The sequence below is a fragment of the Cetorhinus maximus genome, chromosome 20 (assembly GCF_964194155.1).
Source record: "Cetorhinus maximus chromosome 20, sCetMax3.hap1.1, whole genome shotgun sequence".
In the NCBI taxonomy this organism is placed as follows: Eukaryota; Metazoa; Chordata; class Chondrichthyes; order Lamniformes; family Cetorhinidae; genus Cetorhinus; species Cetorhinus maximus.
The window spans coordinates 3,009,712-3,081,334 of record NC_135898.1 but is presented as its reverse complement, the minus strand read 5'-3'; the positions used below and the strand labels follow the sequence as shown (position 1 = coordinate 3,081,334).

General features: G+C 47.0%; 1 protein-coding gene, 1 long non-coding RNA gene and 1 pseudogene across 3 annotated transcripts; all 3 read right to left on the bottom strand.

Annotated features, from left to right (window-relative positions):
• Positions 1-4,456: 4,456 nt before the first annotated feature.
• On the bottom strand, positions 4,457-5,137 carry LOC144694735 (cholesterol 25-hydroxylase-like; annotated as a pseudogene).
• Positions 5,138-18,772: 13,635 nt separating this feature from the next.
• Positions 18,773-19,690, bottom strand: LOC144694623 (uncharacterized). Its single transcript, XR_013579787.1, has 3 exons — positions 19,594-19,690; positions 19,030-19,535; positions 18,773-18,992 (listed from the first exon to the last, which is right to left on the bottom strand). It is a non-coding gene; the product is annotated as an uncharacterized LOC144694623 (long non-coding RNA).
• Positions 19,691-20,518: 828 nt separating this feature from the next.
• Positions 20,519-49,754, bottom strand: LOC144694789 (erlin-2-like). 2 transcript variants are annotated; one of them, XM_078565388.1, is made up of 12 exons: positions 49,705-49,754; positions 49,150-49,266; positions 46,372-46,453; positions 42,540-42,586; positions 41,672-41,733; positions 35,487-35,612; positions 35,301-35,374; positions 34,883-34,941; positions 32,967-33,058; positions 25,447-25,536; positions 25,057-25,136; positions 20,519-24,281 (listed from the first exon to the last, which is right to left on the bottom strand). In XM_078565388.1, the coding sequence occupies exons 2-12, from the start codon at positions 49,254-49,256 to the stop codon at positions 24,099-24,101; spliced, it is 1,002 nt and encodes a 333-aa protein (XP_078421514.1). In that variant the 5' UTR covers positions 49,257-49,266; positions 49,705-49,754; the 3' UTR covers positions 20,519-24,098. The 2 variants fall into 2 exon arrangements, with proteins under 2 accessions (XP_078421514.1, XP_078421513.1); XM_078565387.1 differs by lacking the exon at positions 49,705-49,754 and adding an exon at positions 49,357-49,499.
• Between the last annotated feature and the right edge of the window lie 21,869 nt (positions 49,755-71,623).

Here is a 71,623-nt window from a genome sequence, read left to right as displayed (position 1 = left end):
TAATAGCAAAATACTGCGGATGCTGGAAATCTGAAATAAAAACAGAAAATGCTGGAAAAACTCAGCAGGTCTAACAGCGTCTGAGGAGAGAGAAAGACAGGGTTAACGTTTCGAGTCCGTATGACTCTTCTTAATAGCTAAAGAGAAGTGGAAATGTGTTGAAATTTATACTGTTTAAAGATCTTGGACATCTTTGTCAATCTCTCCTTAGTTCCCACCTATCGCTGGTCTTCTATCCAGCCTCACCTGCTCCACCCCCGCTCAAACAGTATAAATTTCACCACATTTTTACTTCTCTTTAACTCTGAAGAAGGGTCATGTGGACTCGAAACGTTAACTCTGTTTCTCTCTCCACAGATGCTGCCAGACCCTGCTGAGCTTTTCCAGCATTTTCTAGATTTCGACAAAGCCTTTCGCATAATAAAACATCCCAAAGTGCTTCACAAAGGGTGTTATAAGACACAACTGGACACCAAGCCACGTGAAGTGGCATTAGAGCCAAAAGTCTGGTCGAAAAGAGAGGTTTGAAGGAGAGTCTTAAAGAAGGAAAGAGGAATGAAGAGTCAGAGGTTTAGGGAGGGAATTCCAGTGCTGGGGTTCAGGTAACTGAAGGCAAGCCTGCCAATTATGGAGTGATTAAAATCAGAGATGCTGAAGAGGTCAGAATTGAAGGACCATAGATTTCTCAGGAGGTTGTGGAGTTGCAGGAGATCACAGAGGTAGGGAGGAGCAAGGCGGTGGAGGGAGTTGAAAACAAGGATATGAATTTTAAAGTTGAGGCATTTTTCCAGCCAGGAGCCAATGTAGGTCAGCGAGCACAGGGCTGATGAGTGAATTGGACGTGTGAGTTTGGATACACGCATCAGCGTTTCGGAGCTTCAAGCTCACAAAGGAATGTGGGAGAGCAGACAGGGAATGCAATGAAGTAATGATGACTAAAGGTAACAAAGACCTGCATGAGGGTTTCAGCAGTAGATGAGCTGAGGCAGGGGTGGAGATAAGCCATGTTATGAAGGTGGAAATAGGTCTGTTTTTTTTTGTTCATTCTTGTGAGGTGAGCATTGCTGGCAAGACCAGCCTTTACTGTCCATCCCTAACTGCCCTCGAGTATGTGTGGCTGAACCGCCTGTATGAGTGGCTTGTTTGGCCATTTCAGAGGGGCAGTTAAGACTCAGCCACATTGCTGTGGGTCTGGAGTCACAGGTAGGCCAGACCAGGTAAGGACGGCAGATTTCCCTCCCCGAAGGATGTTAGTGAATCAGATGGGTTTTTACGATAATCTGGAAGTCTTCCGATTGTTATTAATGAGACTAGCATTTTATTCCCGATTTATTAAGTAAATTGAAATTCCTCCAGGCGTGGTGGGATCTGAACTCATATCTCTGGAGCATTAGTCCAGGCCTCTACATTGCTGTGGATTACTAGTCCAATAACATTGACACCATCCCATGGTCTGTGGTACATATCTGGAATCCTGCTTCTGGGAGGCTGAAGCTGCCCAATTGCTTAAGTTGGGAGCTTTGGGGGCTGTGCAATCGGCTGTCCTCACTCAAGGCTTAGTGACTGTGTGAATATGTGGTCATAAGATTATCTTGGAGTCAAATATGACAACAGGTTGCAAACAGTCTAGTTTGGCTTCAGACAGTTGCCGGGAAGAAAGATGGTGTCTGTAGCTCGGGAATGGAGTTTGTAGCAGCGACTGAAGACAAATGGCAACATGGTATTTCCAACATTTAACTGGAGGAGATTCCTGCTCATCCAAGACTGGATATCGGCTAAGCAGTCTAATCATTTAGCAACAGCGGAGGGGTTGAGAGAGCTGGTGGTGAAGGGAGAGTCGGGTGTCGTCACTGTACATGTGATAACGAACACTGTGCTTTTGGATAATGGTGCCAAGGGGCAACATGCAGATGGGAAAAAGGAGAGAAAGCGCCAAGGATGGATCCTTGGGGGACACCACAGGTAACGTTGTGGGAGCAGGAAGAGAAACCATTGCAAGTAATTCTCTGGCTATGATTAGATAGCTCAGAATGGAACCAGGTGACAGCAGTCCCACCCAGCTGGACGACAGTGGAGAGGCATTGGAGGAGGACGTGTCAAAGGCTGCAGACAGGTCGAGAAGGATGAGGAGGGAAGTATACCTTTGTTACAGTGACACAGGACATTATTTGTGTCTTTGATAAGAGTTGTTTCGATACACTGGCAAGAGTGGAAACCTGACTGGGGGGGGATTCAAACATGGAGTTCCCAGGAAGGTGAGCAAGGATTTGGAAGGCAATAACATGTTCAGGAACTTTGCACAGGGAAATGGGGCAGTAGTTTGCAAAGGGTGAAGGACTGATTTTTTTGAAAGAACTGATGATGACAGATTTGAAGGAGAGAGGGACAGCACCTGAAGAGAGAGTTAACGATATTGCCTAGCATGGAGACCAGAAGGGAACGTTGGGTGGTCAACAGTTTAGTGGGAATAGAGTGAAGGGAGCAGGAAGTGGGTCTTATGGACAAGAAAGGATCCACGAGGGCATGAGGGGAGACAGGAGAGGAGCTAGGGAAAGCTGCGAGTTCAGGGCTAGTGCAGGAGGGTGGGGCCGGAGGAAGTTTATCCGGTAGACCTGGGGCAGGGAAGGAAGCTTGGTCAAATGATCTCAATCCTCACAATAAAGAGGACCATGAGCTCCTCTCGCTTTTTGGAAGTGAGGGTGGAGGAGACAGGGGAGAGAGGTTTAAGAAGACAGTTTGCAGCAGAGAAATGAACCAGGGATTACCTTTGTATCATGAGAAGCTTTAGCAGATGAAAGCTGGAACTGATGATGTTTTATATGTTCCAGCCAGATCGCGAGGTGAATGGAGGAACCAGTTGTCTGCCATAACCATTCAAGTCAACGTCCCTTGGGCTTAAGGGAACCGAGATGAGTGCTGTATTAGGGGAACAGCCAAGGTGAGAGAGTGTCATGGTTTTTATGGGGATCTTGGCATCAAAGATGGAGGTGAGGGTGCGGATGAAACCTGATAAATGATCAAATCATACAAAAGTAAGAGGGTGACTGAGAATTTTCATTGACCTTGGAGAGTTTGGAAAGGAGCTGTAAGAAGCTTCCGTTTCACCTGTTGGAAGATTGGAGTCCAAAGCCTTCAGTTTCTGGCTGGTTTTAATCAACAATGTCCGGCTGAGGCTTGATGAAGGAAGATGGTCTGTTGGCGATGTAGTTCCTCTTTATTTCATGTCTGCTGGTGGTCCCGTGTCACAGCTCCCACATTCTTCTTCCCTCCTGAAGTAGTTAAACCATGCCTTGCTCAGCTAACTTCCCCTCCTCCTGGTAATGTGGCCCAAATGGGCACACCCTCAGGGTCACTTAGAGCCTAATTGCCACAGGTAGGAGTGAGGTCCACATGCTTGGCTGGGCTTCTTGAGATATTTCTATTAGAAGTTTGATCTCATGTCCATTCCCCATGATGGTTGGTTGATGAAGTGGATCTGTGTTAAACCTGTGGCCCCCTCCAGGTCTAAATGGGCACATTCTGTCAGTTAGAGTCTAATTGCCATGAGGAGTGTGAAGCAATGCCAGCACTCGATGGGCTAGACAGGTTGCCCCCTCCCCTTGTGCCCAGGGTTTGAGGCCAACGTGATGAGCCTTGTCTGCCATGTTTCAGGCAACTGCCTGCACCAGTGAGTGACCCATCCACAGAGGAAAGAAAAGACTCTGGAGGTATGTCTGAGCAGTGCCAGGGAGTCGCAGCAGCACTGGTATGGTCTGGGATTGGGCAGCTAACCCTCCAGGATTCCCCTGGACTCTCCAAGAACGATAGACAAATCAGGACACTCCTGCGAACAACCCCCAGGAAAAAAAAAAATTATTGGGGGCGTTTAAAACATTGTGATTTTTAAATTTTTCTTGGGCAGGGAAAAACTTCAGGAATACCCCCTGCCAAAGCTGGCAACCCTAAACCTGCGGGAATGGGGCCAAGGAGGAAGCAGGAAAGGGATGGGTGGTTTCCAAATCCTGACAAATGAAATCTATGAACATCTGCAGTTTCTGTCCATTGAATCCACTGTTTTTTCCTGTGTGCATTTTACTTTTGTCTCTCAACCCCTGACTTATTCCCAGGCCTCTGGGAACTGCTTGGCCTCCTAGTGGGTGTCAAGAGTATTCATGGAGGAAATCCACTGTCCTACTTGATCCTGTCCTCACTTTCTGCCGATCAGCAGTGGCTGCCCTCACTGACAGTCCCGTACCACCAACTTTGCCTTCCCACAGGCAAACGACTCGTTTATCAACCCCTGAACCGCCCTCTCACTTGACATTTCCACCAACGCTCCCCCATCCCCAACCCCTCTCTCTCTCCGATTCAGGAAATGCAGCCACTATGTTACCTCTTGAAGGCTTCGAAAAACTTGTCCAAATCGGTAACGTAAGGGGCATAGTTACACCGAGATTTCTGATGGTGTAGGTCCATGCTAATTGTGTGCGGACCAGGGGAAGTCATCGCAGCAGTGGTCCTCAACCGTCAGCCACATGTTGAGGAGGAAGAAGGTCACCTCGGTCAGAGGGTGAGAGGGTAGGAGCCAGGGAGTGGAGGCTGCCAGGAGCTGCAGTCATAGGATCTCCCCCAGGCACTAGCATATCGTGCAGAGAGCGAGAAGGTGCCACCATGCTGGTGGTGGAGGCTGTGAAGTCAGCGGTAAAGCAAGGGTGCCCGGTGGTGCAGGAGGTAACAGAAGAAGAGCAGATCAAAGAGCAGCAGGCACAGGATTAGGTCAGTCACCAGCTGGGGTATGGATGGAGCCTGTGAGATCCGACGCTCCCACCTCGTGCCTTGGCACAGCAAGGTGACTGGGGAGATGAAGGGTCCGTGATTGTAGCAGATCCTAGACGGCGCCTCACCACAGTGTCCAGCCAAATGCTATGGGATGGCTTCAACTTGTAACTGTGGAAGAATGGCCAGCAGCATCTCATCACGCTCGGTGGTAGGTAAGGGGCACGGGTGAGCAGGTTGGCAGTGAAAGAAAATACCACTGGGAAGAATGGTGAGGACAGAAGGCCCTGGTGAGAATGCAGCTTGTCCCAAACGGGCTGAAGGAGCAGGTCCTCACTACATTGACAGCTCCCGTTCATAGTCCTTACACTCGGCACTGTGATCAGCCTCTCATTATCCTTCCCCACTTTCCCAGGAGGGCAATATAAATCTCAAACAACACTCCCCTCCAGACACAGAATCATGAAAACTCTCACTGGTTGTTGACAACTGCAATTGAAATATCCTGAAAATGTACAAACACTTGGGGACCTGAGTATCGCCAGAGGGGAACTGACAATTAAAAAGGCAGCCTCACTATGAAAGACGAGAACAGAATTTGCATTTCTGTGAGAACCCCTCACCCCCAAAGCTGAAGTTCCCAGCAGATCAGGCACAGAAGTTATTAACCACTTGTTAAGCTTGATTTATATCGTTTAAAGATTAAAAAAAGTCAATTGTTATTCTGTCAAGTGTGTTTACAGGGATTTGTTTATTTGTTTTTGAAATTATATAGCTTGTGCACCTGAAAATAGTTCATTAATCTTTTTAATGTGTTCCTGTTTTGAGCATGCCCAGTGCATAATGATGTTGTCATATCTTGTGATCTGGTGTCGGTCTCTCTTTTACAAGTTCCTCTCAATATACAACAGATTTTGCTGATAAGGTTGGGATTAATGTACAAAATATTTGCACCAAGTGGCAGAGACTGTGCTGAACAAATAATCTCGTTCCCAGTAAACTAGCTGCTGGGGTGGCAAAGATTTTGGCTGGGTTTATTTATGCAGGACCCGAGCTTCAAACTGTCTGCTCAGGGAATGGGATGCTGAGTGGTCCTATTGCCCATAATATTCAACTGCTGACCACATTGTCTTTGACAAACACATCACTCCAACCACCCCCCTCAGGATGGGTGCAACACTTCTATATAACGCCTTTCTCAACTTCAGGACATCACAAAACAATTTACAGCCAATTGTGGACTTAGTGCAGTCACTGTTGTAATGTAGGAAATACAGCAGCCAATTTGCGCACAGTAAGCTCCCACAAACAGCAAGGCAATAATGACTAGAGAATTGATTTTTTTAGTGATTGGTTGAGGAATAAATGGCTCCAGGATGCCAGGGAAAAAAAAACTCCCCTGCTCTCTTTCAAATCACACTGTGGGCTCCTTCACATACTGAAGAGAGCAGACAGGACCTCGTTTTAATGTCACATCTGAAAGATAACAGCTGAGACGGTGCAGCACTCCCTCAACACTGGAGCGTTAGTCTGGAGCAAAACCTCAACCCCAGAGGTGAGAGTCCAACCATTGAGCCATGACAGACATCTCAGAAAGTGCCAGGCCAGTTTGTGTTCAATCAGCCTTTGCGGGAATACTTACAGATCTGAGGTAAGTGCTGGGATTAGTATTCACTCAGGAAATATCTTTGACCCCCCATATCTGCTCTCACAACATCCAGAGTAAAATGAATAAATGAAGCAGGGAGTGAACTACCACGATTGGCCAGATTTCCTGAGAAGTAACTTCAAATACTCGTCCATCTCCACCCCCACCTCAAAAAGCTGCTGCAGCATCCCACATCCATGCTTCTCCTAGCTCTGGACACAATGGCTGGAATCTTCCAATACCCTCGTGGCAGGTTCCTCTGCGATGGGGCCGGCAAGCCATTGAAATCTCTGTTCCCATCCTGTCTGCATGGGGGGCTGAAAAATCCCAGCCAATGTTTCAATGCTTCCCTAACCAGCCTCCCACTTTTCACTGTCTTCCAAAACACTGCTGCCCACGTACAACCCCCACCCAAGTCCCATTCATCTACCACGCCTGTGCTCGCCGACCTATATTAACTTCAGTCCGGCAATGCCTCAATTGTAAAATCCTCAGCCTTGTTTTCAAATCCCTCCATGTCTTCACCCTTTCCTATCTCTGTCATCTTCACCAGCTCCACATTAACCCTGCAAGATCTACGCTCCCTCGAATTCCTTGTGCATCACCAGTTTTAATCACTCCACCATTGGTAGCTGTGTTTTCAACAGCCAAGGCCCCAAGCTCTGAAATTCTCTCCCTGAATCTCTTCACCTCACTTTCCTCCTTTAAAACGCTCTTTAAAATTTACCTCGTCATCCAAGCGTTTGGTCATCTGTCCTAATATCTCCTTGTAAGGTTTTGTGTCATACTTTGTGTTGAATAATGATCCTGTGAAGCACCTTGGGACGGTCAAATATAAATTGTTCTTGTGCAAATCTTTGAGCTTGGGAAATGATATCAAAGGAGCCTCAGTGATTTGCTGCAGTGCTACATTGTAGGTTAATGTTAATTATATATTTTTGTCGAAGTTTTTCATCTTGCACTCATCAGGACAATTCGCAAGAAAATCCCAATGTCAGAGGAAACAACATCTTTGTACTGTGTGAGAAGAGAGTGCTGACTGGTTGGCAAGTGGGCTCTGTTTGGTAGAGGTATTGCCATGGAGAATGCACCAGTGGATGGTGATTGACAGTTAACTGCCAAGTATTGTTTGAAATTTAAACCAGGCAGCTTGACCCTGATTGGTCAAGACATTGCCCTGGGGAATGAGTCAGCAAATGGCTGTCACTTATTTTGTTTTGCTGAAACAGGCGCAATGTTCTTTCTGTCTGCAAAGAACAGGGCCCTGTGTGTTGATATATGTAGCTTCCGGTACACGCACTTTGAGCCCGACTGACAACCTTAAATTGGTTGTCAGCGTAGTTCTTAGCACACTGAAGATTATTTAGCAAATGTCGTCCAATCGTGGAATTCCATCTAATGTTGGAAATGTGTTTTGAGTTTTACAAATGGGCTGTAGCTTGCCCATTGCAAACAGCGGCTGGGACATGAAGTGTGATATGATCTGCCAGTCTTTGGAACGTATGGGCCTCCGTACTTAGCATCACACTGGCACTGAAAACACTGGCACTGAAATTCATATGCCACGTTACTCATTTGTGTGATAGGTAGAATGTCTTCTTGGCTTGAGGGCAGCATCCTGTTAGTGACGAATACCAATCGGGTTGCTGCTGCATAGTAGCAGCGTGAAACAGCGAGCTTCACCTACATTGGGATTTTCCTGCAAATTGTCCTGATGAGTGCAAGACAAAAAGCTTTGACAAAAAAAGTCTCTTTTTTCAGCAATTCTCAAGTTCTGAACTACCAAACGACTAAGTGTATAATCTTATCACTTTCATTTTATAAAAATTTCCCTCTTTGAACTCAGAAAAAAGATTTTTAAACCTAGGTTGTATTTGCTTAGCTTTAGAATTCTTGCTGTTTTTTTCAATTCCTCGGGTGCATCGTCATCTGTAGAAAGTCAGAAAAAGCTTGTGCAGAGGCTAGAAAGTTGATCAAGCAGGCCCAAGGCCTGTGTCTAGATAGAGAATTGCTGGGCCCATGACTGGATAGAATGGGGGGGTTGGCGGGTATGGAAGATACATGGTTGAATGGAATTTTCCCCAGTTCCAGTTTTTTGGGGGAAATCCCGAGTATTTGGGTCATTCCCAGTGTAGAAGGGCCAAAGACGGCACCAGACAGGTGTACATAAGTACGTGTGCAGTCGCTGTGTGGAATGGGTTACATCACCTATTGCAGGGTCCAGGGAGTAAAGTCATTCTCAATGAAACTTGAAAACTGATGCTAAAATACAGTGTGTATTAAGTCTCACTTATGTTTAAATACCATAACTGCTACCAAGATGTGGGCAGCTTTGATTTATTGAACAGAGCATCTAAAGGGGCTTTAAATTTATTGAGGAGTCAAGAGGTGATTCACTTGCCATAGAATACCCAACCTCTGACCTGCTCTTGTAGTATTTGTGTGGCTGCTCTAGTTCAGTTTTCTACCAATGGTTGACCCCCAGGATGTTGAAGGTGTGGAATTTGACTATGCCAATGCCTTTGAATGTCAAGGGCAGATGGCTAGTATACATCTCCAAAGCCTAGTATGCAGGTACAGCAAGTAATTAGGAAAGCCACTAGAATGTTCTCGTTCATTGTGAGGGGAATTGAATATAAAAACAGGGAGGTTATGCTTCAGTGGTACAGGGCACTGTTGAGACCACACTTGGAGTAGTGTGTACAGTATTGGTCACCTTATTTAAGGAAGGGAAGGTCTACTAGACCGATACCAGGGATGGGTGGGTTGTCTTATGAGGAAAGGTTGGACATGCTAGGCCTGTGTCTGCTGGAGTTTAGAAGAATAAGAGGTAACTTGATTGAAATCTTTAAGATCCTGAGGGGTCTTGGCAGGGTGGATGTGGAGAGGATGTTTCCTCTTGTGGGAGAATTTAGAACTAGGGGGTCACTGTTTAAAAATAAGGGGCCGCTCTGTTCAGACAGAGATGGGGAGAATTTTTTTCTCTCAGAGGGTCGTGAGTCTTTGGAACTCTCTTCCTCAAAAGGTGGTGGAAGCAGAGTCTTTGAATATTCTTAAGGCAGAGGTGGATAGATTCTTAATTAACAAGGGGGGGGGTGAAAGTTTATCGGGGGTAGGTGGAAGATTACAATCAGATCTGCCATGATCTTGTTGAATGGTGAAGCAAGCTCGAGGGGCCGAGTGGCCTACTCCTACTCTTAATTCATATGTTCATAGACCTTACATCTGATCCGTTGGTTCTGGGATTGCTTAGCTCTGTCTATTACATGCTGCTTCCGCTGTTTGGCACACAACTAGTCCTGTGTTGCAACTTCACCAGGTTGACACCTCATTTTTAGGTATGCCTGGTGCTGCTCCTGGTATGCCCTCCTGCACTCTTCATTGAACCAGGGTTAATCCCCTGGCTTGATGGTAACGGTAGAGTGGGGGAATATGCGGGGCCATGAGGTTACAGTTTGTGTTCGAGTACAATTCTGCTACTGCTGATGGGCCACAACGGCTCATGGATGCCTAGTTTTCAGTTGCGAGGTCTGTTTGAAATCTATCCCATTTAGCACGGTGGTTGTGCCGCACAACACGATGGAGGGTATCCTCACGTGGAGACAGGACTTTGTCTCCATGGGGACTGTGCGGTGGTCACTCCTACCAAAACTGTCATGGACAGATGCATCTGCAGCAGGCAGGTTGGTAAGGATGACGTTAAGTAGGTTTTTCTTTCTTGTTGGTTCCCTCACCACCTGTCGCAGACCCAGTCTAGCAGCTATGTCCTTTCGGACTCAGCCAGCTCGGTCAGCAGTGGTGCTACCGAGCCACTCTTGGTGATGGACATTGAAATCCACCACCCAGAGTACATTCTGCGCCCTTGGCACCCTTTAGTGCTTCCTCCAAGTGATGATCAACATGGAGGAGCACTGATTCATCAGGTGAAGGAGGGCGGTACGTGGTAATCAGCAGGAGGTTTCCTTGCCCATGTTTGACTTGATGCCATGAGACTTAATGGGGTCCGGAGTCTATGTTGAGGACTCCCAGGGCAACTCCATCCTGAGTGTATACAACTGTGCTGGCACCTCTGCTGGGTCAGTCCTCTTGGTGGGACAGGACATAGTCAGGGATGGTGATGGTGGTGTCTGGAACATTGTCTGTAAGGTATGATTCCGTGAGTATAATAATGTCAGGCTGTTGCTTGACTAGTTTGTGAGACAGCTGTCCCAACTGTGGTACAAACACCAGATGTTAGTAAGGAGGACTTTGCAGGGTCGACAGGGCTGGGTGTACAGTTGTCGTTTCCGGTGCCTAGGTCGATGCCGGGTGGTCCGTCCGGTTTCATTCCTTTTCAACTTCAATAGCGGTTTGATACAACTGAGTGGCTTACTCAGACATTTCAGAGGTCACTTACGAGTCAACCACATTGCTGTGGGTCACATCTAAGCCAGACCAGGTGAGGACGGCAGATTTCCTTCCCTGAAGGACATTAGTGAACCAGATGGGTTTTTACAACAATTGACAATAGTTTTATGGTCACCATTAGGCTAGTTTTTAATTCCAGATTTATTGAGTACAAATTCTTCCAGCTGCTGTGCTGGGATTTGAACCAGTATGCCCAGAGTATTAGCCTGGGCCTCTGGATTACTAGTCTAGTGACATTATCACTACGCTACCACACTGAAGATCATTACAAACACGTCAGCCTTGTCTTTTACATTCATATGCTGAGTTGTGCCATTATTGAGGATGGGAATGTTCGAGGAGCGTTCTCCATTAAGTATTAGTTGCTTAATTGAGTACCATCATTCATGACTGCAGGACCTTGGCCTGATCTGGTGGTTGTGGAATCTTTTAGATCCTGCCATTTAGCATGCAGGTCATTCCAACAGGTTGGCACCTCAATTTTTGGTTATGCCTGGTGCTGCTCCTTGCATCCTGTCCTACGCTCCTCAGTGAAAGGAGTTTGTTGTCTGGATGATAATAATGGTCGAATGAGGGATATGTTGAGCCATGAAGTTTCGGATTGTGGTAGAATATAATTCTGCTACTCTCAGTTTTGTGTTGCTCATCCGTTTCCCATTATCACAATGGTATTGCCACAGAACACAAAGGGATGTGTCCTCAAAAGTGAAGAGAGGACATGGTCTCCATAAAAACAGTTCCCTGGTCACTCATAACAAAAATGTTATGGATAGCTGTGACTGCAACAGGTAGATTGGTGAGAAGTGGGTTATCACCTCATGTTGGTTCTCTACCACCTGCATCCTCAGAACCCAGCCAGCTCAACGAGTAGTGGTGCTATCAAGGCACTCATGGTGATGGGCATTGATGTCCTCCCCGCAAGAGTACATTCTGTACGCCTGCTCCCCTCAGGTATTCACTCTTAAAGTAAAAAACAAGTATAAATTTCTTAGCACTGAGGAAACAGAACAAACAGAGCTCTCAGAACCAGAAAATGTATCATCTCATTAAACGGATCTTGAAAATTATAATAGAAAGAAAAAAATAACATATTTGAAACAGAAATTGGTGAAAATCAGTCTGGATTTAGACCTGGAGTAGGAATGAGAGAGGGAATATTTAACCTTAGAACAATCTTCGATAAATACGTGGAAGTAAACAAGAACATATATATGCTTCATAGACTATGAAAAATTGTTCAATTGTGTTTATCACCAAAAGACGTGCTGCTGAAATGTGACATTGACAGCAAAGATATGAGGTTTATCCAGAGCCAAAATTAGTCAAAATAGTGAGCATCAGGACAGAAGAGGGACAGTCAGGCATTTCAAGTGAAGAGAAGATTACAAAAGGCTGTGTACTGTTGCCAGAATTATTCAATCTGTATACAGAACAAATATTCAGAGAGAGTTAGATGTCCTTCCAGGGGTAAACATTGGAGGCAAGAACATAACCTGCAGTACACTGACAACACAGCACGACTTACAGAATCAGAAGAGGCCCTACAAAATATCGTAGATCACATAAAATCTCCAAGTTTAGAACATGGATTGAGTATGAACACCAAAAAGACAAAAACAATGGTTGTCAGAAGAAATGCATTGAAAGAAACTAGAGTGAAGGTTGAAGTGGACGGTGTCCCACTGGAACAAGTGGATAAGTTTGTCTATTTAGGACAAATGATAACAGAAGATAGTAGATGTGATGCCAAAATGAGAAGAAGGATAGAGAGAGCCAGAAGTAATTTTGTGAAGATGATGGATGTGTTAACAACAAAAAAAAAACTCAAGATTGTAACAAGGAAAAAACTCATAAGATGCTACATTCCAGCCACTTTCCTGTCTGCTTCAGAAACCGGACAATAAGTAAAAATATGTGGAAGGTAGTTGGGGTCTTTACAATGTGGATGCTAAGACATCTGCTAAAAATTCCATAGACAGACCATAAGGCAAATGAAGAGGTGCTTAAAATTACAAGAACAAAAAGAACTCTTAAAAAGTGACATCCAGCAAAGAAAATGTCAGTGTTTCAGCCATTTGATCAGAGCTGAAAAGCTACAGAGGGCTCTTCTAGAGGACAAGGTTGAGGGCACCATAACTTCCCACATACCACAGGATGTACATTCCACTTGGCTGATCTGGCCTGCCACCCCATAACTTTAAAAACTATTTATTACAATTAGAGTAAGTAGAATAACTTAGCAGTTACTCACCAAACAGCTTCTTCCCCTGTGCCAGAGTAAGAGCCAACTACTGGAAGCTGAAAAAGGTGGAAAAAGAAAGCAGCACCTCTCTCACCAAGCTCCCAGCTTGACCCACTGTGCACTCAAAGCAGCACTCAGTGGAGACCTAGCAGCACTGAGGAACCTCTGGCCTACAAACAATTCCTACCAATGTCTGCTGCCCTTCCTGTTTCTCAGCTCCACACAAACAGATTCCACATTTTGTTTTTGCGATCGGAGATCCTCCCTTACTAATGTATGGATCCCATCCCTTAGTATCAGCGCAACACCACCTCCTTTTCCTTTTTGCTTGTCCTTCCTAAATGTCAAATATCCTTAAATATTCAGTTCCCAGTCTTGGTCACCCTGTAGCCATGTTTCCATAATAGCAATTAGATCATACCTGTTTACCTCTATTTGTGCCTTCTTGTTGCGAATGCTGCGTGCATTCAGGTAGAGTGCCCTTATTCCGCATTCTAAGCCTAACTGATGCCTGCCTTCATTTCACCTGCCTTCTCATTTCGCTTGCTACTTTTCTACTTCCCATTGCCAGTTTTACTTCCTTCCAATTTGAGCTACCTCTCAGGTTCCCACCCTCCCCAACAGCACTAGTAAATCTCCCCTTTTAAAAAAAGGGAGAATAAAATATGAATGTAAACTAGCAAAAAGCTTAACAGACTGGAAAAGCTTCTATAGGTGTGTAAAAAGGAAAATTTTGGCTCAGGCAAATGTAGGCCCATTACAGGCAAAGTCAGGAGAATTTATAATGGGGAATAGAGAAATGGCAGAGAATTACTTTGTGTCGGCCTTCACTGAGGAAGGTAGAAGAAATCTCCCAGAATTAGAGATCCAAGGGACAAGGGAGAAGGAAATTAGTATTAGTAAGCAGGTTGTACTGGTGAAATTAATAGGACTGAAGGTTGACTAGCATAGATTAAGGATTGGTTAACAGGTAGAAAACAGAGAGTAGGAATAAACTGGTCATTCTCACACTGGCAGGCTGTGACTAGTGGGGTACCACATGGATCATTACTTGGGGCCCCACCTTTTCACAATATATATCAATGATTTGGATGTGGGGATCACATGTAATATTTCCAAATTAGCGAATGACACAAAGTTAGGCGGAAATGTGTGTTGTGCGGAAGATGCAAAGCAGTTTCAAGGGGATTTGGACAGGCTTAGTGAGTGGTCAAGAACATGGCAGATGGAATATAATGTGGAAAAATGTGAGGTTATCCACTTTGGTAGGAGGAATGGATGTGCAGAGCATTTCTTAAATGGTAAGAGATTAGAAAGTGTAGATGTACAAAGGGACCTGGGTGTCCCCGTCAACATGGACAAGGACAGCAGACAGATGGGAACACCACTACCTCGAAGTTCCCTTCCAAGCCACTCACCATCCTGACTTGGAAATATACCGCTGTTCCTTCACTGTCACTGGGTCAAAATCTTGGAATGTCCTCTCTAACAGCACTGTGGGTGTACCTACACTATAGCGACTGCAGCGGTTCAAGAAGGCAGCTCACCACCACCTTCTGAAGGGTAATTAGGGATGGGTGTCATGAAGAGATTAATGTCTATAATGTTATTGGAAATTATTTTTTAAAATAGAGTTTAGTGGTTACTGTGTCTATATGTGTGTGTGTATTAATTGGATTAAAGCCAGCTAGTCTGGGTGCTTTGATGTATAGAAAGGAGGTTTAAAATGGTAATTAGATAAACATGGGAAAGTTTAGAAACATAGGTGTCAAGGGGGCATTTTTTAAATAAAGCATTCAAAAGAATGGGTGAAATCTTGCACCTAGCTAGAAGGCGCCAAGCAATGTGTTTATTTTTATCTTACTAATAAAATTGGTGGAATCAAAGGATGTTATTGTTAGAAGGAGTAAAAATTAAAAATCTAGCAATACGATGAGAAATTTACATTCAAAGGAAAAGCCAGGTATAAACAGAAAGGAGTTTGTGTATGTAAGGCAGGGGCATTTAAGATCTAACCAGCCTGTACGCCTGCAACTGTGTCTGCAAGGAACCTCATTTTGAATTTGTAAGGTCAAATGTGCTTTGCCTGGGGTCTTTTTGAAATCTATGAGGTTTTAACTGTTGCCTTAAAGGGGGCGTAACTGAGAGGGATTTTTGTAGTTATTATCGTAGTAATTTTGTAGATATGTGTATGTGCTTACAATTTTTTTTGTATTAATAAATGTTTAATTTAGTTTTATAAAAAACCTCTTGAGACTTGGTGGTCTTATTGCTACTGAATACAATGCCTGCATCTCGAAACATACAAATGACAAAAATGGGTTATGACAGTTGTTTCAAGTTTCCCCCTGGGATTTGAACAGCTCCGCCTTTACCATCGGCTGTGTTATAATAATGGGCAATAAATGGTGGCCTAGCCAGTGACACTCACATTCCATAAATAAATTAAGTCACTGAGGGCAGGTGCAGCAATTAGGAAGGCTAATGTTATGTTAGCCTTTATTGGGAGCGGTTTTGAGTACAGGAGTAGCAAAGTCTTGCTTCAATTGTATAGAACCTTGGTTAGGCCGCACCTTGAGTACAGTGTGCAGTTCTGGTCCCCTTACCTTAGGAAGGGTATTATTGCCATAGAGGGACTGCAAGCAAGGTTCACCAGATTTGTTCTCAGATGGCGGGACTGTCCTATGAAGAGAAATTGGGGAAACTGGGCCTGTACTCTCTAGCGTTTCGAAGAATGAGAGATGATCTCATTGAAACTTACAAAATACTTAAAGGGGCAGACAGGGTAGATGCAGGTAAGATGTTTCCCCTAGTTGGGGAGTCTAGGACCAGTGGACACAACTTCAAAATGAGAAGTCACTTAGAACTGAGATGAGAAGAAAGTTTTTTTTACTCAGAGAGTGTGAATCTTTGAAATTTTCTACTCCAGGGGGCAGTGCAAGCTCAAGTTATTGAGTATGTTTAGAGACTGACCGATTTCTAAATGCAAATGACTTAAAGGGATATGGGGATAGTGCGGCAAAAAAGCATTGAAGTGGATGATCAGCCATGATAGTATTCAATGCACGGGGCAGGCTTGATGGGCCAAATGGCCAACTCCTGCCCTTATCTTCCTAACATGGAACAGTATTAATCCATCAGCTGAGAGAGGGCAGTAGGTATGAATCAGCAGGAGATTTCCTTGCCCATGTTTGACCTGAAGCCATGAGACTTGATGGGTCCAGAGTGAAGGTTGAGGCTTCCTTGAGGCATTCTGTCCCACTGTGACAACACCTCTGTTGGGGGTGACCTGCCTGTGAGCAATAGTATGTCAGTATGTATGTTTGGCTAGTCTGTGGGACATTTCTCACAGCTTTGACCACCTGTTGGTGAGGAGAACTTTGCATCATCAACTAGGCTGGGTGTGCCTGCCTCATGTGACACTCATTCTTAGCAGGAACATGCAGTGATGAAAAATGATGAGTGGCTAGCTTGGAAACTTCAGAGGGCTACCATCACAAAAAAGTGGCGGCATTCCGTAGGGATCATTCCCTCCGGGACACCCTGGTCCACTCCTCCATCACCCCCTACTCCTCAACCCCCTATGGCACCTCCCCATGCCCACGCAAAAGATGCAACACCTGCCCCTTCACTTCCTCTCTCCTCACCGTCCAAGGGCCCAAACACTCCTTTCAAGTGAAGCAGCATTTCACTTGCATTTCCCCTAACTTAGTCTACTGCATTTGTTGCTCCCAATGCGGTCTCCTCTACATTGGAGAGACCAAACGCAGACTGGGCGACCGCTTTGCAGAACATCTGCGGTCTGTCTGCAAGAAAGACCCAAACCTCCCTGTCGCTTGCCATTTTAACACTCCACCCTGCTCTCTCGCCCACATGTCTGTCCTTGGCTTGCTGCATTGTTCCAGTGAAGCCCAACGCAAACTGGAGGAACAGCACCTCATCTTCCGACTAGGCACTTTACAGCCTTCTGGACTGAATATTGAATTCGACAACTTTAGATCTTGAACTCCCTCCTCCATCCCCACCCCCTTTCCGTTTCTTCCCCCTCCCTTTTGTTTTTTCCAATAATTTATATAGATTTTTCTTTTCCCACCTATTTCCATTATTTTTAAATCTATACCTTTAATGCCCTGTCAGTCTTTCCACCCCACCCCCACTAGACCTGTACCTTGAGTGTCCTGCCATCCATTCTTAATTAGCACATTCGTATAGATAATATCACCACCTTCAACACCTCTTTGTTCCTTTGTCTGTGACATCTTTTGATTATCTGCTCCTATCACTGCTTGCTTGTCCCTACAACCACCACCCCCACCCCCCCCAACTTCTCCCCCCCCACCCCCCCACCTTAAATCAGCCTATAGTTCACCCCTCTCCTAACTTTACTCAGTTCTGTTGAAGGGTCATGAGGACTCGAAACGTCAACTCTTTTCTTCTCCGCCGATGCTGCCAGACCTGCTGAGTTTTTCCAGGTAATTCTGTTTTTGTTTTGTGACAAAAAAGTGCAATCAAATTCAACTTTTCCAGATAGATCATGAGGTCCTTCAATACAATCAATGGACATTACAGACTGTTGATCATATTGATGTGGGGCTGAGGGTGCAATCAAACTCAGACCAGGTAAAGACAGCAGGTTTCCTTCCCGAAAGGACATGAGGGAACCACATTAAATGCAGCATTGATTCATTGGGAGGCTGCCTGGTTCGAGGAAATAAAAACATGAAGAGACTCGAAAGTCTGGGGCTATTTTCATTTGAACAGATATTAACGGGTACCTGTGTGTGTGAAATTATGAAGGAAAGGTAGGTAGGAACAGCTGGTATTCAGTGATTGAGGTGTCAAGAACAACGGAACAATAGATATTTACTTAAATCTGAGAGATTTAGGAGAGAGAGCAAGAGGAAGAGCTTTGAAACAAAGATTTTCAGCATTGTTCCCTCCATATTCTGCCTGCTGGGCAGCTTGTTGCACTGCACAGTTCCTCTAAGACTGATGTGCGGCCATGCAAGGGGGCATCATAAAGGAAACATTGTTTGTGGGCAGCCTGTTTGTTCCCTGCTTGGCACATTGTTGATTGCTGCATGGTTGCGCACCAGCACAGTTCAGAGAGAACATTGGTTGTGAGGCTGTGGAATTCACTCCCTGAGGTAGTGATTAAACGCGAGACCCCAGGGCAACACTTAAGAGCAGGTTAGATAGGTGGCTGAAGGTTATGGGGCCTGGGTGGGTACACAGGGTTAGAATACTGTGTTTTTGGGAATAGGATAAACAACAACGCATATTGGATGGAGCAAAGGACCTGTTTCTGTGTTGTAATTATTGTGTAATTCAACACTCCAGAGCTCCCATGAACTCGAGCTATTTCTCTTAGCTTTTAATTTGACTGAATCCTTCTGAAACCAATGCAGCTTTCTAACCACTGAAAAGCAGGGACCAGTCCCTGAAACGATGAAAAGATTTGTTCATTTCATAAAGGAGAAAAGGCCAACACAGTGAGTCAGAGCAGTATTCATTGTCTTATCTGTAATTCCCCAAGGTTCTCACCTGTATTATGAAGCAGTTTAGGACATCCAGAAGTCACGACAGACACCGTCTAGAACGCAAGTTTTTTTTTTATGTCATCGTTTTATCTGTAAGGCGCTTTCTTATTTTAATGACAGACAAATCCCCAGACACTGTAATGCCTAAGCAAACTTGAGATGTTTGCTAGGGTGAACGCCAATGCAGTCACTGTTATAATTTAGCAAAACACAACAGCTAATATGCGCACAGCAAGCTCCCACAAAGAGCAATGATACAAATGAACAGAGGACCTGTTTTCCCTTCGGTGCTGGTAGAAGGATAAGTATTGGTTAGAACATCGGGAATAACTCTCTGCCCTTCTTCAAAGGATATCCATCCAAGGGGTTTTAGTTTGATGTCTGACCTGAAACACAGCACCTGAGCCAGTGACGCACTCCCACCCTGGGTCATGTACTGGAGTCTCTGGAAAGGGGCTTGAACCCACAACCTTCTGACTCACGAGGCAAGTCATGATCAACACCCCCAAGCAAGGTTCCAAACTTCTAATTTTGAAGTCCACATGTATTTGAAAAATAACCTCCAGCAGAATCACACAATTGTTACAGCACAAGGGGGCTTTTGGGAGGCAGGGTGAGAGGAAACAGCCTCTGCTCAGTACTTAATTTACAGTTTAAAGGATATTCCCCATGAGAATGCCAGTCGGGTGGGTTTCAAAAGAGAGATAGTTATTGTATATTAAACTCCGTACAAAAGCCGGCTGGGTGATGGACGCACCCTGGCTGCAGTGTGTCATATTCACAGGATGCACTGCAGCAACTTGCCAAGGCTTCTTCGAAAGCACCTCAAAAACCAGTGACCCCCGACCATGGAGAAGGACAAGGGCTGGGAACACCATACCTCAGCCACATTACTTGCCGATTTGGAAAGTTATCAGCAGCTGCTGAACAGCAGCATCAGTACCTTCACCACACAGACAGCAGCATCAGTACCTTCACCACACAGACAGCAGCATCAGTACCTTCACCACACAGACAGCAGCAGTTCAAGTCAGCAGCTCACCACCACCCCCTCAAGAAGCGTCTAGTAGGGATGGTCAATAAATGTCCGCCTTGCCAGAAACATCTGCATTCCAATCGTTACTTGTCTCTTCTTTAAAAATTTTGTGTCTTAACATCTTTGCCAGTGCTGATTTCAGCCAAAGAGACTGTTAAAGAGATTCATTCTCGGCCAAGAAACAAAGAATCATCTTTTAATCTAGGCAATTAGAATCAGAGCATTTGGGAGGTAGGTCACAGTGAAGAAAACAGCCTGCGGTCTTTTTTCTGGAAAAATATCAGCTGGGGGATAATTTTATTGAGGTTTTTGAAAATTAGTCCACTTGAGTCCAAGATCAAAATGAGGGGCCATAAATCTAGGATAGTCACTAATAAATCCAATTGGGATTCAGGAGAAGCTTCTTTACGCAGAGAATGTGATACTCACTCCCACACAGAGCAATATAGAAACACCGTTCCTTCACTGTCGCTGGGTCAAAATCCTGGAACTCCCTCCCTAACAGCACTGTGGGTGTACCTACACCACATGGACTGCAGCGGTTCAAGAAGGCAGCTCACCACCATCTTCTCATGGGGCAATTAGGGATGGGCAATAAATGTTGGCCCTCGCCGATGATGCCCACATCCTGTAAAAGATTCAAGATGATCACTAGATGATCACATGATGAAAAAAGGAAGAGAAGGCTCAGTACCTTTGGAACATTGATGAAGTGGAAAAGCGAGGTTGGGGATGGGGAGGACTGAAAAAACCAGCAGTGCGACCATCCAGTGAAATAGAATACAGGCTTGACTCAGTGGGGGGGAGGAGTGCCCACCAAACAGACCCCAAACCCTGAAGCCAATTCCCCTTGCATATCCCAGTGATAAATCTGCTCAGTCACAAGCATCAACACATCGACTGTTTTATTGTAAGGTACCAGGACACTGAAAAATCAACAGATCAGGTTTCATGAAAAAAATTCCCAATAGAATTCAACATTTCAAATGCAAAGAAGGAATAATCAAGAAACAAAATTACAGTTGGAATGAAACGGGACAAGACCACCACCTGGAAAGAATTTCAATCATTCAAAATACAGACACACATCTCGGATTGTATTCAATCATCTTCTCAGAGCAAATAACCATGAAGCTCCAAAAATCGCACCCTTCTGCAATGAACTCATCTACACGTCCTCTTCAGTCCCCGTTTGCTCTCAAAGAATCATCCACAACATCATGATTTGGTTTTCTTTGGGGGGGGGAAAAAGAAACTAAATTGGAAAAATGACGTCCAGTCAGGCTTCTGTGAATTTCAATCCCAATGCTCGTCACCCAGAGGTTGATAAGCAGCAGCACCATAAAGTAGGATTAATTTTTGCGCAATGGCCGACACTCTGAAATAGAGGGGACAACATTAGGTTCCCACTCCTTCATCCCATCGGCAGTCCTCCCAGAGCAGCACTTGTCTGTGGGCTGTAACCTTGCAGTCTAACAGAAATGCAAGTCAGCCTCACTTAGCATTCTGTGGTCATCTTGAATTAAGTTGAGAGACAACCCGATGCCCTTGACGCCAGTGAGGTTCTTGGCAATCTCCAAAAGAACCAGGGGATTCAAACGAAGCAGTGTTAGTGGGGTTGGGGTGGTGTGGGTGGGAAAATAACTGACTGAAGACATGCAGACAGAAAGTAATCCCTGTTTTAAAATGAAATTACTTCTTCAGATTATAGGTTCCTATATCCACATATATAATAGAAACAACCTATGTAAACAAGTCACTGTATAATTTCACCTTCCAGCCACTGGAGATACTGGGTTGTTGGAGGGTGTAAACACCATGTGACGTGTTTAAAAAAAAGGAATTCCCATTATGATGATGGATGTGGGCATTTTAAAGCAGCAAGTGCATACAGGATTTGAATCCAGTTCGATTACATTATAAAAAATTGATTCAATATTTCCTGATGAGGGAGAATAGCTGTCATTCCAAAGATTCTATTCATATTTCTGGTTTAGATATTGAGCTCAGTCATCAGTTCGACAAACCCAATGATTACAGTGACTAGCTTCATATCCTGATGGTCACAGCCCAAAGTGCTGCAAGTGCCTCTGAACTGTTTGTTCTTCACGCTCTGGAAACACGCAGGTAACTAGCTTCACATTCATCTGCAAAACAGGGGAATGTTTCTGAAAAACTGCAGTCAGTAGCACAGCAATTTTGTGGTTGCGTTGACCTGCTTTGAACATCGGGCTAAGTTGGTGCGGTTCATCTTTCAGCCAAGCTGTGTGGATTGATTCTGGCTAGTGTGGGCCTGCGAGTAGATGTTCTGCCCTCCTACTTGTAGTGCAATAACTGCACGGCTGTTGATACACCAGCAATGAAAACTGTCAACATAACTGGGCTGTGCAAAGCAAAGAAAAGGAAGGGAACGGAAGGCAGGAGATGGAGGGTGGGGATGGAAGATGGCCTGGCCAAATGCTAGGTGGTGCCATATGACATGCACAGTCCAGAGAAAGAACAACTGCATTCTCACTATTACTAAACTGTTGGGGCCAGTAAAAGTTAAAGAGCGTTTTCAGAGGGAATCATCGCAGGTTGCATTACACAACTGTGTTGAATATTCAATGTCAAAGTATCATTCAGAGGGATTTGACCCTTCTTAATTCAGGCTGGAAATAATGGCTACATTTAGTGAGACTTCTGTCCCCGAGGAGTCTGAACAGCAATCTCACCTCAGTGATTCCTATAGGAGACTTGGGCCTGTGCAGCAAAGCAGTCACACAACAGGCGACACAGCCAAATGCACAAGAGCCAGTGAGTACTGAGGGAAATGTGCTAGTTCCTCAAGCTTTTTATGGTTAGGGTGGGGAAATCCACTTCCAGTTCCTTCATTGCCAGAGCAAGCTCTTGTGTAAATGATTTACATACACAATCTGTACTAGGGTAAAATCCATGGCTGCAAATTGCTCCCTTGTCCACATGTTCCGCTTGCATTAACCTTGAAATTGGAACCAGGACGCTGTAGGGTCTTGAACCTGACAACTGAGTGGTCTCTTGCTTTTTGGCCAGCGGTGACCCAAATCACAAAGAGACAGACTACAGCAGCTAAACCCATTTACCACCCTCTCAAAACTTGGCTGTGGGCAGATTGACTGCAGAGTGCAGCCCAGAACTGGGAGAGACCCTGCAAAGGCCATTGTCGTATCATTCAATCCGCTCATTCCCCTTGCCACAAAATTCAATCCACATTACCAAAAGCAATGTGTGAACCAGAGAAGGCACTTGAAACAAACGGATCTTCTGCAATTTACTCCTTTTCCCATCGTGAGGGTTGAAGGACAGCACAGACTCGCACCCAAGTTCAGCAACATCGATGGTGCACCTTATAGGGAAATGCTAAACCCTATACTGCTCAGTATATTGGATCTGAAGTCAAATTATTACTGCAAAAGCAAGCCGTGTCAACCTGCTTTGCAAGACAGATGGTCGCAGCTTCCTGGAATCGAAATATATGTGTGTTTATATCGGGTCTTATCACATCTCAGAAGGTTTCACATGATTACCCACTGCTGCAAATGGAAAGGAAGCAGCTCAGCTGGTTCAGTCAAAAAGGGAGCCAAGAGCTGGACCAAGTCACTTGTGGCAAGAAGCAGCCAATAGTTGATGCTGGCTGGATAAACAGATGAGTGAAACAAATCCCCACCCAATTCACTGGGCTCTTTTGAAATCAATGCATGGTTGGTCCAAGTCATCTGCTGCAAGGTGGACAAGGAGAGAGGTTGGGCCCTGAAGCTGTCCAATATTTAGTGTTTGTTAAGATAGCAGGAGAATATTCACAAATTCAGTGCACACTGGTATTCGAAGACCCAGAGCGTGGGCCCCTTTATCAAAACCTACTGACGGATGCAAGTCCTTTAAATGGACCGAGCAGTTTTAGTAAATAATCTCAGGCGACGACTTTAATATGACAGAACAAATTTCTTCATCTGATCAGGTTACAATGCCATCAGCATACTTTCAGTGTATAATGTTACTCAGTTCTTTCTCCCTCACTCTTCCATACAACCTCTCTCACATACACAGGCATACAGGCGCAAACTCAAGTTTCCAAAGCCACTAATTCAACCTGAGACAGGAGAGACTTTTTTTCACAGCTTTGGCTGCAGCCTTAGTCTGCAGTTATACTGCACACAGTATAAGATGCACTCCTGGAGGGACCTCAGTGGGTTCTGTAATCTCAGGAGTTATGTTGCCAGTCTCGGTGGGTGATGTACATTCCAAACAGCAGGAGCGCAAGTGGCAGTATAATTGCAGTTAAAGGAAGCAAAGGAGCTCAGCTGAAGTGACAAATTGAGCTGAGGAGAAAACAAAGAATGTGGGCGATGTCCTTTCTGAAGCACGTCAGTTCTATTAGAGCTAGTTCACAGTGGTTTCTACCAGGCTGTACCCACCGGTCCATTCACATCATTAGAGCTTGCCCTCAAACTCCTACAGGCTGTTTTCAACCTCAGGCGATAAGTTTGCTTCCCCTGATGTTTTGCCCACTGCGCCAGGTGTCATGGTGCCCAAGTCCAGGAACATCTTGGGGATGTCCTTCCCGAAGTAGATTTTGCTGTTGGAGGCGATCGCTCGGTACCTCAGCAGCTGCAAATACTCTGGGCTCAACTTCAGCTGCAAGTGGACAAAAAGGGAGATGAGGCTTCATCAGCAAACGGAAATGAAAACATTTAAAGACCATGAATTGCTTTAGCACCTTTCACATCCATGGCACATTCCTGCCAATGAAGTATTTTTGAGAAGAAGTCTACAATTCTGGCAGAAGGGCTTTGCAGCTATTGCGAGAATACAGTGGACAGCAACCAGAACGGGGTCTGGAAGGATTGAAACACAGGTGGTTGTGTGAACTGGGCATGTTCTCGTTACAAGAAGGGAGGTAGAGAGGTGACACGATTGCTGGTTTGAATTTCTAGACAATGCCAGCCACGGCAAGCTGTCTTACCTTGTCCAGAACAGCGGAACCAGAGAACATGGCATGTACCTGAGAAATAAATGCCAAGCTAATTTGTAGAAACACGGTTTCAGTGGTCAGTCTATGGAACCTGATCTGTATTCAAATGGACATTCAATTTCTCTTCGAAAAATGCACTAAGTAATGTCAGATGTGATGTGTGGCTTGGGAAGACTAGGTGATTTGGATCCATGGTTCTGAAAGCTGTCCATTACTGGGGGGTTTCCTCACCTCATGTAGGGGTCTGTTCTAAGCTCAATGCTGTGATTGGTCAATGACTATTATTGTTGTATCATCCATCAAACAGAATGGTTAAAGGTCAACGCGATGGAACTAATTATTTCTCTGAACATGCCCATGATTAAATCGGATAAAGCAATTATTCCTCTTGTTGTCCAGCCTGGTCTTTGTCATATTGGAGTTGAAAGAATCTCTCACCCGGTTAGCTTCGGCCACCCGTTGTGCTGTGTAAAAGTCTGCATCTGCTCGAGCTTTCTCCCTCGCAACAAACACACCATCTTCAGGAAAGTGAGAGAGAAGGACAAAGAGTTAATTCCAATGGTGCTACAATTAGCTTTTAAAAATGCACACGTCAGTTTGTCCCTACTCCCTCTGCTGGTTTTGATCACTTGTGACACCAGCACTTGGCAATCTCCCTGTGGGGTGGGGGAATGAGGAAATCAGCTACAGCTCCAATAAACTAACAAGGGAACTCCGTGCAATCTGGCTATCAGGTGATGTGATGCCTCCACAGGCAAATATCTGCTCAATATTACCCAGGCTGTAACTAAGAACTTATAGGAAAGCACAGCAGAAATATGGACTTACCTTCAATCTCAGAAATCTTCTTTTCTGTTTCCTTCTCCATGATCATCTGTGCAAATTTAATCTCGGCCACTTGTGCAACTTTCGCTGCCTCTGCAATATTCCGATAAAAGGTCCACATTACAAACCCAAAACTAGCTTGTGACGGCAACATTCAAACCTGCACATCTACAATAACATTGAGAACATTTCATGTGGAACGCACTGATTTAGGTAAATGGCATGCATACAGCTGAAGCAGGTTATTACTTCAAATCAAGTTAGGATAGTGGCAACAAGGGATATTATAGCTTGGCGCTGAAGTCAGAAATAATATCTTTCCAGAGCAAGTTTGGAAAAACTGAACAAATCACAATGAGACAAATACATCAGAGATACACATGAAACAGATATAACAGATGGGAAGGTGAGAGAACGAGACAAATGGGTTTTGATGGGAAGGCTAGGGGACTAGAGGGATGGATTTTGATGGGAAGGTTAGAGGACCAGAGGGATGGGTTTTGATGGGAAGGTTAAGGGACTAGGGGAATGGGTTTTGATGGGAAGGTTAAGGGACTAGGGGAATGGGTTTTGATGGGAAGGTTATGGGACTAGGGGAATGGGTTTTGATGGGAAGGTTATGGGGCTAGGGGAATGGGTTTTGATGGGAAGGTTAAGGGATGAGAGGAATGGGTTTTGATGGGAAGGTTAGAGGACTAGAGGAATGGGGTTTGATGGGAAGGTTAGAGGATTAGGGGAATGGGTTTTGATGGGAAGGTTAGAGGACTAGAGGAATGGGTTTTGATGGGAAGGTTAGAGGATTAGGGGAATGGATTTTGATGGGAAGGTTAGAGGACTAGGGGAATGGGGTTTGATGGGAAGGTTAGAGGACTAGAGGAATGGGGTTTGATGGGAAGGTTAGATGACTAGGGGAATGGGGTTTGATGGGAAGGTTAGATGACTAGGGGAATGGGGTTTGATGGGAAGGTTAGATGACTAGGGGAATGGGGTTTGATGGGAAGGTTAGAGGACTAGAGGAATGGGTTTTGATGGGAAGGTTAGAGGACTAGAGGAATGGGGTTTGATGGGAAGGTTAGATGACTAGGGGAATGGGGTTTGATGGGAAGGTTAGATGACTAGGGGAATGGGGTTTGATGGGAAGGTTAGAGGACTAGAGGGATGGGTTTTGATGGGAAGGTTAGAGGACGAGACAAATGGGTTTTGATGGGAAGGTTAGAGGACATGGGGAATGGGGTTTGATGGGAGATTTAGAGGACTAGAGGAATGGGTTTTGATGGGAAGGTTAGAGGACTAGGGGAATAGACTTTGATGGGAAGGTTAGAGGACGAGACAAATGGGTTTTGATGGGAAGGTTAGAGGACATGGGGAATGGGGTTTGATGGGAGATTTAGAGGACTAGAGGAATGGGGTTTGATGGGAAGGTTAGGGGGCTAGAGAAATGGGTTTTGATGACAGAATTAGGGATGTAGGGGAAAGGATTTCGATGGGAGATTTAGGGGATAGAGGAATGGGTTTTGATGGGAAGGTTAAGGGAATAGAGGCAAGAGTAATGAGATGATGGGTTGCTTTTCTCATTAGAAACAGAACTTGTACAATTCAGCATTCAGGAAAAACAGCGGGGTGAAAAAAAACATACAGGTCACGATGATATCGTCAGTCGTCAACCAAAAGGATAGGGAAGGAACACCACGTCAGCACTTTGCTGCAGCTTAATGCCTTGACCAGGCAGCTATAATGCAAGGCGGTGCTGCGAATCCAGAAATATTGCAGAACTATTCAGTGAGTGGAGCAGCCCTCAGAAACAAAGTCCGTGCTTTGGACTGAGGATGCAGGTTCCTAAGCACAAGCCATGATATTTATGTTCGTGCTGCACACAGCAGCTGCAACTTTCCCTCCCTGAAAAGCACAGCCAGATCCAGACAGGAATGTGACTCATATTCCAAGGAAAGAACAGAAACTGTGCACAGGTTCCAACGATTCATTGGGTGCCAGAAACTGGCAGACAGTTCAAGTGAAACAATGAAAAATAACTGGAGGAAACAAGGGATTTGCTGTCATTGTGCTGTTTTCATTGTTTTGAAAAATCTTGCAAACCTTGGGATCTGTGAGGCTGAAATCTCCAGAATCGACAGTACAGGAAGTCCCAAACACATTCAATCACTGCACAGGCTAATTGTTCAGTGATAGTGAGTTATCATAGCCAGGTTGTTACTTAATATACTGCCAAGCATTTTTCAATTTTGTACACCAGTCCTAAGCTGCAGACATGTCTGATGAGACTTGTGTTGGCACAGGAAGTGAGGGGGAGGAGGATACAGGAAATACTAAACTGAACAATAAACTGGCTAGATCATGAAAGAAATGTATAGCAAGAGGATGTTCAACTGGATTTTTAAAATTTATTCATTCATGGGGTGTGGGCGTCGCTGGCTACGCTGGTATTTATTGCCCATCCCTAATTGCCCTCGAGAAGGTGGTGGTGAGCTGCAATCTTGAGCTGCCCAGTCCGTGTCCTATACGTACATCCACACTGCTGTTAGGGAGAGTGTGATCACAGAATGATGCAGCAGACAAAGGTGGGCTGTTCAGTTCATTGTGGCTCTGGAAATAAGAATATCTAAGGTATTCTTCCATGGGCATGTGGTTTTCACTGAGTTCAGACAAGTAGTTTGTGTGAAATTGTCACCCATGGGAACAAGCACCTTAAAGTGATAAAAACAAAAAGCTAAAAGCTACTGCGGATGCTGGAAATCCAAAACAAAAACAGAATTACCTGGAAAAACTCAGCAGGTCTGGCAGCATCGGTGGAGAAGAAATCAGTTAACGTTTCGAGTCTTCACGACCCTTCGGCAGAACTGAAGCATAGTTAGGAGAAAGGTGAAATATAAGCTGGTTTAAGGTGGGGGGGCGGGGGGAGAGAGAAGTTGAGGGTGTGGTGATTGTGGAGATAAGCAAGCAGTGATAGGAGCAGCTAATCAAAAGATGTCACAGACAAAAGGATCAAAGAGGTGTTGAAGGTGGTGATATTGTCTAAGAAAAGTGCTAATTAAGAATGGAAGACAGGACACTCAAGGTACAGCTCTAGTGGGGGTGGGGTGGAAAGACTAACAAGGTTTTAGTTTTAGATTTAAAAATAATGGAAATAGGTGGGAAAAGAAGAATCTATATAAATTATTGAAAAAAAAGGGAGGGGGGAGAAACGGGGTGGGGATGGGGGGAGGGGGAGTTTAAGATCTAAAGTTGTTGAATTCAATATTCAGCCCGGAAGGCTGTAAAGTGCCTAGTCGGAAGATGAGGTGCTGTTCCTCCAGTTAGCGTTGGGCTTCACTGGAACAATGCAGCAAGCCAAGGACAGACATGTGGGCAAGAGAACAGGGTGGAGTGTTAAAATGGCAAGCGACAGGGAGGTTTAGGTCTTTCTTGCGGACAGACCGCAGGTGTTCTGCAAAGCGGTCGCCCAGTTTGCGTTTGGTCTCTCCAATGTAGAGGAGACCGCATTGGGAGCAACGAGTGCAGTACACTAAGTTAGGGGAAATGCAAGTGAAATGCTGCTTCACTTGAAAGGAGTGTTTGGGCCCTTGGACGGTGAGGAGAGAGGAAGTGAAGGGGCAGGTGTTGCATCTTCTGCGTGGGCATGGGGAGGTGCCATAGGTGGGGGTTGAGGAGTAGGGGGTGATGGAGGAGTGGACCAGGGTGTCCCGGAGGGAACGATCCCTACGGAATGCCGTCAGGGGGGGTGAAGGGAAGATGTGTTTGGTGGTGGCATCATGCTAGAGTTGGCGGAAATGGCGGAGGATGATCCTTTGAATGCGGAGGCTGGTGGGGTGATAAGTGAGGACAAGGGGGACTCTATCATGTTTCTGGGAAGGAGGAGAAGGCGTGAGGGAGGATGCGCGGGATATGGGCCGGACACGGTTGAGGGCCCTGTCAACGACCGTGGGTGGAAAACCTCGGTTAAGGAAGAAGGAGAACATGTCAGAGGAGCTGTTTTTGAAGGTACTGTCATCAGAACAGATGCGACGGAGGCGAAGGAACTGAGAGAATGGGATGGAGTCCTTACAGGAAGCGGGGTGTGAGGAGCTGTAGTCGAGGTAGGGAGTCGGTAGGCTTGTAATGGATATTGGTGGACAGTCTATCATCAGAAATTGAGACAGAGAGGTCAAGGAAGGGAAGAGAAGTGTCAGAGATGGACCATGTGAAAATGATGGAGGGGTGGAGATTGGAAGCAAAATTAATAAAATTTTTCCAGGTCCCGACGAGAGCATGAAGCAGCACCGAAGTAATCATCGATGTACCGGAGAAAGAGTTGTGGGAGGGGGCCGGAGTAGGACTGGAACAAGGAATGTTCCACATACCCCATAAAGAGACAGGCATAGCTGGGGCCCATGCGGGTACCCATAGCCACACCTTTTATTTGGAGGAAGTGAGAGGAGTTAAAGGAAAAATTGTTCAGTGTGAGAACAAGTTCAGCCAGACGGAGGAGAGTAGTGGTGGATGGGGATTGTTCAGGCCTCTGTTCAAGGAAGAAGCTAAGGGCCCTCAGACCATCCTGGTGGGGGATGGAGGTGTAGAGGGATTGGACATCCATGGTGAAGAGGAAGCGGTTGGGGCCAGGGAACTGGAAATTGTTGATGTGACGTAAGGTGTCAGAGGAATCACGGATGTAGGTGGGAAGGGACTGGACAAGGGGAGAGAGAAGGGAGTCAAGATAATGAGAAATGAGTTCCATGGGGCAGGAACAGGCTGACATGATCGGTCTGCCAGGACAGTTCTGTTTGTGGATTTTGGGTAGGAGGTAGAAGCGGGCCGTCCGAGGTTGGGCGACTATCAAGTTGGAAGCTGTGGGAGGAAGATCTCCAGAGGAGATGAGGTCAGTGACAGTCCTGGAAACAATGGCTTGATGTTCTGTGGTGGGGTCATGGTCCAGGGAGAGGTAGGAGGAAGTGTCTGCGAGTTGACGCTCAGCCTCCGCAAGGTAGAGGTCAATGCGCCAGACAACAACAGTACCACCCTTGTCAGCGGGTTTGATGACAATGTTGGGGTTGGACCTGAGAGAACGGAGTGCAGTGAGTTCAGAGAGAGACAGATTAGAATGGGTGAGAGGAGCAGAGAAATTGGGACGGCTAATGTCACGCCGACAGTTCTCAATGAAAAAATCAAGAGAAGGTAAGAATCCAGAAGGAGGGGTCCAAGTGGAGGGAGAATATTGGAGGTGGGTAAAAGGATCCGTTGAACGGGGAGAGGACTCCTGCCCAAAGAAGTGAGCACGGAGACGAAGACGGCGGAAGAAGAGTTCAGCATCGTGCCGAGCCCGAAATTCATTGAGATGAGGGCGTAAGGGTATGAAACTAAGTCCTTTGCTGAGCACTGAACGTTCAGCATCGGAGAGGGGAAGGTCAGGGGGTATAGTGATAGTGACCTTAAAGTGATGTCCATTCTATCCCCCCTCAAAGCTTTGGACACTAATTCAGGGGCCAAAAGATGAAAAGTCATGTTCCACAGGGATCAGTGCTGTTTAGCATTTTTATATATTCATTCATGGAATGTTGGCATTCCTGGTGAGGTCAGCATTTACTGCCCATCCCTAGTTGCCCTTAAGAAGGTGGTGGTGAGCTGCCTTCTTGAACCGCTGCAGTCTATGTGGTGTAGGTACACCCACAGTGCTGTTAGGGAGGGTTCCAGGATTTTGACCCAGCGACAGTGAAGGAACGGCCGATATATTTCCAAGTCAGGATGGTGAGTGACTTGAAGGGGAACTTCCAGGTGGTGGTGTTCCCATGGGTCTGCTGCTCTTGTCCTAGGTGGCTGCGGTCATGAGATTGGAAGGTCAGGAGGTGAGTTAATAGCTGCAGGATTTCTAGCCTCTGACCTACTCTTGTAGCCACAGTATTTATATGGCTGGTCGAGTTCAGATTCTGGTCAATGGTAACTCCCAGATTGCTGATAGTGGGGGATTCAGCAATGGTAATGCAGTTGGATGTCATGGGGCGATGGTTAGATTCACTCTTGTTGGAGATGGTCATTGCCTGGCACTTGTGTGGCGCCAATGTTCCTTTGTCAATTTGTTGCAACAAGAGCTACTATGAAACAGGGGGAATCTTGCAGCATCAATCAGCAGGTGTGGCTGCCCTGAGATCTGTGCTTTGGACTGGGTGACGTGTTTTTAAACACGAGTCATGATCTTAAGTTGGTGCTGCAAATCCCAGCCTTGGAGTCAACAACCTTAACCCTTCTTCAAAACCTCACAGGCCCAGCTTAATCCTCGACCCCTCACACAAGGTAACCCTCGACCCCGCTCGCCCGCGGTAACCCTCGACCCCGCTCACCCACGGTAAACCTCAACCCCGCTCGCCCACAGTAACCCTCAACTCCACCCATGTTAACCTTCAACTCCTCAACCATGGCAACCCTCTACCCCACTCACACACAGTAACCCTCAACTCCACCCATGTTAACCTTCAACTCCTCAACCGTGGCAACCCTCTACCCCACTCACACACGGTAACCCTCAACTCCACCCATGTCAACCTTCAACTCCTCAACCATGGCAACCGTCTATCCCACTCACACACAGTAACCCTCAACTCCACCCATGTTAACCTTCAACTCCTCAACCGTGGCAACCCGTTACCCTACTCACACATGGTAACCCTCGACTCCTCACACACGGTAACCCTCGACCCTACCCACACACGTGGCTACCCTCGACCCCGCTCACACACGCCAACCCTCGACCCCTCATACACGCCAACCCTCGACCCCACTCACACGCTTACTCTCGACCCCAATTACCAAGGTAACCCTTGATCTCACTAATCGTTCTACCAATCATGTCTGCAGACTGGGTTTGATTTTAAACATATAATTTAGATATTACTATTCTCTATTTGCAACAATATGCTGGAGGAATCACCCTTTTATCTGAAGTCACTAGTTGTCAAGACTCTTTTTAAATAGACTCTGTAGACTGCAGTGATGTGCTGTTTAAATAGATTGTTTGCTGTAGTTTGCTGTTTAAATAGGCGCTGCACATTGCTGTGGCTAGCTGTTTAAATACACTCTATTTGCTATGACGTGCTGTATAAATAGACTATGTTTGCTGTAGTTTACTGTTTAAATAGACACTACATTGTTTGCTGTAATGTTTAAATCCGCTTTAAGGCCCATTAGGTTTCCAACTCAATGGGCTGACATAGTGGTGGCAAAAGGCGCTCCTCTGTTTTAACCCATTCCCTCCCTGATATCTGACCCCTACTACACAGTGAACAAGTTACTCGAGGTCCTTCACACATTTGAAAACTTCAAAAGTTCCACAAAGCCAAGGAGCAAAGTTCCTTCCTATGTATCAGATTCCCAAGAGCCGGTAACAGGTCAGAAATGAATTGCAACACAGAGCTGTTGTGACACAGAAGGGCATCATTCGGGCCATCAAGCAAAGTCTAGACTGTAATTAAAAGGCAATGGAATTAAATTTAAAAAGGTGCTTGCAACAGATTGACTGATTGCTAAGACTGAGAACTGACCGATGAGTGCTTTCTTCCGCTCGGTCTCAGCTTCCTTCTCCACCACCTTCTGTCTCTGCGCTGCAATTAGTAATTTTGTCTTTTCACTCTCCCTGTGGGAGGAACAAAGGAGAAGCTACAATCACGAACTGCACGCTCTACCGACAGAACTTAACTTCAAAGGGGCATCACACTGCAAGGAACACTGCAAAGATTTCACAGGAGTTGCTTTGTGTTATCATAATCACCCATTATAATAATAATTAATATAATAAATAATTATATTAATTCTACAAATATCTGTATATAATATACATTGTGTAATTAATATAATTATAATACTTACATAAGATTGAAGGCTGAGCTGATCAAGGTGTCTAAAATGATCAAGAGGTTCAAGCTAGAAAAATTACTTCCTCTGCTCAGAGTGTCAAGAACGAGAGGGCATAAACTTATGGGGGACTGTAGCAGAGTAATGTTCCTGGACAAGTAATGCAGAGGCTGGGCCGAATGTTCCTGAAACATGAGCTCAAGCCCCATCATGTGTGGAGGTATTCAATTAAATTAATTAATAAATCTGGAATAAAATTCTAGCCTCAATAGTCGTGATCGTCAGATTGGTGAACCAGATGGGTTTTTACAACGGCGCCCTTTAGGGTCGGAAATCTGCCATCCTTACCAGGTCTGGCCTACACGTGACTCCAGACCCACAGCAGTGTGGCTGACTCTTAACTGCCCTCTGAAATGGCCAAGCATGTTCCTCAGCAAGAGGCAACTCAGCACTATCTACTCAAGGCCAACTAGGGATGGGCAATAAATGCCAGCGACGCCCACATCCCAAGGACGTGTGAATAAAATAGAGCTAGGTCCTTCAGGGGTGATGTCAGACAGCACTTCTCTGGGTCGTGGATATCTGGAATTCTCTTCCACAAGCTGTTACGGCTGAGGGTCCATTTGAAAATTTCTCCTCTTGACTATTGCAGGTGTGCAGAAAGAAATTCTCATCACTGGGAAATGCTGCAGAGAAGTCAGCAAGCTTGCAGCCGAACACAGATCCAAAATGACTGGCGTACGTCAGCGAGTCCGTGCCTCTGTTCCTGGAGATGCCTGAGGGCAGCATTCAGCTCCGAGCTGGAAAGTCACGGGTTCAAGTCCCAGTCCTGAGACTCAACAGTGTAACTGAGGCGGACACTGCCAGTCTGGTACTGAGGGAATGCTGCAGTTTCGGAAGTGCTGTCTTTCACATGAGACGATAAACCAAGGCCCCAACTGCCCTTTGATGCAGGCATGAAATATTCCACTGCACTATTGTGAAGTAGAGCAGGAAAATTCTCCCCAGTGTCCCAGGCCATAAATGTTTATCCCTTGATCAACGTTTTACCCATTATCTGATCATTTATCACACTGCTGTTTGTGAGATCTTGCTGCCGTAGTTGGTCTCGAGTAGATAGTGTTGAGTTGCCTGCAGCTGAGTGGCTTGCTCGGCCACTTCAGAGGGCAGTTAAAAGTCAACCACATCGCTGTGGGTCTGGAGTCACAAGGAGGCCAGACCAGGTAAGGACGGCAGGTTTCCTTCCTGAAGGACACTGATGAACCAGACAATCTGATAGTTTGATGATCACTACTAGTTTTATTCCAGGTTTATTACAGAACTGAAATTGCTCCAAGCGTGATGGGATTTGAGCTCATGTCTCAGGAGCATTAGCAGTTGGCTGCTACATTTCCTGCATTACAACTGTGACTACATTTCAAAAGTAGTTCATTGGCTGCAAACACTCAGTCTCCATTAAGGTCCAATGCTTAGCTAGTTGGACATCTGGAACCTCTTGGTTATAGGGCCAAGCAAAGCTTATAGAAAATTCAGATACATTCTCTGAATTACACCAATGAGTAAAGTCAAAACAAATTTCTAAGTTTGTGTGGAGCTCCAAACTCACATCAATTCGTAGTTTCTCCGGATGGTTTCTGGAATGTTGGGCTTGGTTACACGCACTGCCTGTGGAGGAACAGGAAATGGGAGTCAGGAAAGTACCAGAGGCTTCCAGTAGCATGGATGGTATTGTTGACAGCAGTAGGGATGTGATATCGAGTTATACTATCAGCTGTGCACTGGTCTCAAAAGCAGGTGGAAACTGAGAGACTGTGTGGTTTTTTAAGCACCGACACCGAGCCCAAACCGGTCCTCGCATCCATTCTGGAGCTCCCGATTTAACACGGGGTACAGGGGCCATTTCGGTGAAGGTTCCTGGCACAAGCCGTAGCCTCTGATTTCCTCTAACGCTGATCTGCACTCTATACACTGCCAGAGCAGTGAGAGTCAATCAAAACAGGATTCAATAGTGACGAGAAACTTACATGGATAATCAGTCCAGGAGCCATGCCTGTTAAATCTTGTTGTAGTGCCAACTTAAGGTCTTCATCTATCCGATCTGACAAAATAAGAAAGCAGTCTCACCAGCAGCAATAACTATATCTGGTGCTGGCCCTCAGCACCAATTCCTCCAACATCTTCCTCCTTCAACATCAGCCTACGTCTCTTACCAAACAGTTCAATGTAGACCTCCTGCAGAGTGTGCACACTACAGAACTGGTTCAGCTCGTGGTGGATCTTGTTGAAGATCAATGTCTTGTCGTAGTCTGCAGTGTAGTTCCTCACAATGTCATACACTGAGGACAACAATTTAAACAGATATGAGTAGATGAGACCTCAATAAAATGCATCCATCATCCTCACACATATATAACACAGATTCAGGCTCTGGAGTGGATGCAAGGACCATTTACAAGGATGATCCCACAGGAAAGGAAGCTGATCAAAAGCTTGGTCAAACAGAGTTACAGAGTTCAGTGAATGCCTTAACAGGAGAAGTGGAGAGGCAGAGAGGGTTAGGGAGGGAATTACAGAGCTTAAAGCCAAGGCTGCCAATGATGGGCCCGTGAAAATTTGGAGGTAGGCAGATATCTCAGACGATTGTAGGGCTCGAGGAGATGACAGAGATCGGGTTTGGGGGGGGGGGGGGGCGGGGGTGAAGTCTTGGAGAAATTTGAAAACAAGGATGAGAAGTATTTAAGAAGGCTACTGGAATGCTATCCTTTATTACGAAAGAAATTAAGCATTAAAGTAAGTATGTTATGCTTCAGTCACACAGGGCATTGGTGAGACTACATCTTGAATACTGTGTAGTGTTGGTCTCCTTATTTAAAGGAGGATGCAAACGCGTTGGAGGAGGTTTACTAGATTGATACCTGGAATGAGTAGGTTGTCTTATGAGGAAAGGTTGGACAGACTGGGCTTGTTTCCACTGGAGTTTAGAAGAGTGAGGGGTGATTTGATTAAAGTATACAAGATCCTGAACGGCCTTGACAAGGTGGATGTCAAAAGGATGCTTCTTCTGTGGGTGAGTCCAGAACTAGGGGGCACTGTTTTAAAATTAGGGGTCGTCCTTTTAGGACAGAGATGAGGGGAAATTTTTTTCTCTCAGAGGGTTGTGCGACTTTGGAACTCTCTGCCTCAGAAGGCGATGGAGGCGGGGTCAGTGAATATTTTTCAGGCAGAGGTAAATAGATTCTTGTTAGGCAAGGGAATCAAAGGTTATCAGGGTTAGATGGGAATGTGGAATTCCAAACCAAACAGATCAGCCATGATCTTATTGAATGGTGGAGCAGGCTTGAGGGGCTGAATAAGAACACACGAATATAAGAAATAGAAGCAGGGGTAGGGCATTAGGCCCATCAAGCCTGCTCCACCATTCAATATGATCATGGTTAATCAGCCCCAGGCCTCAACTTCTCTTTCATGCCAGCTCCTCATAGCCCTCAACTCCCTGATACTTCAAAAATCTATCCACCTCCTCTTCAAATACTTTCAGTGATCTAGCCTCCACAACTCTCTAGGCTAGAGAATTCCAGACATTCTCTATCCTCTGAGAGAAGAAATTCTTTCATGACTCAGTTTTAAATAAGTGTCTCCTTATTCTGTAACTATTTCCCCTAGTTCGAGATTCCCCTAGCAATTCTGGCCAAAATTCCTTTTGCCATCTTAATTACTTGCTGCACCTACATGCTAACTTTTTGTGTTTCATGCACAAGAACACCCAGATCCCTCTGTGCTGCACCTTTTTTGGAGTCTTTCTCCATTTAAATAATAGTCTGCCTTTTGATTCTTCCTACCAAAGTGCATGACCTCACACTTTCCTACATTAAACTCCATCTGCCAAGTTTTTGCCCACTCACTCAACCTGTCTATATCCCCTCGCAGATTCCTTATGTCCTCAACACAACATGCCCTCCCATCTATTTTTATATCATCAGCAAATTTGGATACATTACACTCTGCCCCCTCCTCCAAGTCATTAATATCGATAGTAAATAATTGAGGCCCTAGGACTGATCCTTGTGGCACTCCACTAGTTACACCTTTCTAACCTGAAAAAGACCCATTAATCCCAACTCTGGTCTTCTGTGTGTTAACCAATCTTCAATCCATGCTGACGCATTACCCCCAATACCGTGAGCTCCTATCTTGTGCAATAATTTTTCATGTGGCACCTTATCAAATGCCTTTCACAAAATCATGTTGACTCTGTTTGATTGCGTTAAGCTTTTCTAAATGTCCTGCTATTTCTTCCTTAATAATGGACTCTAGCATTTTCCCAACAACAGGTGTTAGGCTGACTGGCCTATAGTTTCGTGCTTTTTGTCTCCCTCCCTTCTTGAACAGGGGAGTCACATTAGCGGTCTTCCAATCCGCTGGGACCCTCCCGGAATCCAGTGAGTTCTGGAATATTTCGACCAATGCCTCCACTGTCTCTACAGCGACTTCCTTTAAAACCCTTGGATGCAGGCCATCAGGTCCTGGTGACTTGTCTGCCTTTAGTCCCATTAATTTGTTAAATACTTCGTCCCTTGTGATAGAGACTGTTACAAGATCTTTCCTCCCATTAGCACCTTGTTTATGTGGGTCTTTGGGGTGTTTATAGTGACTTCCACTGTGAAAATTGATGCAAAATATTGGTTTAAATTATCTCCCATTTCCCTGTTCCCTGTTATCAATTCTCCAGTTGCATCCTCTAAGGGTCCCACGCTCACTTTAGCTACTCTGTTTCTTTTTATATACCCGTAGAAGCTCTTGCTGTTTGTTTTTATATTTCTTGCCAATTTACTTTCATAATCAATTTTCTCCCTCTTTATTATCTTTTTAGTCATCCTCTGCTGGTTCCTAAAAAATTCCCAATCCTCTGGCCGACCACTAGTTTTCGCTGCTTTGTATGCCTTAGTTTTTGATTGGATACTCTCCTTGACCACCTTTGTTAACCACGGGTGGTTCATCCATCTCATCGAGTCCTTTTTGACCTGGATAAAATTTTTGCTGAGCATTATGAAATGTCTGCTTAAATGTCTGCCACTGCTCTTCCGCTAACCTTCCGCTTAGTCTATTTTGCCAGCCTGCTTTAGACAACTCTTTCTTTTTCATACCTCTGTAATTGTCCTTATTTAAGTTGAGGACACTGGTTTGAGACCTGAGTTGCTCGCCCTCTGAATCTGAAATTCTACCATGTTGTGATCACTACTCCCTAGAGGATCCTTAACTACGATATTTGTTATTAATTCCACCTCATTACACATTACTAGTCTAAAATAGCCTGTTCCTGGGTAGGATCTACAACGTATTGCTCTAAGAAACAATCCCTGATGCAATCTACAAATCCATCTTCCATGTTATCCCTGCCCATCTGAGCTGTCCAGTCAATATGCAGATTAAAATCACCCATGACAATTGTAGCACCCTTCTTCAACGCCTCCATTATTTCTCGATTTATACTTTGTCCTACAGTGAGGCAAATCTTTGGGGGCCTATAGACAACTCCCACCTGTGACTTCTTCCCCTTGCTATTCCTTATTTCCACCCAAAATGATATCATGATCTATTGCACCTATATCACTACTCACCACCGCACTGATACCTTCCTTTATTAACAAAGCTACCCCACCTCCTTTTCCTTTTTGCCTATTTTTCCGGAACGTCAAATACCCTTGAATATTGAGTTCCCAGTCTTGGTCACCCTGCAGCCACGTCTCTGTAATAGCTATCAAGTCATATTCATTTATTTCTATTTGTGCCGTCAACTCATCTATCTTGTTACAAATGCTACGTGTATTCAGATAAAGAGCCTTAAGCTTTGACTTTTTACCATTATTACTCATTCTGGTTCTAATTTCTGCTGCATTCTTCTGCTTATATTTTCTGCCCCTTCCTGTCACACTTTGATTATCATTCACCTCTTCACTACGCTGCACCTCTGCTCTCTCCTTTCTTTCTGATTTTTTAAACTTCCCTTCAATTGAACCCTCACCTCCACTAATTAGTTTAAAGTCCTATCTACAACCCTAGTTATGCGATTCGCCAGGACAATGGTCCCAGCATAGTTCAAATGAAGCCCGTCCCAACAGAACAGATCTCTCCCTCCCCAGTACCCTATGAATTGGAACCCATTTCTCCCACATCAATCTTTCAGCCACGCATTTACCTCTCGAATCTTATTTACCCTATGCCAATTTGCACGTGGCTCAGGTAGTAATCCGGAGGTTCTTTGTGGTTCTGCTTTTTAATTTAGCCCCGGGCTAGTCCCTCAGCAGAACCTCTTTCCCAGTCCTACCTATGTCGTTGGTACCTACGTGGACCACGACAAATGGATCCATCCCCTCCTACTCCAAGTTCCTCTCCAGCCCAGAAGGGATGTCCTTAACCTTGACACCAGGTAGGCAACACAGCCTTCGGGGCTCTCTGTCTTTGCTGCACAGAACAGTATCTATTCCCCTAACTATGCAATCCCCGATTACTACTACATTTCTCTTTTCTCTCCCAGCTTAAATGGCACTCAGTACCATGGTGCTGTGGCCAGTTCACTCATTCTCCCTGCAGTCTGTGCCCTTGTCCACACCAGGAGCAAGAATCTCATATCTAATTGACAAGGGCACTGGCTGAGGCTCCTCCAAAGCTAAATTCTGGATCCCAATACCTGCCTCGCTCATAGTCACACCCTCCTGTCCCTGATCATGGTCCAAATTTGATGTAATTAATCTAAGGGGTGTGACTGTCTCCTGAACCATAGTGTCCAGGTAACTCTCCCTCTCTCTGATGTGTCACAGTATCCACAGCTCAGACTCCAGCTCATCAACTCTGAGCTGAAGTTCCTCGAGCAGCCAACATTTGCGGCCGATGTGGTCACCGTGGATCACACCAGTATCCACCAGCTCCCACATAATGCAGCTGCAACACATTACCTGCCCAGCCATCTCTATTGTATTTGCTTAATCAATTTGGATCTTAAATGTTTTAAAATTGAATTTCTTAACTGTACTCTTCAGCTGTAATAACATCCCCTGATTTAAACCACTTGGCCAGTCAAAAGAGACATGGAAGAGATACCCACCAATCACCCACCTGCATTCCTTCAATATCACACTTCGGCTCTGACAGGTAGAAACAGGTTTTAGGGGCTCACTGCTGCTGGTTTTATCTCTCGCCACCATTGCCCTTCTCATGCAGGTCCGCTGTCCGTGTGCTGAACTCCTGGCTCTCCTCACTGTTTTAAACTGAAACTCCCAGCTCTCCTAACTAATTTAAAATGAAACTCCCGGCTCTCCTCACTGTTTTAAACTGAACTCCCGGCTCTCTCCTCGCTGTTTTAAACTGAACTCCCGGCTCTCCTCACTGTTTTAAACTGAACTCCCGGCTCTCTCCTCGCTGTTTTAAACTGAACTCCCGGCTCTCCTCGCTGTTTTAAACTGAACTCCCGGCTCTCCTCGCTGTTTTAAACTGAACTCCCGTCTCTCCTCGCTGTTTTAAACTGAACTCCCGGCTCTCCTCGCTGTTTTAAACTGAACTCCCGGCTCTCCTCACTGTTTTAAACTGAACTCCCGGCTCTCCTCGCTGTTTTAAACTGAACTCCCGGCTCTCTCCTCGCTGTTTTAAACTGAACTCCCGGCTCTCTCCTCGCCGTTTTAAACTGAACTCCCGGCTCTCCTCGCTGTTTTACACTGAAACTCCCGGCTCTCCTCGGTGTTTTAGACTGAAACTCCTGCGCTCTCCTCACTGTTTTAAACTGAAACTCCCGGCTCTCCTCGCTGTTTTAAACTGAACTCCCGGCTCTCCTCGCTGTTTTAAACTGAACTCCCGGCTCTCCTCGCTGTTTTAGACTGAAACTCCTGCGCTCTCCTCACTGTTTTAAACTGAAACTCCCGGCCCTCCTCGCTGTTTTAAACTGAAACTCCCGCGCTCTCCTCGCTGTTTTAAACTGAACTCCCACTCTCTCCTCACTGTTTTAAACTGAAACTCCCGGCTCTCCTCGCTGTTTTAAACTGAACTCCCGCGCTCTCCTCGCTGTTTTAAACTGAACTCCCACTCTCTCCTCGCTGTTTTAAAAAAAAATGGCCTAGTTCTTACAATCATAATTTTGAAATTGTTCGTGTTGTTGGACTGCAAGCCAGCGAACACGGGAGTGATGGGTGGACGGCACTTGGTGTGGGTTAGGGGACAGGCATCAGATTTATGGATGAACTCAAGTTTATGGACGGTAGAATTTGGTAGACTGGCCAGGAGAGCATTGGAATAGTCGAGTGTGGAGATAACAAAGACACGGGATAAGGGTTTCTGCAGCATGTGGGCTGCAGCATGGGAAGGGTGAAGCGTTGTGGTGCTGGTACAGCTGCTGCAAACTTCTTACCTGCACTTGGAATGAGGAAATTCACCACTTCAATTCTATCAAAGTAGATCATTACACCACCACTGGCAAGGAAAAAGAGGAAAGGAAAAGATTAATTCCACTGCAATTTTAGCATCTTCCAGTTTACGACCTGATCCTGATTTCTGACTCTGTAGGTAGCAGCCCTCTTTATTATGGAGCTTGGAGTTCAGGGTCAGAGTTCGAACAGCAGCTATGATCTTTCAGCCTTTGACAGAAGATGAGATCGCTGAGAAATAACAGGGTGAAAGGTCAGAGTGTTGAGGGCAACTCTGCATTGCAACTTTCAGCAACATAAATCAGTGCGACATCAGACTCTGCAGACAAGGGAACAAGAACCTCTGTTCCCCAGTGGTCTCCCGTGGTTTGGGGTTGACTACACATGGAGCATAACTACAAAAGTGTCGGACCAGGTTTAAAAAGTGTTCAGAGGAAAACCACCTGGAACTAATTTCATGTTCAATGCAGAGAAAAGCAACTTCCCTAAGAAGACAGAGGCTCCCAGGAACTGAAACCTAGGTTCTTACATGTGACCTTACTGAGACAGACTGCCACGTTAATCACAATTACCTCTAAACAATGGAATAGAGCATTGGGAACTGCAAGAAACTCAACACCTTATTACAAGAGCCTGCAAAAAACACACGAAGATCACCGCACTCAGGCTGAAATAAATAAATCAGATTTATTCACATTTTGGACGATTACACAAAAGCAGCAACACCTTGATGGCATTTAGCAAACAATAAAGATGCAACCAGGTCCTGTGGAATGAAAGTGCTCCCTCTCGTTTCCCTAAGTAGCAGTAGTGTCAAGTAGGAGATATATCAAGTGCACACCACACACTTACCTTGTGCCACAAGGAACATTCTTTACTTCGTCCGTTTGCACAGTATTCTGAAAGACAAAGGGTGAAATTAAAATTCATATCACCTTTGAAAAAGGAGAGAGAGACAGACAGCTCATCACTGGATACACGGGCATGAAATGACCATTCTGTCTTTTCCCCGGACAATCCCTGCCAGGGTGCTGAGAAACTAAACATGCTCAACCAGCTTTCAAGAGGGTACAGGGGAGATTTATCAGAATGACACCCAAGTTGAGGGACTTCAATTACATGGATCTCTTTGGAGCAGAGAGGTAAAGGGAAGATCGAACTGAGATGTTAAAATAGTGAAGGGTTTTGACCAAGTAAACCATAGAACCATAGAAAAGTTACAGCACAGAAGGAGGCCATTCGGCCCATCTTGTCCATACCAGCCCGAGGACACCCAGGTGCCCTTTCTAATCCCACCCGGCCCATAGCCCTGCAGCTTAAGCACTTTAGGTGCAGATCCAGGTACTTTTTAAAAGAGTTTAAAGTTTCTGCCTCTTCCACCAACCTGGGCAGCGAATTCCAGACACCCACTACTCTCTGCGTAAAAAAGTTCTTCCTCATGTCCCCCCTACACCTTCTGCCACTTATCTTGAATCTATGTCCCCTGGTTCTAGAATTCTCCACCAAGGGAAACAATTTTATCCTGTCCACTCTATCTATTCCCCTCATAATTTTGTACACCTCAATCAAGTCCCATCTCAGCCTTCTTTGTTCTAAGGAAAATAACCCCAACCTATCCAATCTCTCCTCGTAGCTACACTTTTCTAACCCTGGCAACATTCTTGTAAACCTCCTCTGCACTCTCTCCAGATCTATTACGTCCTTCTTGTAATGTGGTGACAAGAATGGCACACAATACTCCAGTTGTGGCCTCACCAGTGTTTTATACAATTCCAACATTATATCCTTACTTTTATATTCTATACCTATGCCAATGAAGGAGAGCATTCCATATGCCTTCTTTACAACCTCGTCTACTTGAACTGCTGCCTTCAGGGACCTGTGTACTTGTACACCAAGATCTCTCACTTCATCTAGCCCTCTTAGTATATTCCCTTTACCGCCCACTCCACCAACCCATCTATATCGTTTTGGAGATTATGGCTATCCTCTACACTATCCACTACTCAGCCAATCTTTGTGTCATCTGCAAATTTCCCAATCGTGCCCCCCACGTTCACATCCAAATCATTAATATATAACACAAACAGCAAGGGTCCCAACACCGAGCCCTGTGGAACACCACTTGAGACAACTTTCCATTCGCAAGGGCATCCATCGACCATTACCCTTTGTTTCCTGTTACAAATCCAACCTTTTATCCAGTTTGCCACATTACCCTGAATCCCATGGGCTTTTACTTTCCTGACCAATCTGCCATGTGGGACCTTGTCAAATGCCTTGCTAAAATCCATGTACACAACATCCACTGCGCTACCTTCATCAACCCTTCTTGTCACTTCCTCAAAGAATTCAATCAAATTTGTGAGGCAAGACCTTCCTTTAACAAATCCATGCTGACCATCCCTGACTAGTCCATGCCTTTCCACATGACAGTTAATCCTATCTCTCAGGATTGATTCTACTCATTTGCTCACTACCGATGTAAGACTAACTGACCTATAATTGTTTGCCATTTCCTTTGATCCCTTTTTAAACAATGGAACTATGTTTGCATTTCTCCAGTCCTCCGGTACCTCCCCTGTATCTAGTGAAGATTGGAAAATCATCCTCAGAGCATCTGCTATCTCCTCCCTGACTTCCTTCAGCAGCCTCGGAAACAACCCATCTGGTCCTGGTGACTTATCAACTTTCAAGGATTTCAACCCTTCGAGTACTTCCTCTCCCTTTATGACTATCCCGTCCGATATCTCGCAGTGTTCCTCCTGGACTACTATATCTACATCCTCCCTTTCCATTGTAAACACGGAGACAAAACATTCATTCAAAACCCTTCCCACAGCCTCTGCATCTACACACAAGTTTCCATCTTCATCTCTGATAGGTCCCACTTTTTCCTTAACTAACCTTTTAGCATTAAGGTATTGGTAAAACATCTTTGGGTTATCTTTAACTTTACTTGCTAATCTTTTTTCATGCCCTCTCTTTGATTTCCTTTTTTACTTCGTCCCTGCACTTCCTATATTCATCCAGGCTATCTGCAGTGCTTAGTTCTTTGTGCCTATCGTACGCTTTTTCTGTTTGATCTTCCCCTGTATTCCTCTAGAAAACCAGGGAGGTCTAGATTTGGCAGTACCATTCTTATTTTTGATGGGGACATGTCTACTTTGTACAATTAGGATCTCGCTTTTTAGTGCTTCCCACTGGTTTTCCACTGTTTTATCCTCCAGCAGTGCTGTCCAGTCCACCTCAGCCAAGTCCCTTCTCATTTCTGCAAAATTTGCCTTCCCCCAGTTCAAGACTTTTACTCCTGCCTTATCTCTGTCCTTTTCCATGGTAATGCTAAATCTAACTGAATTGTGATCACTGTCCCCGATATGGTTGCCAACTATCACTTCACCCACTTGCCCTTCTTTGTTCCCCAAGACTAGGTCTAGAATTGCATCACCTCTCGTTGGATTTGTCACTAATTGGTTGAAAACATTTTCCTGGACACACTGCATGAATTTTTCTCCTTCAGTGCCCCTCAGGAGAAACTTCCCATTGGGAAGGTCCGCAACCAGAGGATACAGATTTAAGAGAATTAGGAAAACAACTGTAGGTGCGATGAAGAGAATTTTATTCACACAGCGAGTTGTGATCTGGAATGTGTTGTCTGAAACAGATTCTAAGGTAATTTTCAAAAGAGCATTGGACAACTACCTGAAAAGGAAACATTTGCAGCAAGAAGGGGAAAGTGTGTGTGTTGTTATGACACAGCAGTTGGTAAAGGCTGAGTTATTTAAAATCCCAGGGGGAAACTTTAAACAATTGTCATAACCTATATTTTCAATTGGTATGTTTGAGATGCAACTCTGAGTTCAGAAATGAAACCACTTAGCCTCCAGTGGTTTTATATATATATAAATTAAATGAAGCATTTATTAAATTTACAAGGTATTAAACACATCCCCAAATTACTACCAAAATAACTATTAAACAAATCCCCAAATTATTTACTCCCAGGTAAATCTTCATCATGGCAACAATAACCCATAGACTTAAACAGACACCAGGCAAAGCACATCTTATCTTACAAATTCAAAATGAGGTTCCTTCCAATTTGGTTCCTTTGCAGACAGTTGTCGGCTTACAGGCAGCTTAGATCTTACATGCCTGATTCCACACACAAAACGCTTCTGTATATATCTAGCCTTCCCTTTGAATGTAAATTCTCATTGTATCACCAGGCCCTTTGAACTCCACCTCTTCTAACAATAAAACCCCTTTCATAATACCAATTTTATTAGTAATATTATATATTGCTTGATGTCTCCTAGCTAGGTGCAAGAATTCACCCCCCAGTCTTTGAATACTTTATTTAACAAAATGCAAATGCACCCTCTGCCTTACTGTTTAACATCTCAAAACTATTACACATCAAAGCACCATGACTAGCTGGCTTGAATCCAATTAACACACACTCACAGACCCTACAAGTCCAATTTAAAATAATTTCCAATAACATTATATACATTACTATTTCTTCATGACAGCGTGTAGGTCAAAGTGATTCTATCAAGCATGAAACACAGTTAAACAATTTAATTTTAGCCAGGAGACGATGGGGGTAGCTGATAATTTTGATGCGTGCTACCCAGTGAGTTCTAAAATTGTGCATCTGTAACATACGCAAAGGACCCACCTGTACTGCTTTGAAGGTAGTGATAAAGGGGAGCATCAGATGGAATCCTGGACCACTTGTTGCCTTTAATAATGCACCACCCCTAAGAAGCAATTCAAAGGACAATGAGAGAGCTGAATGGTAAGCAGTGTAATTCTGTAGAATCCAGACAAAAATACTGGTGAAGAACTATTTTTTCAAAACTCAAAAACAGTCTGAATGCCTCAGTGCAGGTCTCCCTTCTTACATTAACCTCATCGACATCACTGAAGCAATTGGAATCCAGCCCTCCCAATGAGATCGGGGAGGTTTCCTATTTTACACTCATTCTGATTTTAACCCTCTCTGACTTGTTCTGACTATTATGACTACATAATTCGATATCCTATTGATTTAAAAATAGAAAGTGCTGGAAATACCCAGCAGGTCAGACAGCATCTGTGGAGAGAGAAACAGAGTTCAGGTTTCAGGTTGATGACCTTTCATCAGAATGAGATGCATGTATAGATGTAATAGGTTTTCAGAAAGTTCTGATGCAGAGAAAGGGGGGAAAGAAAATAGAGGAGGTCTGTGATAGCACCGAGGGCAGGAAAGATTAAATGACAAAAGGGGTGATAGGACAAGTAAAGAAACAAAAGATGAGTCTTGAAATGTAAATGGAAAAAGTGGAATCATCACCATTTGAAAAAAGGTCAGAGTGGGAGGAGGATGGAGCATTCAGACGATAGGTGACTGGAAGCTTGGTTAACCCAAGTTTGGACACTGAACGGACATGTTCTCTAAAGCGCTCACTCAGTCTGAGTTTGGTCTCCCCAGTGTTTAGGAGAGCACATTGTGAGCAGTGAATTGACAATTAAATCACCGTTTCAGTTGGAAGACGTGTTTGGGACCCTAGACAGTAAGAAGGGAGGGGGAAAAAGGGCAGGTGCAGCATCTCCTGCAGTTGTAATGGGGAGCTGCCAATGGGAAGGGGAGGGCTGATTAAGGAATGGATCAGGGTGCCATGGAGGGCATGGCCCCTTCAGAATGCTGAAAGGGGAGGGAAGGTGTGTTTGGTGATGGGGGAGGGGGGATGTGACAGAGATGACCCATTGAATGTGGAGGATGGTCGGTGCAAAATGAGGACAGGGGAAGCCTATCATTGTTCTTGGTGGGGGGTGGGGGGGAGGAAGGGATGAGAGCAGAAAGGGAGGAAATGAAATGGACACAATCGAGCAAACTGTCCACCATGTTGGGAGGGAATCCTTGGCTGAGGAAAAAGAAGTAAGTAAGTAAGAAGAAGTGACCTTCCTTCCATTATAAGGTCAGAAGTGGGGATGTTCGCTGATGATTGCACAATGTCCAGCACCATTCACGACTCCTCAGATGCTGAAGCAGTCCATGTCCAAATGCAGCAAGAGCTGGACAACATTTCGGCTTCGGCTGACAAGTGGCAAATAACATTCACACCACACAAGTGCCAGGCAATGACCATCTCCAACAAGAGAGAATCCAACCATCACCCCTTGATGTTCAATGGCATTACCATCACTGAATCCCCTACTATCAACATCCTGGGGGTTACCATTGTTCAGAAACTGAACTGGACTAGCCATATAAATACTGTGGCTACAAGAGCAGGTCAGAGGCTAGGAATCCTGCGGTGAGTAACTCACCTCCTGACTCCCCAAAGCCTATTTACCATCTACAAGGCACAAGTCAGGAGTGTGATGGAATACTCCCCACTTGCCTGGATGAGTGCAGCTCCCACAATACTCAAGAAGCTTAACACCATCCAGGACAAAGCAGCCCGCTTGACTGGCACCCCATCCACCACCTTAAACATTCACTGTCTCCACCACCGATACACAGTGACAGCATTGTGTACCATCTACAAGATGCACTGCAGGAATTTACCAAGGCTCCTTGGACAGCACCTTCTAAGCCTGCAACCTCTACCACCTAGAAGGACAAGGGCAGCAGACGCATGGGAACACCACCAACTACAATCTCCCTCTAAGTCACTCTCCATCCTGAGTAGAAATATATCGTTGTTCCTTCACTGTCGCTGGGTCACAATCCTGGAACTTCCTCCCTAACAGCACTGTGGGTGTACCTACACCGCATAGACTGCAGCGGTTCAGGAAGGCAGTGCACCACCAACTTCTCAAGAGCAATAAATGCTGGCCTAGCCAGTGATGCCCACATCCCATGAAACAACAATAAAAAGCCATCTTGGAAGCACTAGTATGGAAGATGGCAGATATACCCTGTAAGGCCAAGGGAAGGGTGAAAATTCAAAGCAAAATTCATGGAATGTTCCAGTTTGGGAGAGAAGAGAAAGGGCAGAGGCAGTCATTGTTGTACCAGAGAAAGTTGGGAGGAGGGCGATTGGAGTTGGACTGGAACAAGGAGTATTCCATGTATCACATAAAAAGACAAGAATAGCTAGAACCCAAACGGACTCCCGGAGCAACACCTTTCATGTGGAGGAAATGGGTGAAGTTAAAGATGATTTTCTTCAAGGTGATTTTTACTGCCCTGCATTCGTTGTGCAGGTTGAGTCCAGGAAGACTCCTTGTTCTTTTTGACGACCCTCCTTTGCTCCTTCAGCCCCAGTCATGGAGTCTCTGTGGGGGATCATTTCTCCCCCATTTTGTGTTTATCTTTCACTTGCCAAAGCGCTGCACGCTTCCTCTACTTTTGCCCATCTCAATCTGCGACTCAACACACAGGTGCCCCCCACCAGGGCTGGGCGCGGAGAACAAAAAGGAGCGAGCGAGTGTTCGGTCTGTAACTGGGGGACAGCTAGAGCCTCACCTGTAGTAAACAGCGATGTGACCCTCTTCGACTTTGTGCACAGAGGAGAAGATCATGGCGGCGAGGATGGCAGCAGTGACCGCCACGACCGAGCTGAGCTGTGCCATCTCCAGCAACCTGCGGAGTAGCAGAGGACAGAATTACAGTGAGTCTACAGCACAGGATCAGGCCATTCAGCCCATCTGGTCAGTGCCAGTCTCTATCTACCTCATAAGCCTCATCCCAGCCAATTGGTATATCCTCCTGTTCCTTTCTCTCTTGTGTTTATATAACTTCCCCTTCAGGGCGTCTATACTGTTCACCGCAGCTACTCTGATGGAGCGAGTTCCACATTCTCACCACTCTCTGCAGAGAGAAGGGGGTAAGGCCAGAGTGTGCACAGCAAGATCCCAGGAGCAGCAGTGAGCTGCTCTGGCGATGCTGACTGAGATCAATCCTGTCCCTGCGGCAGGAGGGAGAGTCTCTGCCCCACTCCCGGCAGGTCAGCGTTCCCAGGGCCGCCCCCCACAACAACCCCAGGGCCCGGGATCTCCCCCACTTCCCAACCCCTCTCACCAGCTCCGCGGCGCCGGCTGATGGCGTCAAACCCAACGCGACCGCTGGAGCAGCGACTCCAGCAACTGCGGCACCACCTGGACAGGAGAGAGCATTACAGCTCAGCTCAGCTCAGAGAGAGAGAGAGAGAGAGGGGGGGGGAGGAGAGGATAGAGAGAGGGGGGGGGGAGAGAGAGAGAGAGGGGGGGGGGAAGAGGATAGAGAGGAGGGGGGGGAAGAGGATAGAGAGGAGGGGGGGGAAGAGGATAGAGAGGGGGGGGGAAGAGGATAGAGAGGAGGGGGGGGAAGAGGATAGAGAGGGGGGGGGAAGAGGATAGAGAGGGGGGGGGAAGAGGATAGAGAGGAGGGGGGGGAAGAGGATAGAGAGGAGGGGGGGGAGAGGATAGAGGGGGGGGGAAGAGGATAGAGAGGGGGGGGGAAGAGGATAGAGAGGGGGGGGGAAGAGGATAGAGAGGGGGGGGGGAAGAGGATAGAGAGGAGGGGGGGGAGAGGATAGAGGGGGGGGGAAGAGGATAGATGGAGGGGGGGAGAGGATAGAGAGGGGGGGAGAGGATGGCGGGGGGAGAGGATAGAGGGGGGGGGAGAGGATAGAGAGGGGGGGAGAGGATGGCGGGGGGAGAGGATAGAGGGGGGGGAGAGGATAGGGGGGGGGAGAGGATAGGGGAGAGAAAGAGAGAATAGGGGAGAGGGAGAGAGAGAGAATAGGGGGAGGGGGAGAGAGAGAATAGGGGGGAAGAGAGAAAAAAAAGGGGAAGAGGGAGAGAAAATAGAGAAGAGAGAGAGAATAGGGGAGAGAGAGAATAAAAATAGGGGAGAGAGAATAGGGGAAAGAGAGAGAGAAAAAATAGGGGAAGAGAGAGAGAGAATAGGGGGAGAGAGAGAGAGAATAGGGGGAGAGAGAGAAATATGGGAAAGAGAGAGAGAGAGAAAATAGGGGAGGAGAAAGTAGGAAGAGAGAGAGAAAATAGAGGAAAGGGAGAAAATAGGTGAAAGAGAGAGAGAAAATAGGGGAAAAAGAGAGAATATATAGGGGAGAAAGAAAATAGGGGAAGAAGTGAGAGAAAATGGGGGAGAGAGAGGAAGGAAAGAGTGAAAATAGGGGGAAAGAGGGAGAGAGAAAATAGGCGAAAGAGAGAAGGAAGAAATAGCGGAAAGAGAGAAAAAGAAAGTTGGGAAGAGAGGGAGAAAATACAGGAATGATAGAAACAAAGGGCAGAATTGTCCTAGATTTGCAATTTACAGTAGCAGGTGGGAAAAAGAATGTTTTACCTGCTGAGCGCAATGGCAGCTTTTCACACTGTCCCTTCCCAAACCCGCCTGAGTAATCATGTATTCCCGGGAAACACGCTGTTTTAATGGCGGGTGGGCTCTCATTCACCCACTTCCTCACGCCGGGTGCCATATTGACAGTGCAGCCACACACTCTCCTCTCAGTGCTTCCAGCCCAGGGCTGCTGCACAGAAGACACGGCCCCGAAAGGCAAGAAGACTGCAGCCCCCCCGATTCAGTGACACACATCCCTGGGACGCCTTCTGTTCACTGTTGGAGCCCGCCACGATGTCCTCTACCCCTACTCTGGCTGCAGGAGGTCCATCAGTGTCAACACTCGGGCTTGTGAGGCAGTGACAGTGGTGGTCAGTGCCAATGCTGCACACAAGAGGTCGGTCATCCAGTGCAGGAAGAGGATGAATGATCTCATCCATCACTCCAAACTCACACACTCACAAGCCCATCACACATTCACTGGCATCTCACTCACTGCCAGCTCAAGGGACATCACCACTCACTCTCTCACACACACCCTCACATCTCCCTCTGGCCTCATCTCCTCTGGAGGCTGCCTCCTCTGCCCTCACCAACTTGAGGTTACTTGCACAGATCAACATGTGCCCCACACACACCCTGGGATACACCCCCTTCCCCAGTACAGCCCTCGCCCTGCAGCCTCTTCCCCTGCCTGAGGCCACTTCTCCCCCTTCCCCAAGCAAGCCCTAGCCTTGCAGCTGTTGAAAAGCCACCCCCGCCTCATGACTGGTCTGGTAGGTAGAGACCTGCCCATGAGCCCCCCTAACAGTGATGTGGTGCTGCCTGTGAAGCCTGGCGCTGAGACCCCGAGTGATGCCCAAGGCAAGGTTGGCAAACAAACCTCGAAGTCCCGAGTGAAGTGCAGCTCACAAGGTGCACGTCGCTTATGTACAGTTGTGAAACACATTGGCGTGTGCAGGTGGTAGGGGAGGGGGGAATGTTCCGGTGAACTGGGCTTATCATAATATGCAGAAGTATTACAATGAGGTTCCTGACATCTGACGCAAAGCCCAGCATTGATGGGCAGAGCGGACGATTGCAAACTGGTTTCATGGGATTTTTGGCCTTCCCGCCATATTGTCCACTGATGCCCAATGCTGGTGGGCATGAAAAGCTCCGCCCAAAATAGGGGAAAGAGAGAAAAGGGGAAAGGCAGAGAGAGAAAACAGGAGAAAGAAAAATAGGGGGAAAAGATAAAATAGGAGAAAGATAGAGAAAATGGGGAGAGAGAGAAAATGGGGTAACGATAGAAAAAATAGGGGTGAAAGAGTGAAAAAAGGAGAAAGATGGAGATAGAAAATAGGGGAAAGAGAGAGAAATGGGGGTAAGGGTGAGAGAAAATGGGGGAAGATAGAAAGAGAAAATAGGAGAAAGAGAAAATATGGGAAAATAGAATGGGGGGAACATGAAGAGAGAAAATTGGGAAAGACAGAGAGAATGGGGAAAGAAAGGAATTGAGGAAAGAGAGGGAATGGATCAGGAATCGGAAGCGGCTGGGATGCAGAGCAGCTATCAGGCAGATCGGAGAGAGAATAGGGTAGAAATTGGGATAAAGAGAAGGATGGAGATGATGCTTTGGTTAAAAGTCTGAGCAGGGATTATCGATTGGATGGCTGGTGGATGGGGAAATGGAGGTTGTGATAGCAACAAGATAAGGACTGAGAAAGTCCTGGACTTGGACTCGACTAGGAGAGGTACTGAAGACTAAAGCTGCAGAAAAAGGGAACTCATGCCTCCATCGTACTCAACATGCTGAAGACCTTTTGAATCTGAGAGAAAAGCCAAAAGCTGTGGATTCTGAAATATGGACATGCTGGAAACACTCAGCAGGTCAGGCAGCATCTGTGGAGAGAGAAACAGAGTTAACGTTTCACATTGATGATTACTTCTGACACAAGGTCCATATCTGAACCTGTGACAGCACTTAATTGGGATAGTTCAAACAGACAGGGGTTAAATCTGCCAGCCCTCTTGACCCTGATTGCTGCAACCCTACCTGCCCCCTCCCTGGTCTGGTTCTGAGATGTAAAGTTCTCTGCAGTGACTGACGAATGTGAGGAAGAGCTCCTGATAGCGAGGCAATGGGGAGTCCCCAACACGAGTGGAAGTGCAGCCCACATCGGGAGTCAGTGCTGTCGGGAGAAGTGAGGGGGTGGGGTGGGGGGGGTGTGGGTGGAAAATCACATTGCAAGATGAAACCTGTGATTAAAAGAGGAAGTTGTTTTTAATTCAATAGAATTATCAAATAGGCCACAAGGGGGAGTGAGTTGTGCTTCTTCCCTCAAACTCCAGCCTCTATTTCCATGGATTGTGTGTGGAGAAAGCAAAGCAATGTCCCCATTTTCAGTGACCGGCTCTTCACCTTCCAGCGATTGGTGTATTTAGAAATCTCAGCACGGCTGGGATAACAGCTGTTCATGCACAAATTGGCCAAAATGTTGCACTGGCGTCATTTTGTCTTCCACCTTTCATTAACTTGAGTTCATGCAGCTGTTCATATCCTGACTCACAACAAATCCTATTCACCCCGTGGTCATTGACCTACACTGGCTCCCAGAGCAACAAAACCTCCTTTTTAAAATTCCCATTCCTCCTTTCAAATTACTCCATGCCCTTGTCCCCTCCCTTGCTCTGTAACCTCCTGACAGACCTGCTCCAATTAATGACATTAAGATCTGAGACGTACAGACAACAATAAGACATTAAGTTAATGTATGAAGCATTTAAATTAACCTGTCTGTAAAGCAAATAGACGTCATCACAAGGGAAGGAACTAACTCTGGCCTCAGCTGGAGTATTGTATCTAATTCTGGCTGGGCATCACACTTTAGGAAGCATAGGAAGATACGACAGTGTAGGGTTGCAGTTTATCTGGTTTCCTTCCCCGAACTTCCCTGCCCAGTACCGGTTGCCTTTGTCTGGTTATTTTGGTGTTACTAACAATGCAGATGGTCATTGGCTTGAATAGGCTTGCCCCTGTTCCTTACACCGACCCACTCTGGCACAGTCAATCACCAGCAGGGGCCCATGTTCATCCTATCCAGGCCCAGCCGACCTTACTAGTTTGCTTCATAGTTGAGGGCTACGCACAGGCTTGTGGGCGGGAGGCTTTTGATGATCTCCTTGTGCGGGGCAATGTGAGTTCCCCAGCAAAAGGGAAGCCCCGGGTGGATGTGGCCTAAGCGAGAGTTTGGGTCCAAGAGCAGGAGGAACTGATGGAGAAGGGGTTGTCGGAGCAGAGGCAGAGAGCGACCGGAGGCCAGGGGGGCGGGGGGAGGCAGTGTCCTCTGACATCCCAAAAGTAGGAAGCTGGGCAGGAGGGGCTGGAGATCGATGACGCAGGGTTACTGGGGGAATCCCCATCTCCCTGTGAGATAGGGTGGCCATTCTTCCAGCTTAATACCAGACAGCCCAGTTTTCAGCCAGTTTGGCGTCTGGTGTCCTTGAGCTCCATCAATGGATATCCTGCCAGACAGCAATGCTGAAAAGATGTATAACATTGATTCCGGGGATGAGGGACTTCAGTTATGTAGGTAGATTGGAGAAGTTGGGACTGTTGTCCTTCGAGAAGAGAAGGTTGAGAGGAGATTTGACAGAGGTATTCAAAATCATGAGGGGGCTGGGACACAGTAGATGGAGAGAAACTGTTCTCATTGACAGAAGGATCAAGAACGAGATGACACAGATTTAAAGTGATTGGCAAAAGGAGCAATGGATACATGAGAAGAAAGCTTTTTTCACAGAGCGAGTGGTTAGGGTCTGGAACACACTGCCTAAGAGTGTGGTGGTGGCAGGTTAACTGTCAAAAGGGAATTTGATAAGAAGCTGAAGAGACAAAATGTGCAGAGTTAAGGGGAGAGAGTGGTGATTGGGACTAGCTAAGTGACACTTGTGGAGATCCGGTGATGGACCAAATCGCCTCCCTCTGTGTTGTAACCATCCCTGTGATTCAAACGTTCTGGCCTCTTGAGCATCTCCAATTTTACGCTATTGATGGCCTGGGATTTAAGGTCTGAATTCCCTCTCTAAGCCTTGTTTCCTCCTTTTAAATCACTCTTTAAAACCTAGCTCCTTGATCAAATATTTGCGAATATAGCTTTAACTTAAAGCCCGACTGACAAATACTGCCAAAGGCTCAGCCTGAAGATCGGCAGACAATGAGCCAAGGACCTGCCTACAGGAGAGTACACAGGACGATGATGATGACCCTTAAGTGTCTCAGCCTCAAACCCAAGATGCTCCTGTGAAATGCCCTTGGTCATTTTACAACCCCAGCTGTGTTCTGTAAATTCAAGTGGTACTGATGGAGCACAGGGGCCTTCTGACTGCCTCCACTGAGCAGGACAAGCGCCACATGGCAAGGCAGCCGTCGCTTGGAATCCCATTCCAACTTTCAACCTCTGACCCGGTAAATGGTCCGCGTGATCTGAAGAGTTCCTGGCCGCCCCCCACAAAGGAAGCAGTTGGACCTAACATAAAAAAGTGCAAGTCAGCGACTGGGTGACTGAAGACAGAAATCACCAGGCAAACATCATTTCAGTTTAATAATGCAGCAGCTGCGTGTAAATAATGCATGAGCTGATTAACAGTGCCTCAGCCTTCTCACTCTACAATTCATCCGGAATCTCGGTCACATTGCTGTAAAATTCACCAGTGAGGTGGGGAGAAGGGCTTCGGTCCAACTCTGTCAAATTCGATATCAGCTACGTGGGAATGGACACTGTAAAGCTTCAAATCTCCTTGTGGGCACCCGGCCCATTGGTCATTTAGTGTCCTTTAGAGTGAGCGTAATCCTCCTCCTCCTCCTCCTCCTCCCTCATGCCCTCCCTTCCCCCCTCCTCTCCCTCGTGCTCTCCTCCTCCTCCCCCATTTCATCCCCCCTCCTTCCCTCCACCTTCCCCCCCACTTCTCAGCTGTGCCCACCCCCCTCGCCTGGGCCTCTGGTCTGGATTCGAAACACATTCTGAGACAAAACGGCGTTGCATAAAGTGCTCTTCCAAATGATGTGCTGCCTCATTAGCTGTCAGAGGGAACAATGCTGGGCTGATTAGAAAGCCAATTCATGGGCTTTTGCTCATTAATCACCCCCTGACAAAGTGAAGAAAACGGTCAGTCTTGTTTTCAGAGCCAGCTGCCTGACTTGAGTTGTGGAAGCAACTCCAGACTTTGTTTAATGTTGCAGACTTAAAATATGATCCAAATTGACTCTGAAAACCGCGGATGTTGTGTGGCCTGGATACATTAAAAGCTCGGTATTTCCATACTCCAGCATAAAACACTCAGCATGCCAATAAATCATCCCAGGCAACTGCTGCCTGATTAAGGAGCGAGGCATTTTTAGAAATGTCCCAATTCCCTTCCCACATGGTGCAGATTCTGAGGGCTGAGAGTAAACACTGAGTTGAAAGGTCACTCTGTCAAGCAACCAGATGGATGATCGGATCTATCCGCGGATTCTCGCTTCCAGACGGTTAGGAAGAATGAGCAACTATTCCTTCTGTCAGTTTATGATCAGGGGTTGTTCCTCCCACTCAGCTCCTGAAGGTCATTGGAAGGAGATTGTTGTTGTGAGGTAGAGCCACCCTCTGCCTTACCTCAGCCGAGAGGTTGCCAACTCGCCAATATACATACGACAGTGACAGCCGCTCAGAAACACTTCATTGGCTAAAAGGCTTTGCAATGTCCTGAGCTTGTGAAAGGCTCTGCACAAAGACACAATTAGTACAGGACATACTGACCCCAAAATCCTGCAGCCTGACACTGTAAACAGAGCTGAGTGTGTGGCAAAACCTGTGAATAAGGCTGGGACTCTGAGCCATTCAGCTGAAGAGGCAGCCGTGTGTGGGGTGGGGTTGGGAGGGGGTGGGGGGGGACTTAGCCGAACAATAACAGTATCTTGCCCTTTGGAAAACAGGCTGTATAAGCGCTCACTAACTCCTGCTAAGAGGCTTGGAAAAGGCAGAATGGTTACAGAAAACGACCGTGGCTCTGTAGACAAATTCTTTGCCAGTTAAATCACATTTAGGGGCTCTTTCTTTTTTTGCAATGTGCACACTCAGGCCTCCAGGTCCTCAAGAAAGCTCCAGCGGCAGAAAAACAAAGCGCGTTCCCCACCGTGGCTGTAATTTATTTTTAAGCTCTTCCATATGCAAGCTGCCATTTATGTTGTTTCCGGAACAAAACAGAAGGCTAACATGTTTTGGCCTGTTTGGAGAGTGCTGGCAGTGGGAAGGCTCCCCTCCAACACAGCCAGGAGTCATTAATCATCGGCACTGCTAACTGCCAGTTCCTTTCAAGAATCATTTTCACTCAAAATAGACCTGTAAATGTGCTGGATCTGCTTTCTGAGCCATCAATCTATGGATTATGGGATGTGTCAGACAGCTGTGACAGACAAGGCCCCTCTGTTCAACAGGTCCTGACTCCCACAGGCTCTCATATCAAGTGCCTGATGGGGTTTGACAGCTTCACTGGTGCCTACAGAATAGATGAAAGAATCTGTTCATTGTAACAAATGGAGAGTCCCAGATGTAAAGAACTATCCCACTAAGTATATAGAAAGCCATTAAGTGAGATCAGCTTAGTTTTGCAGTAAATTTTACTGAGTATATAAGGTTTCTTCTCCATTTGTCAAGACTATTTCTCTGACAATACGGACAGAATGCCGGGATAGTAACCACATTCCATTGATTGAACAGGAATCAACAGTGCAGGGGAGGTGGGGGGAAATAGAGAGGAGTTTCACGTGGATGTGAGTACTTCCTTGTAACCTTCCCGCTTGATGTCAGTTGTGGCTCACTGGGTATAACACTGTTGCCTCTGCATCACGTAGTTATGGAAACAAGCTCCACTCCAGACACGAGGCCATAATCCAGCCTCGCACTCCCAGTGCTCGGACTGAGGGAGTGCTGCACTATCAGAGGCTCAGTACTGAGGGAGTGCTGCACTGTCAGAGGGTCAGTACTGAGGGAGTGCTGCACTGTCAGAGGGTCAGTACTGAGGGAGTGCTGCACTGTCAGAGGGTCAGTACTGAGGGAGTGCTGCACTGTCAGAGGGTCAGTACGGAGGGAGTGCTGCACTGTCAAAGGGTCAGTACTGAGGGAGTGCTGCACTGTCAGAGGGTCAGTACTGAGGGAGTGCTGCACTGTCAGAGGGTCAGTACTGAGGGAGTGCTGCACTGTCAGAAGGTCAGTACTGAGGGAGTGCTGCACTGTTGGAGGGTCAGTACTGAGGGAGTGCTGCACTGTCAGAGGGTCAGTACTGAGGGAGTGCTGCACTGTCGGAGGGTCAGTACTGAGAGAGTGCTGCACTGTCAGAGGGTCAGTTCTGAGAGGGTGCTGCACTGTCAGAGGGTCAGTACTGAGGGAGTGCTGCACTGTCAGAGGGTCAGTACTGAGGGAGTGCTGCACTGTCAGAGGGTCAGTGCTGAGTGAGTGCTGCACTGTCAGAGGGTCAGTACTGAGGGAGTGCTGCACTGTCAGAGGGTCATTACTGAAGGAGCACTGCACTGTCAGGGGGTCAGTACTGAGGGAGTGCTGCACTGTCAGGGCATCAGTACGGAGGGAGTGCTGCACTGTCAGAGGGTCATTACTGAGGGAGTGCTGCACTGTCAGAGGGTCATTACTGAGGGAGTGCTGCAGTGTCAGAGGGTCAGTGCTGAGTGAGTGCTGCACTGTCAGAGGGTCATTACTGAGGGAGCACTGCAATGTCAGGGGGTCAGTACTGAGGGAGCGCTGCACTGTCAGAGGGTCAGTACTGAGGGAGTGCTGCACTGTCAGAGGGTCATTACTGAGGGAGTGCTGCAGTGTCAGAGGGTCAGTACTGAGGGAGTGCTGCACTGTCAGAGGGTCAGTACTGAGGGAGTGCTGCAGTGTCAGAGGGTCAGTACTGAGGGAGTGCTGCACTGTCAGAGGGTCAGTTCTGAGAGGGTGCTGCACTGTCAGAGGGTCAGTACTGAGGGAGTGCTGCACTGTCAGAGGGTCAGTGCTGAGTGAGTGCTGCACTGTCAGAAGGTCAGTACTGAGGGAGTGCTGCACTGTCAGAGGGTCATTACTGAAGGAGCACTGCACTGTCAGGGGGTCAGTACTGAGGGAGTGCTGCACTGTCAGGGCATCAGTACTGAGGGAGTGCTGCACTGTCAGAGGGTCAGTGCTGAGTGAGTGCTGCACTGTCAGAGGGTCATTACTGAGGGAGTGCTGCAGTGTCAGAGGGTCAGTACTGAGGGAGTGCTGCACTGTCAGAGGGTCATTACTGAGGGAGTGCTGCAGTGTCAGAGAGTCAATACTGAGGGAATGCTGCACTGTCAGAGGGTCATTACTGAGGGAGTGCTGCAGTGTCAGAGGGTCAGTGCTGAGGGAGTGCTGCACTGTCAGAGGGTCATTACTGAGGGAGTGCTGCAGTGTCAGAGGGTCAGTACTGAGGGAGTGCTGCACTGTCAGAGGATCAGTACTGAGGAAGTGCTGCACTGTCAGAGGGTCATTACTGAGGGAGTGCTGCAGTGTCAGAGGGTCAGTACTGAGGGAGTGCTGCAGTGTCAGAGGGTCAGTACTGACGGAGTGCTGCAGTGTCAGAGGGTCAGTACTGAGGGAGTGCTGCACTGTCAGAGGGTCATTACTGAGGGAGTGCTGCAGTGTCAGAGGGTCAGTACTGAGTGAGTGCTGCAGTGTCAGAGGGGAAGTACTGAGGGAGTGCTGCACTGTCAGAGGGTCAGTACTGAGGGAGTAATGCACTGTCGGGGGAGTCAGTACTGAGGGAGTGCTGCACTGTCAGAGGGTCAGTACTGAGGGAGTGCTGCACTGTCAGAGGGTCATTACTGAGGGAGTGCTGCACTGTCAGAGGGTCAGTACTGAGGGAGTGCTGCACTGTCAGAGGGTCAGTACTGAGGGAGTGCTGCACTGTCAGAGGGTCAGTACTGAGGGAGTGCTGCACTGTCAGAGGGTCAGTTCTGAGAGAGTGCTGCACTGTCAGAGGGTCAGTACTGAGAGAGTGCTGCACTGTCGGAGGGTCAGTACTGAGGGAGTGCTGCACTGTCAGAGGGTCAGTGCTGAGTGAGTGCTGCACTGTCAGAGGGTCAGTACTGAGGGAGTGCTGCACTGTCAGAGGGTCATTACTGAAGGAGCACTGCACTGTCAGGGGGTCAGTACTGAGGGAGTGCTGCACTGTCAGGGCGTCAGTACTGAGGGAGTGCTGCACTGTCAGAGGGTCATTACTGAGGGAGTGCTGCACTGTCAGAGGGTCATTACTGAGGGAGTGCTGCAGTGTCAGAGAGTCAATACTGAGGGAGTGCTGCACTGTCAGAGGGTCATTACTGAGGGAGTGCTGCAGTGTCAGAGGGTCAGTGCTGAGTGAGTGCTGCACTGTCAGAGGGTCATTACTGAGGGAGCACTGCAATGTCAGAGGGTCAGTACTGAGGGAGTGCTGCACTGTCAGAGGGTCAGTACTGAGGAAGTGCTGCACTGTCAGAGGGTCATTACTGAGGGAGTGCTGCAGTGTCAGAGGGTCAGTACTGAGGGAGTGCTGCACTGTCAGAGGGTCAGTACTGAGGGAGTGCTGCAGTGTCAGAGGGTCAGTACTGAGGGAGTGCTGCACTGTCAGAGGGTCATTACTGAGGGAGTGCTGCAGTGTCAGAGGGTCAGTACTGAGTGAGTGCTGCAGTGTCAGAGGGGAAGTACTGAGGGAGTGCTGCACTGTTGGAGCGTCAGTACTGAGGGAGTGATGCACTGTCAGAGGATCAGTACTGAGGGAGTGCTGCACTGTCAGAGGGTCAGTACTGAGGGAGTGCTGCACTGTCAGAGGGTCAGTACTGAGGGAGTGATGCACTGTCAGAGGGTCAGTACTGAGGGAGTGCTGCACTGTCAGAGGGTCAGTACTGATGGAGTGATGCACTGTCAGAGGGTCAGTACTGAGGGAGTGCTGCACTGTCAGAGGGTCAGTACTGAAGGAGCGCCGCACATTCAGAGGGTCAGTACTGAGGGAGTCCTCCACTGTAAGAGGGTCAGTCCTGAGGGAGTGCTGCACTGTTGGAGCTACCAGGCTTTGCAAGAGACGTTAAACAGGTACTGGTTGGCCTCTCATATAAAAGATCCCACAACACTATTTGAAAGAAGAGGAGGGGAATTCCTCCTGGTGCTGTCTCCAGTAGTTATCTCCCAATCAATAACACTAAAAAAAGATGACCTAACATCGAAAGAATTAGAAGCTGCAGTTGGCCATTCAGCCCCTCGAGTTTACTCCACCATTCAATAAGATCATGGCTGAACTGATTGTGCCCTTAACTGCACTTTCCTGCCTGTCCCCATAACCCTTGCCTCCCTTGTCGATCAAAAATCTGGCCAACTCAGCCTAGAATATATCCAATGACCAGCCTCCACTGCTCTCTAGGGAAAAAAATTCCAAAGATGAACAACCCTTAGAGAAGAAATTTCTCCTCATCTTTGGGTGGAATCGTCCCAGATTTGCACCAAGTGTGGTAGCAGGTGTGAAAAATGACGTTTTACCCGCCGGCCGCAATGGTAGTTTTTGCGCCGTATTGTCCACTTCCCGCCTCATTAATTATGCAGCCACAGGAAACACGCTGTCTCGCTGATGGGCAGCCTCTGAATCGCCCGCCACACCGATACCTCACCGCTTCCTCACTCCGGGTGCCATATCTAAACTGCAGCCGCACACACAGTTCTCAATGCCTACAGCCCAGGGCTGCTCCAGTGAGGACATGGACCTGAAAGCCAGGAAGAGTTCAGTGACCCATCACTGGAATGCCTTTGGGAGGCTCACCGTGATGTTCTCCACCCCCGCTCTGACCACAGGAGGTCCAGCAATCTCACCACTCCGGCTGGGGAGGTGGTGGCAGTGGTGGTCAGTGCCAATGCTGCACAGGAGAGGTTGGCCATCCAATGCAGATTGAGGATGAATGATCTCATCTGTGCCCCCAGGGTAAGGCAACCATCTCATCACTCTAAACTCACACACTCACAAGCCCATCACAAGTCCCCCTCCAAGTCACTCACCATCCTGACTTGGAAATATATCGCCGTTCCTTCACTGTCGCTGGGTCAAAATCCTGGAACTCCCTCCCTAACAGCACTGTGGGTGTACCTACACCACATGGACTGCAGCGGCTCAAGAAGGCAGCTCACCACCACCTTCTCAAGGGCAACTAGGGATGGGCAATAAATGCTGGGCCAGCCAGCGAAGCTCACATCCCGTGAATGAGAAAAAAAACTCAGCTCAAGGGACATCACCACTCACTCTCTCACACACACCCTCACATCTCCCTCTGGCCTCATCTCCTCTGGAGGCTGCACCATCTTGAGGCCACTTGCACAGATCAACACGTCCTGGGATATCCCCCTTCCTCAGGTAAGCCCTAGCCCTGCAGCCGTTGAAAAGCCTTACGGCTGGTCTGGTAGGTAGAGACCTGCCCGTGAGTCCCCCCCTAACAGTGATGTGGTGCTGCCTTTGTGGCGCTGAGACCCCGAGTGCTGCCCGAAGCTAACCTCAAAGTCCTGAGTGAAGTGCAGCTCACAAGGTGCACGTCGCTTATGTAGCGTTGTGAAAATTGCACGCCAGTGTGCCTGGATGATCCAGCATGGGCGATGAATCTGGCCTGCAGGGTGATGATGAGATGCTAAAGTACTGAAATTAGGTTCCTGGCCTGCAGCAGCAGAAAACGCAGCCCCACCATTGCTGGGTGGATTGGATGATCGCAAACCGGTTTTACGATGACGTGAAGCCGATTTTTGCGATCGGCCAAAATGTTCGGCAGCTGCTCACTATGACACCCGCGGACAATTCCACCCTCTGTCTTACACAGGAAAGCCCTTATTGTTCAACTGTGTCCCCTGGTTCTAGATTCCCCCCAACAAGGAGAAACATCGCCCCAGCACCCACCCTGTCCAGACCCCTCAGGATCTTATGTTTTAATAAGATCACCTCTCATTCTTCCAAAGTCCAATGAGTATAGGGCCAATCTGCTCACCCTTCCCTCAAAAGACAACTCTTTCATCCCAGGAACCAGCCAAGTGAACCTTCTCTGAACTGCCTGTAATGCAGGAATATCCTTCCTTAAGCAGTGAGACCAAAACTGTCCACAGTACTGCAAATACAGTCTCACCAATGCCCTGTACAGTTGTAATAAGACTTCCTTATTTTTAAACTCTATTCTCCTTTGCAATAAAAGCCAACATTCCATCTCCCTTCCTAATTATTTGCTGGACCTGCATTGTGCCAGGACGCCCAGATCCCTCTGTACTGCAACATTCTGCTGCCCCTCTCCATTTAAATATCCTGCTTCTCTATTCTTCCTGTCAAAGTGGACAACCTCATATATTCCCACATTATACTCCAAATGCCAATTTTTTGACCACTCAGTTAACCCTTTGAATCCTCCTCACAACTTGCCTTCCTAGCTTTGTATCATCAGCAAATTTGATCACCATTGGTCCCTTCATCCAACCCTTTATATAAATTGTAAATTATTGGACTGTGACTTCCTCAGAGTGACAATCAGCGTCAGACTGCCATTTGTTGCTCAATTACTGACGTGGATTTACAGACCTCGATGGGGGGAGCTGTGGGAAGGGTGGGGCTGGTCAGACCTCAGGGGGGGCATGGTGGGAGTCATGTGGCCGGGGGTGGGAGGGTCGGGCCGAGAGGAGGGAGGGACGGACCTCGGGGAAGTGGGGTGGGGTCGGATGTTGGGTGGGTAGAGGTGAGGGGATGGGTCGGAAGGAGGGTCTGGTCGGGGTCGGGAGGGCGGGGGGTTGTGGCCTGGGTGGGGTCATGGCGTGGTGGGGGGGTGGGGTACAGTTAGGTCGGGGGTTGGTCCGGTCAGGTCAGGAGGGGGTGGGGTTGGGCCTGTGGTGGTGGAGGGCGTCAGGGGGAATCCCATGGGGAGTCTGAGGGCTGGAGAATACTGTGCGGGGGCGGTTGGGTGGAGTCCCATGGGCGGAGCAGTAGTCAGGGGTTGGGGGAGACTCCTGGGGGATCAGGCTTGTTGTGGTGGGGGGGTTGGTTTGGGTCTTTACAATAATTACCCAGAAGTTAGAAGAGGTTTTAACTGGGTAACTGTGCAACGCAACCAGAACCATCCGAAGTTTGCGATTTAAATCACATTTTTGGATGGTTCCCAATGCAGGACAATTACCCAGAGGAAGTGTGAGCTTGAAACCTTTACCTGTGAACCTCTGAGGTGGATTCCCCAGCACATCGATGGGGTACCCCTCCAAATCTGATGCTGGGGAGCTCGGAAGTTATGGCCCATTTGAATTGCCAGCACTGATCCCTGTGGGAGTTACAGTTTGCCAAACTGATCCATTTATCTTGACTCTGTTTGTTGTTAGAGCGCCAATTCCTCTACCTGTGACTTCAGCAGCATGAGCTCCCAGTAACTTTATATGTGGCACCTTATTGAATGCCTTCAAATGGAAAGGCCACCACCTGGAAGTTCCCCTCCAATCCATTCACCATCCTGACTTGGGAATATATCGGCCGTTCCTTCACTGTCGCTGGGTCAAAATCCTGGAACTCCCTCCCTAACGGCACTGTGGGTGTACCTACACCACAGGGACTGCAGCGGTTCAAGAAGGCAGCTCACCACCACCTTCTCAAGGGCAACTAGGGATGGGCAATAAATGCTGGCCCAGCCAGCGATACCCACATCCCGTGAATGAATAAAAAAAAATCTGATCATTATTACAATCCTGTTTATGGGATCGTGCTGTGCACAAATTGGCTTCTGCATTTCTACACTTCATAAAAACAAAGTACTTTAGGACAGCCTATGGGTGTGAAAGGTGCTATAGAAATGCAAGTTTTTTCTTTTTCCTGGACTGTTCTCAGGCGAGGTCCACGTTGTCATTATGCTGCTTCCCCCCAGCTCCTGCAGATAAAGATAATGAAGGACTTCCTCTCGAGAGGTTCTCGATGAAAGAGGGGCAACAGTCTGACTTTTGTTTCTTTTTCCCCGAGCCTTTCAGTTCCTGCTGTCTCTGAGATACCTTGGTCTGAGAGTAGTTTCTCCTTAACATATCCACACCCTCCCCCTCCCTGTCTCCGTAACCTCCTCCAGCCTCTTAAACACTCAAGCATCTCTGTCAAACTAATCCCCTTGCCCCACTCTCTGCCTATAGCTCTGTATCTTCTGATGAAAATGTTTTTTTTCCCTACTCAAGATTGACAGCTGCAACAACTTCTCACAAGCCTTTGATAGTTATATGGGGGCAGCTTTGCAGAATCAGATAACATCTAGCATTGCACAAGTCTAAGGGGAAGAAGACACAGGAAATCTCCTTGTGTGATCAAAGCTTTCTGCAGCAATCTGTCTCAGTGATGTATGTATCTAACCAGGGCACACCAAGGCCATTATTTGGTTTTAGTGACGCTCTCTCCGTCTTGCATGAAGGTGCTGGTGCCCTGTATACTTCCACTTCTTTAAAGAAGAACTCTTGTTAGACGCCAGTCTCCGAGTTACCTGAAAACCAGTTTCACCTGCATTTTGATACATTCAGGCCTGTGCTTTCCATTCTTGCAATGGCCTAGTGGTATTGTCACTGGACTAGTAATCCAGAGACCAGGGTAATGCTTCTGGGGACCTGGGTTCAAATCCCACCATGGTAGATGGTGGAATTTGAAGTCTAATAATGACCATGAAACCATTGTTGTAAAAGTCCATCTGGTTCATTAATGTCCTTTAGTGAAGGAAATCTGCTGTCCTTATCCAGTCTGGCCTACATGTGACTCCAGACCCACAGCAATGGGGTTGACTCTTAACTGCCCTCTGAAATGGCCAAGCAAGACACTCAGTTCAAGGACAACCAGGGATGGGCAACAAGTGCTTGCCATTGACACCCACATCCCATCAAAGAGTAAAAAAAATCTCCAGAATTGGTTATCCAATACCTCAGGACGCCCTCATTACACTCCAAAGTACAGATTTCCGGAGTGAAAACTGATTCTCTTGCTTACTCCTCCAGGTGCCTGTTAGTTTAGTGTTATTCTGGCAGGAATTACCAGCCCATGAGGAAGGGTTAAAGCTTTGTCTGGGAGACCCCAGGAATGAAAGGTGAAACTCCGCTGGGACAAAAACCCAGGAGACAAATCAAAGGACATGAAAGTTGACTTTTAAAAATAACCTGTTTTTGAGGTGTTTATTTATGAGAAATATTAGTCAGGGAGGAAAGGACTGTTTCGCTGAGAATCAAGAATCACCCAGTCATATCATGAAGAGTCTGTTTGCTTTTTGATTGGCTCTGGGAAGGCAGAGCAGGCAAGGATGGATGTATTGAGCAACCAATAACTGGAATGGGAATGGAGCAGGTCAGGACAGGAGGTCAGGTGATGAATCCTTCAGGAACACGTACAAGGGAGTTGGTAACACTCATGTAGAATGACATAGAGCTGCATCAAAACTGCAACAGATGGTAGTTTGACAAGGCCCACCGCCACCTTCTCAAAGCCAAATAGTGATTGGCAATAAAGGCTGGACTTGCCATTGAGACACACATCTCAACAATGAATATTAACAAATTTTGGAGATTTATCCATGCTTCTACCAATGATAAAGATCACAGTGAAATGAGGGGTGAAATTTCCAAACACAGAGATCTGTGGGGAGCATGTAAAGTTTCAGCACAGCGGGACATTGAAGCAGGCTTCATATCAGGGCAAATTGGATAACATTGGAAGGAGAGGAAAAAAACAAAGCTATGGGGAGAGAGTGGGACAGTGGAATTAGTTTGGGATTGATACAGGGCTATGGGGAGAGCGGGGCAGTGGGATTAGTTTGGGGATTGATACAGGGCTATGGGGAGAGAGTGGGGCAGTGGGATTAGTTTGGGGATTGATACAGGGCTATGGGGAGAGAGTGGGGCAGTGGGATTAGTTTGGGGATTGATACAGGGCTATGGGGAGAGCGGGGCAGTGGGATTAGTTTGGGGATTGATACAGGGCTATGGGGAGAGAGTGGGGCAGTGGGATTAGTTTGGGATTGATACAGGGCTATGGGGAGAGAGTGGGACAGTGGGATTAGTTTGGGGATTGATACAGGGCTATGGGGAGAGAGTGGGGCAGTGGGATTAGTTTGGGATTGATACAGGGCGATGGGGAGAGAGTGGGGCAGTGGGATTAGTTTGGGATTGATACAGGGCTATGGGGAGAGAGTGGGGCATTGGGATTAGTTTGGGATTGATACAGGGCGATGGGGAGAGAGTGGGGCAGTGGGATTAGTTTGGGATTGATACAGGGCTATGGGGAGAGAGTGGGGCATTGGGATTAGTTTGGGATTGATACAGGGCTATAGGGAGAGAGTGGGACAGTGGGATTAGTTTGGGGATTGATACAGGGCTATGGGGAGAGAGTGGGGCAGTGGGATTAGTTTGGGATTGATACAGGGCTATAGGGAGAGTGTGGGGCAGTGGGATTAGTTTGGGGATTGATACAGGGCTATGGGGAGAGAGTGGGGCAGTGGGATTAGTTTGGGATTGATACAGGGCTATGGGGAGAGAGTGGGGCATTGGGATTAGTTTGGGGATGTATACAGAGCTGTGGGGAGAGAGTGGGGCAGTGGGATTTGTTTGGGATTGATACAGGGCTATGTGGAGAGAGTGGGGCAGTGGGATTAGTTTGGGATTGTTTCAGGGATATGGAGAGAGACAGGAGCAGTGGGATTAGTTTGGGATTGATCCAGGGCTTGGGGAGAGAGTGGGCAGTGGGATTACTAAGGGATTGATACAGTGCTATGTGGAGATAGTGGGGCAGTGGGATTAGTTTGGGATCGTTTCAGGGATATGGAGAGAGACAGGAGCAGTGGGATTAGTTTGGGATTGATACAGTGCTATGTGGAGATAGTGGGGCAGTGGGATTAGTTTGGGATTGATACAGGGCTATGGGGAGAGAGTGGGGCAGTGGGATTAGTTTGGGATTGATACAGGGCTATGGGGAGAGAGTGGGGCAGTGGGATTAGTTTGGGATTGATACAGGGCTATGGGGAGAGAGTGGGGCAGTGGGATTAGTTTGGGATTGATACAGGGCTATGGGGAGATAGTGGGGCAGTGGGATTAGTTTGGGATCGTTTCAGGGATATGGAGAGAGACAGGAGCAGTGGGATTAGTTTGGGACTGATACAGGGCTATGGGGAGAGAGCAGGCAGTGGGATTACTAAGGGATTGATACAGGGTGATGAGGGCGGGGAAAAGCGGGGCAGTGGGACTGATACAGAGTGACAGGGCGAGGGTGTAAAAGGGATTGGTGATGGGAGGGAACAGGGTAGCACGATTAGTTTGGAATTTTGCCAAGTAGCCAGGACAGATGAAATGGGCTGAATGGTCTCCTTTTATACAGCAAACTATGGTTTCACAGCATGGTGCAGACATGCCTGTGTTTCGTTAGTCGAGGACTAACCCAAAGCAAAATGGTGCCATTGAAAAGATTGACTCACCTGTTGGTGTTCACATTGGTGCCAGATGCACAGTGTATTACACAGTGGTTGAGAGACGAGCAACAGATGGCCAAAACCTCAGAAAGCTGCTCCCGAACTGACCCAAAGGTGGGTCAGAACTTACATTTATCCAGTGCCTTTCATCACCTCAGGACGTCCTAATGCTTTACAGCCAATGATGTAACTTGAGGTGTACAAGTGTGATCCAGACAGTATAATAGTGATTCCACTTCAGAAAGAAATACCTCATTGATTGTAAATCACTTTGGTACATCCAGATAGATACTGCAGATAGATCACTGTTGTAATCTAGGAAACATGGCAGTGACTTGCACACAGCAAGATCCCACAAAAAGCAATCACATAAATGAGCTGAGAATCTGTTTCTTTGTGAGGGTGATTTCTGGAGACATGTTGGCCAGAACGCTGGGCTAAACACCTCTTCCCTTCTTTCAAATAGTGGTCACAAAACTTTTTCAATCCACCTCAGCAAGCAGATGTACATGGCCCAACTTTAATGTCCACCTGAAAGGTGGCACTTCCGGCAATGCAGCACTCCTTCAGTACTGACCCTCTGACAGTGCAGCACTCCCTCAGTATTGACCCTCCGACAGTGCAGCACTCCCTCAGGACTGACCCTCTGACAGTGCAGTAGTCCCTCAGGACTGACCCTATGACAGTGCAGCACTCCCTCAGTACTGACCCTCTGACAGTGCAGCACTCCCTCAGGACTGACCCTATGACAGTGTAGCACTCCCTCAGTACTGACCCTCAGACAGTGCAACACTCCCTCAGGACTGACCCTATGACAGTGCAGCACTCCCTCAGTGTTGACCCTCCGACAGTGCAGCACTCCCTCAGTAGTGACCCTCTGACAGTGCAGCAGTCCCTCAGTACTGACCCTCTGACAGTGCAGCGCTCCCTCAGTATTGACCCTCTGACAGTGCAGCACTCCCTCAGTATTGACCCTCTGACAGTGCAGCACTCCCTCAGTACTGACCCTCTGACAGTGCAGCGCTCCCTCAGTAGTGACCCTCTGACAGTGCAGCACTCCCTCAGTACTGACCCTCCAACAGTGCAGCACTCCCTCAGTATTGACCCTCTGACAGTGCAGCACTCCCTCAGTACTGACCCTCTGACAGTGCAGCGCTCCCTCAGTAGTGACCCTCTGACAGTGCAGCACTCCCTCAGAACTGACCCTCCGACAGTGCAGCACTCCCTCAGTACTGACCCTCTGACAGTGCAGCACTCCCTCAGTACTGACCCTCTGACAGTGCAGCATTCCCTCAGGACTGACCCTCTGACAGTGCAGTAGTCCCTCAGGACTGACCCTATGACAGTGCAGCACTCCCTCAGTACTGACCCTCTGACAGTGCAGCACTCCCTCAGGACTGACCCTATGACAGTGTAGCACTCCCTCAGTACTGACCCTCCGACAGTGCAGCACTCCCTCAGTATTGACCCTCTGACAGTGCAGCACTCCCTCAGTACTGACCCTCTGACAGTGCAGCACTCCCTCAGTGTTGACCCTCCGACAGTGCAGCACTCCCTCAGTAGTGACCCTCGAACAGTACAGCACTCCCTCAGTACTGACCCTCTGACAGTGCAGCACTCCCTCAGTAGTGACCCTCTGACAGTGCAGCACTCCCTCAGTACTGACCCTCTGACAGTGCAGCACTCCCTCAGTATTGACCCTCTGACAGTGCACCACTCCCTCAGTACTGACCCTCTGACAGTGCAGCGCTCCCTCAGTAGTGACCCTCTGACAGTGCAGCACTCCCTCAGTACTGACCCTCCAACAGTGCAGCACTCCCTCAGTATTGACCCTCTGACAGTGCAGCACTCCCTCAGTACTGACCCTCTGACAGTGCAGCGCTCCCTCAGTAGTGACCCTCTGACAGTGCAGCACTCCCTCAGTACTGACCCTCCGACAGTGCAGCACTCCCTCAGTACTGACCCTCTGACAGTGCAGCACTCCCTCAGTACTGACCCTCCGACAGTGCAGCATTCCCTCAGTACTGACCCTCTGACAGTGCAATGCTCCCTCAGTAGTGACCCTCCGACAGTGCAGCGCTCCCTCATTACTGACCCTCTGACAGTGCAATGCTCCCTCAGTAGTGACCCTCCGACAGTGCAGCGCTCCCTCAGTTCTGGGACATCTCTAGGGTGGTGCCTTCAACATGTGACCTTCTCAGTAAGAGTGCCAGTGACTGAGCCACAGCACTTCCAGGGATGACAAGGAATAGGAGCTTTTCACATCGTCGACATGTGAGTACAAAACTATGATGAAAAAGCAAAGTGTCCACAGACCCTGTCTAACAGGCTGAGCGTTCCAGCTCCTGTGTTCTCCTGTTTCAGACTCTGACCAAATGCGATCTAAGATTTTTGGAGTCGGAAGGTACAATGATAACAGGATAACTAATTTGTCCAATCAGCAGAAAGCATTTGAACTTGTCTGTGTAAGTGAGTTACATTTCTGATGAGAAGTCATTCATGTATTCCTCTCACTAATAGGTTAGAATGTTATATCGCTGTTTAATAATGGCAACAAATGTCTTGAAATGAGCAGAGTGCTACTTAGGAATCATTAATTATGCTGCTGGCCTGAACATACAGACAGGATTCTTTGGTTTATAAGAGTATTTATCGTCTGACAGGGTCAAATGACATGAGGAATATAGATTCTCCTCAAATAGACAAGGAATCATGGACCATTTAGATGGAAGGCTTCATGAGATCAATCACTTTTTAGGTGGAATATCAACTTCTATAGACACTGGGCAGGCATTCATGAATAACTACACTGCAAATAAGGTTAGAGTGGTGGGTGTGGGAGGAGGGGCTGGGAGATAGCAGGGGAACGAGCATTCCCATCGTCTCTTTTTCAACATTGCAATGCTCCAAAACGCTCGATTCCCAAGGAAGTACTTTCGAATTGTAGTCGCTGTAATCCGAGAATTAAGGCAGTCAATTTGCACACAGCAAGATCCCACAAACAGCAACGGGGAAATGGCTAGATCATAGGTTTTAGTCATAGAGGTTCAGGGATGAATACTCGCCCCAGAACACCAGTGAAAACTCGCCCGCTCCTCTTCAAATAGCACCACAGGATCTTATACCTGCCCACAAGAAGGAAGATAGGATCACAACTTAATTTCTCATTCAACATGGCACTTCTGG

Coding starts and splice junctions, on each gene's coding strand:
- LOC144694789 (XM_078565387.1), bottom strand. Junction 46,454..49,149: donor CACATCGCTGTTTACTACAG/GTGAGGCTCTAG, acceptor ATTGCTTCTTAG/GGGTGGTGCATTATTAAAGG. Junction 24,282..25,056: donor GGGTGGCCGAAGCTAACCGG/GTGAGAGATTCT, acceptor GTCCACTTGCAG/CTGAAGTTGAGCCCAGAGTA.